The sequence below is a fragment of the Zingiber officinale genome, chromosome 2B, assembly GCF_018446385.1.
Source record: "Zingiber officinale cultivar Zhangliang chromosome 2B, Zo_v1.1, whole genome shotgun sequence".
In the NCBI taxonomy this organism is placed as follows: domain Eukaryota; kingdom Viridiplantae; phylum Streptophyta; class Magnoliopsida; order Zingiberales; family Zingiberaceae; genus Zingiber; species Zingiber officinale.
In genome coordinates, this window is record NC_055989.1 from 22,924,446 (window position 1) to 22,996,534 (window position 72,089).

Below are 72,089 nucleotides of genomic sequence, written 5' to 3' on the forward strand. Positions count from 1 at the left end.
AACATGGAGATCAAAGTATACAGTCTCAGTAGGGAATAAAGAACATGATCATACTGACATAATCAATCCATCTAACATAATCGACATAATAACCATACATAATCATAACTGACATACCAACTGCACAAACCACAACTGACATAATGATAAATACATACCCAATCTAGAATCGACACATGGTACAATGATCAGTAAACTCACCGGTTCAGTAACAGATCTGCTCGTAACACCTGTGCAATATATACGACATCATATACATGTATAATAAATGACATGTATGAAGCATGGCAACCTTATGTAACAATCATATCTCAAACAAGTGCAACATATCACAATCACATGCAACTAGTATCTACTAGGCATGTATACAAATATATCTCCACAAATGCACCGCGCATCGTATGAAAATGCACATGCATGCCACATGGACACCCCGCCACCTCTCCAGACACCACGATCCCTGTATGGCCGAGAGGCTTGGGTCCGTGACAAACCATACTAGCCTCCAGTACATACACCGCTATAGAGCGATCAAGGTGAACAGTTCGCTAAGTAGCTATCTAACTACATAGCATCAGGGTCCCTGACTACTCACTAGCCCCCTGACTATTGAACCCTCTAGACCCATTACTCCAGAGAGGTCGAGGCGAACAGAACACTGAGCGGCCTAGTGAGCAGAACAGGACTAGTTCCACTCCTAGTTACCACTCTCCCATAGTGGACGAATGAGCAGCTATAAATGACTGACAACTATCTCACACCACAAGGGAGACAATGGTTGTCAGCATGCAATGAATGATGAACATGATAAATAATCATGATACCGACACGATCATCATCGATGCAACATCCCCAATCCACATAAACACCTCCAGTATAAAAATTCATCTAACACCTATAGGTATAGATAAATCCAACTGATGTCTACTAAACAAAGTACATCAAGTAGCATACCAAGCCCATACCAACCATACACGTACGCACTCTACAATGTAGTTATAATCAACATAATGCCTCCAATATCAAAACCAGATGCATACACATAACCGCATAGATATAATCAACCAGAATCCTCCGATAGCCATACAAAACACATATGCTCATAACCATAAAGGTATAATCCATAAGAAACCCACTATAACCACACTGGACAGGTGTACACACACTACATGCAAATGGACAGTCAATCATGTGACTCCTACAACAAATATCAATCATGTGTACAATCAACAAAGATATGCATATTCAGCATGTTAACCCAAATCAACCAGACATCCCTATGATACATACTCTACATGTGTATATACAACAAAGTTCAGGTATCAAAAAATGAGACTGTATAGAATATAACTAGATTTCCTCAAAGATCAAGCATAAGTATCAAGCAGGAAAGCAACAATCGTAAATAATCTAAGGTAAAGCAACCTAATCATCTAGTAATAACCATGCTCTAAGTTCAAAAGAACTAATAGAAGCCAAGAAAGAAATACCCACCTTAAATATAGATCGTCCTGAACTATCTCCACATTGAAACACCCATCTCAAATCAACGTACTGCAAATCATATGATATACAGTTTAGTTAATCATATATACAACAACTAGCTAAACCCAAATTCAATCCTAATTTGATTAGGTAACCATGTTTAATTCCACCTAATGATCCAAACCAAAGTAGATGATAAGTCCATCCTTAATCCACCACCTCTAAATAAACACTTACCCTTTATCCACCTCGGATTTCTAATCTAAAATAGTGATGGTCAAGATGGAAATCATATTGTACGGAAGATTCAAATCAAAACTTCATGTCGGGCCAAAGGGAGAAAATCCAACACCAACCTTAGTGGTAAGGGGTAGCTGGAGTAACAGATATAATGACTGCAACTAGCCTCCCATGGTACAATCCTCGCCGGAGCTACAACGATCGGTCACACAACTAATCTCAACTTCCAAATAGAACATGAAATCAAATATTTGCTAATCCAATACATTGCATCACTCACCACAAATCTAGATCCGCAGCTTCCTTTCTAACCAAAATTGATACCAATCCAAGACAAGGGAGATCGGCGATGGCGCTAGGGCATCGGGCGGAGGAAATCAAGAGAAGGAGGATTAGCCACAGATCCATGCCAACGAAGTCAAAGAATCGAGATCTGGTGGAGAAGAATAAGTGATGAACCTCCTTGACAAAATTGATGCTACTCCGCTCGGATTCGACCACCGACGGTGGATTCCATCGCGAGAGAGGGGAAAGACTCCACGCCTCGAGAGGGAGAGGGAGGCTCGGCCGGCGGTGGGTCGAATGGCATTGGCGCGATCAACTCCCTTGTGGCGTCGACGTCGGGGAAGAACCGCAATGCGCAAGGGAAGAAATCGGGAGGAGGCAAAAGATCGGGAGAAAAATGAGAAGAGGGAATTGGGAAATTGATTAAGTACTTAGGGTTAGCTTAATTAAACCCAAAGTTCACTTCTTAATCAACTCCCACTTAATTTGGATATCCCCAGCAAGCCTTCAACTAGCCCCATCGACTCATCCCCTCAAAACGAATCATACGGACTTTGTTTAAATCTCGAAAAATTTCTAAAAATCCCCTAAAATTCTAATAAGGTTATTTCTCCAATAACACTTATTATTTAATTTTTCTGTATCTTACATTCTCCCCCACTAACAAAAATTTGGTCCCCAAATTTACTGATCAACTCAGGAATCATCATCCAAGGGTAACAACCGAGCAATATACTCATAAACCACCCATCCAAGTGAATAGCGATGACTCTGTGGATTATGAGCTCGCTCTACTTTCGCTACTCCCACACTACTACCTAGCCAACTATGAATAAATTAACTACCTGTAATATCCATAATCCACTACCAATAGATCCTCCAACATCTGTATAGGACGCTCAAACTATCCATCAGTCTGAGGGTGAAAATCTATACTAAAGCGAAGCTCGGAACCTAAATTCTGTTGTAACCTCAGTCAGAACCATGATGTGAAATTGCGGATCTCCATCCGATACAATACTCAGAGATATACCATAAGGTCGGGTAATCTCACCCTACTAATCGATCCCAACAATCCATCCTACAAATCCATAGAAAAGGAGCAAAGTAGTCAACCAAACAATGATTACCCAAATCACATCATATCCTCTCCATGTCCTAGGTAATCCCGCAACAAAATATATCATATCATACTCCCAACTCCATTCCAATATACCAGTCTACCGAAACAATCCTACTGGTCTCCGATGTTCAGCCTCCACTGGCTGACATACTAGACATCAAGCTACAAAATCTGTGATGTCTTGTTCATGTCGTTCAACCAATAGGAATGCTCTAAGTCTTTATACATCGGGTGTCACCCGGATGTATCGCAAATCCAGATCGAGGTGTTTCCTGCAATAACTCCTCCCGGATAAGAAGTGACTTAGGAACACACCTAATCTCCCATTGAAGTAAAGAATTTCATTCTCATTACATGAGAATTCTAACTACTGGCATGAGACTACTCTACTCATGCTACATCGGAACTCCAGGTACAATACATCTGTGTAGAGTACAAATCCTTCTACACTAGAAAGTAAAACAAAGACGGCTGCAGTTATCAGCTTTTTGTTTCAATTCCTGAAACTAATCTCGTAAGCATCTGTCCAAATAAATTCTACTCTTCCTAGACAGTCCAGTCAACAACATAAAAATGCTAAAGAAACCCTCAACCAATCTCCAGTAATATCCAGCCAGACCAAGGAAGCTGCAAGTCTCCTGTATAGACTATGACTACTCCCAACTGGTAACAACCTCTATCTATAATATACCCCAACTGGTGACCATGTGTCCCAGAAATCTCACATAAGACAATCACAATACATACTACTGAACTTCACATATAAATGTTCCCGTCGAAACATCTCTAGAACTATGCAAAGATGGTGTACATAATCCACCTTGGATCGAGAATAGATCACAACATCGTCAATGAAGACAATGAAAAATGATCCAAACACCCTAGAAATACCAAATACATCGAGTCTATGAAAACATCTAAGGTACTGTAAGCATAAATGATAAAACCAAGGACTCATAATATCCATACAACAGACATTCTCAACCATAAGATCCCCAACAACAAGCCTATGATCGGATCACCAACTACAAATCACCAAATCCATAAATATCACAGACATGCCACTCCTCATGTCACTATCAACATCAAACACCAAATAATAGATCCTCAAGTCAAATATCCACAATAGATCATCAAAAGGCAACATATCATCACACCTGATCTTACAATATCCACCAATCTCCAATCATCCTCAACGTCAATCAAACCTGATAGTTTCATGTACACTAATAGCAGAAATCATCCAACCTTCAACACTCACTGCCAACAAATTTAGTTATATCCGCCATGGTTCAACATTGCATGTCTATGTTGTACCACTACCTGAATCATATTCAATAGGGAAGTTTATTATCATATATTTTTAGTGAGATAAACTAGCCATGTCCTCACACAAATCTAACTCCTAGTGACCCATTCTCATCATGAGGTACTATCAAGCTATAGAAATATATCACCATCCCACCTAAAAGTGTATGACTACTAAAGTCCAAGGATATCTCCTGACTTCATGATCGATAATCAACAACTCTCCAAATGGTAGAGATACAGTCAATCAACTAGATATGAGTATAAAAACTCTACTACTCTTATCCAAAAATGCCCAAAGAGTATGTCGAATCTCATCCATTCAAATACTTAAAAATCTATCGTAAAGGAATGACAATCTAAAATCCAAAGGATCACTCAACCTCTTGACTGAGAGTCTACCCACCAAGAGTGTATCTCCACAACTCTCATAATCCTGCCTGGTAAATGTCTCTCGACGAATGCCGATAAAAGGTTGAACCCTCTGATCTAAGATATAGACTACAAGACCTTGGATAAAATGATCATGTGGTCAAGGTCTTGAGTTACTTGATAGAGACAATGTTAGTTGAGTCGTCTAACCATTGTCTTGTACCACATCTTACTGTGATTGCTCCATCTGAGGTTCAGTAACCTCTAGTATCGAGCAATGAACACAATGATAGAGGAAAACTATAACTAAATAGCAAGTCAAAATATCTGTCAGTTGACGCTCTACCCCTCAAAGATCATCATCTAAAATTATACCTAGTTACGGTCAGACCTCCTAGGTATTACTCAACTAACACCACTTCCTCCGTACTATTGCAGGATATATATCACTAAGTACATCAAGGACATCTCATCATATCTAATAGTTCCATGAGTCAGGGTCTCCCATGGAATAGCGTTAGGCGAGTCGACTGACCATCGCCTTGTTCTCAAACACCCTCTTCTACATCTCCCTTCACGTGGTACCTGGTCACGTAAAGGTTAAGCAGTTAACATCATCTTTTCCACATCAGTACAAATCATATATCTGAATGTACTCTCCAAGTTATACCCTAATAACAGTTGTATCTCATAAGTATTAAGTAGGTAGCTTTACACTTTTCCACATCAGTGAGGGTATCCTATATAAAGTTGCCTACTAAGTCATCTAACCAAGTATAGACAGTCCAGGGTCAAAGTCCCCATGGAATAGGATACATTAATCCTCTATAGACTGAAGCCGACAATGGTATACGGCTAATTCAGTCCTTTCTATAGAGGTACATGTCATGTACTCAAATGTGTCTTCCAAAATATCTAACCAAGCACGAATAGCCCAAAGATAAAAAATCTCTATGTAATAGAATAGGTCGGTCCCCTACTAATCAAACCAACAAAAATAGATCAGTCATCTACCAATTGATCCAATAAGAGTAAATCAATCCTCCACTGATGAACCCAACTAAGGTAAATCTTTACACAACTACCCAAGTCCACAAGGGTAAATCGGTCCTCTACAGACAGAACCAAAAAGAAATATAAATTAATCCTCTATTGATCGAACTAACAGGAGCATGAAACCAACTAAGATAAGTCAAACCACAACCGCATAAGTCAACCAGGTAAATCAATCCTAAACTGACCGAACCAATAGGAGTAAACCGGTACTCTACTAATTGAGTCAACATGAATATACAGATATCAACCACTACCCAGCTAATAATAATAGAAATTGGTATGTGACTCTAACTCTCAACCAACTAGTAGTAACAGAAGCTAAAACTACTGGAAGTATGATATGACGAATCCCCTAAGACTGTAATCCTTGATCTCCAATAGGGTCAACCGTGATCAGTGATTAACCCAGCACATGAAATGCATGCTACAAACAACTAGACAGGTACTAACAAAAGAGTACTAAGACATGACATAACTACCATAGACCACTATGCATGTACTAAAAGAAGTGCATGATAACAGTAAACAAACATACCTCCTATAGCTTAGAGATGTCCTGTGGCTACCTGGTCCCAAAACTCGAAAAATCACATCGAGAAAACCCAAAACATGAAATCCAAAACACAGGAAATAAGCATTGTAAACCTCACTCTGATACTAATAAATTGTCGCGCCCCAGAAGAGTCCCTGCCCGATAAACGGACAACATCTCTCCTGTAACTATAACAATATGAATGATAAATACATACACAAACTATATACATCAGTCCACGCGGCTGGAATATACATAACCACGCAGTTATATACTCAGCCCACTCGACTGGAACAAAACAATCACAACCACGCAGTTATATATTAAACAGCTCACACGACTGCACTAAAAACACAGCAAAAAATGAAACAAAAGCCCACACAAACCAAATAAATACAATGCATATCGGCACGACTTAAACACAAATACAACACCAAAAATAATAAAATAGTCACATGGCTAAATACCAATACAACGTCAAGAAAATAACAAATAAATATATAAGATAAACAAGAGCGAGGCAAAACCATCTTCTGATGTGACGAAGGACCGACAAACAGGATACTTCAAGCGACTCCACAATCATCTATCTGCTACCTGAAAATATAAAGATATAAATGGGATGGTGAGTGAGGGTGACTCAGCAGGTAATAGACAAGATAATGCATGGTCTATAGAAAATAAGCATGGAGATCAAAGTATACAGCCTCAGTAGGCAATAAAGAACATGATCATACTGACATAATCAATCCATCTAATATAATCGACATAATAATCATACATAATCATAACTGACATACCAGCTGTACAAACCACAACTGACATAATGATAAATACATACACAATCTGGAATCGACACATGGTACAATGATCAGTAAACTCACCGGTTCAGTAACAGATCTGCTCGCAACACTTGTGTAATATATATGATAGCTTATACATGTATAATAAATGACATGTATGAAGCATGACAACCATATGCAATAATCATATCAAACAAGTGCAACACATACAATCACATGCAACTAGTATCTACTAGGCATGTATACAAATATATCTCCACAGATGCACCACGCATTGTATGCAAATGTGCATGCATACCACATAGTCACCCCCGCCACCTCTCCAGACACCACGACCCCTGTATGGCCGAGAGACTTGGGTCTGTGACAAATCGTACTAGCCTCCAATACATACACCGCTATAGAGCGGCCGAGGTGAACGGTTCGCTAAATAGTTATCTAACTACATAGCATCAGGGTCCCTGACTACTCACCTCACTAGCCCCCTGACTACTGAACCCTCCAAACCCACTACTCCAGAGTGGTCGAGGCGGACAGAACACTGAGTGGCCTAGTGAGCAGAAGATTACTAGCTCCACTCCTAGCTACCACTCTCCCACAGTGGCCGAATGGGCAGCTATAAATGACTGACGACTATCTCACACCACAAGAGAGACAATGGTTGTCAGCATGTAATGAATGATGAACATGATAAATAATCATGATACTGACACGATCATTATCGATGCAACATCCCTAATCCACATAAACACCTCTAGTATAAAAATCCAACACCTATAGGTATAGGTAAATCCAACTGATGTCTACTAAATAACAAAGTACATCAAGTAGCACACCAAGCTCGTACCAACCATACACGTACGCACTATACAACATAGGTATAATCAACATAATACCTCCAATATCACAACCAGATACATACACATAATCACATAGATATAATCAACCAGAATTCTCTGATAGCCATACAAAACACATATACCCATAACCACAAAGGTATAATCCACAAGAAACTCACCATAATCACACTGGACAGGTGTATACACACTACATACAAATGGGCAGTCAATCATGTGACTCCTACAACAAATATCAATCATGTGTACAATCAACAAAGATATGCATATTCAGCATGTTAACCCAAATCAACCAAGCATCCCTATGATACATACTCTACATGTGTATATACAACAGAGTTTAGGTATCAAGAAACGAGATTGTATATAATATAACTAGATTACCTCAAAGATCAAGCATAAGTATCAAGTAAGAAAGTAGCAATCGTAAACAATCTAAGGTAAAGTAGCCTAATCATCCAGTAATAACCATGCTTTAAGTTTAAAAGAACTAATAGAAGCCAAGAAAGAAATACCCACCTTAAATATAGATCGTCCTGAACTATCTCCATGTTGAAACACTCGTCTTAAATTAACGTCCTACAAATCATATGATATACAGTTTAGCTAATCATATATACAACAACTACCTAAACTCAAAACCCAATCCTAATTCGATTAGGTAACCATGTTTAATTCCACCTTATGATCCAAACCAAAGTAGATGATAAGTCCATCCTTAATCCACCACCTCTAAACAAACACTTACCCTTTATCCACCTTGAATTTCTAATCTAAAATAGTGCTAGTCAAGTCGAAAATCGTACTGTTCGGAAGATTCAAATCAAAATTTCATGTCGGGCCAAAGGGAGAAAATCTAGCACCAACCTCAGTGGTAAGGGATAGCTGGAGTAACAGATATAGTGACTGCAGCTAGCCTCCAATGGTACAATCCTCGTCGGAGCTACAACGATCAGTCACACAACTAATCTCAACTTCCAAATAGAACATGAAATCAAATCTTTGCTAATCCAATACATTGTATCACTCACCACAAGTCCAGATCCGCAGCTTCCTTTCTGACCAAAATTGATGCCAATCCAAGACAAGGGAGATCAACGACGGCGCTAGGGCATCGGACGGAGGAAATTGAGAGAATGTGGAGCAGCCATAGATCCATGCCGACGAAGACAAAGAATCGAGATATAGTGGAGAGAAATAAGTGATGAACCTCCTTGACAAATCGTTGCTGCTCCGCTCGGATTCGACGGCCGACGATGGATTCAATCGCGAGAGAGGGGAAAGACTCCACGCCTCGAGAGGGAGAGGGAGGAGGGAGGCTCGGCCGGTGGTGGGTCGAATGGCGTCGGCTTCGGGGAAGAACCATGATGCGCAGGGGAAGAAATCAGGAGGAGGCAAAAGATCAGGAGAAAAATGAGAAGAGGGAATTGGGAAATTTATTAAGTACTCAGGGTTAGCTTAATTAAACCCAAAGTTCACTTCTTAATCAACTCCCACTTAATTTGGATATCCCCAACAGGCCTCCAACTAGCTCCACTGACTCATCCCCTCAAAACGAATCATACGGACTCCGTTTAAATTCTAAAAAAATTCTAAAAATTATCTAAAATTCTAATAAGGTTATTTCTCCAATAACACTTATTATTTAATTTTTCTGTATCTTACAGCGATAGACAATAGTTCTGTAACGATTTTAAACTATTATCTTTTAATACCATAGATAAACAGAAGATGAATGAAAATCAAATCTACTTCAATCAACAACATATTATTAAATAAACAACCAATATAAGTATACAAATTATCATCCTTACACTTCTATAATAAACATAATTATTCACACACAAAGAAATTTTAATTAGAAGACACTCAAAACTACTCCTCTTGACTACGTATTATTGTATGAACTTAAAAGATCTTGGTAGATGCTACTTATCATCTTGCCTTGAATGTTCTTTGTTCATTGGCTTTAACCATCTTCTTACTTAAATCCCAAAGTTTTCTTTCTAGTTTTTCATACTTGGCGTGGTTACTCATATCCTCCTCATTACAATCGTCAAAGTACTTGCCAGTCGCACCCTTAAGGTTAGATGCAATCCTTCAGGTCAACTCCATTATAGCTAGTGCACTCAGTAAGTTTCTTGCTCTGCAAATTAAAGAGAGTTTATCTCTTGACACAATATAGTTATGACATAGATCTATCTCAATAATTATCTTATCCAAGGATGGCTTTTTGCATCAATGGTGAATCTAGAAACAAAGATAATTGAAGCAGCAACTAGAGATGGCAAGAATTTGAGACATCCATAATCCAGCAAGCTCAACTAGAAAATGTCCTAGAATAAGGAACTAGATGATTGTTATAGTCAACTAGCTATGAGTCAAAAGTATAAAATGAAATGCAATGTAAATCAAACATTTGTATCCATAAATAATAATTATTAATAATAAAAATATACATCACAACTCAACCAATCAGAACAAGGAGCAACTCTAACATAATCTTAAGCATCAATGCGAACTTGTGGAGTACAAATTGTTTGAATGAATGTATAATGAGTTAAAAATGCAAGCATTTTAAAGACATAATTTACCAAATAAAATCTAAAACATAAAAATCTATGGTACCTTTAGTAGAATATTTGTCGTCAGATACTGTCTTTTCAATCTTGGCCAAAGATACTGTCAGATACAGTATAATAGATTATAAGAAGTAGCACCAAAATAAGATTAAAAGCCAAAAGTCAATTTCACATAAACTCCAAAGTAACAAATAAATACCATCATAATCTATCTTTTCTAAACATTTTCATTAAACAATATGATAAAGAGAAGAACTAACATGCGCTTATCTAGTATATTGTAATGCTTACTCACTCCTGCCTTGGGTTCTTGGAGAAGTGCATCTTCGTTGGAAAAACCACTAGATTAAAAAAAATTAGGAATGGTCATTTTGAGAAATGATAGCAGAGATTCACTCTAGCTTTAATGAACAAATCAACTTATCCATAATCTCAGAACCTTTAAGTTCTAGACAATCACTACTAGTATAAACACTTGCAACATGAAGGTTACCCTGGAAAGGTATGAGACATATTAGAGAATGCAAAATTTGACTGGCCTATTATGAGAAACAAAAAGATAATGCAGGCTTAAATTTAAATAGAATTAATTATGTTACAAGGATCAACATGACTACACTATTTATCAATAACATTGGTAGGTAGTGTGATGATTTCGTCCTTAAGAACTTCATCCAGCCACTAATTTATTATTACCAAGTTTTTTTGTTATTATTTTGCATGTTTTTCTCATTTCTCTGAATCATATGATGGAGCAAAGGGAATTATTGGTTAAAATTATAAAAAGTAAATTGTTATCGAATCAATGTCTCCTTTTTGTATTTAAATACAGGTGGATTCTAGAAATATTACCAGCCATCTCCCTACCAGCAACTATTCATTAGGAAGGGAGTAAGAAATAGTACTTTTAGTTTATCGAGCAGACAATTTTTGAAAAATTCTATAAAAAATAAAATAAGAAATAAGAACAACACCAAATAGAAATCATAAAATTGAATAAATCCAAAACTTCAAGATCCAAAAGGACTAAACGTGAGTATAAGAACGATTTGTTGGCAGATAACAAAAAGATGGACAGATCCACAGAGATCCAAATATAGGATCAAAAAAAATTTAGATATCTCCATATTTGTATGATATTGTTCACTTTGGGCCTAAGCCCTCATGATTTTGCTCTTGGGATCTCCCCAAAAGACCTCATGTCAATGGAGATATCTTTTCTCTTTATAAACCATGATCTTTTCCCATGTGTTTTATAATGTGGGACTATGTTTGCAGCCTTGCAAACCCAACAATCCTAAGTTCGATCCTTCGATCCACCAGGTCTTCCTACCCTTCGGTCCACCCCAACCAACTAGGATTTCTTTATCTGGTGTCTAGTCCTCTTAATTCGAACATAGGAGCCCCCATTTTCTTTATTCGAGGTAATATTGTACCCACATAGCTTAATCAGACCATGGTTGTTGTGCACATTCGGTGGTTAAACCTTCTGGCAGTTCGAGCTCTGATACCACTTGTAGGATCGAAAAGAATTTAGATATCTCCATATTTACATGATATTATCCACTTTGGGTCTAAGCCTTCATGGTTTTGCTCTTGGGCTCTCCCCAAAAGGCCTCATGCCAATGGAGATATCTTTTCTCTTTATAAACCATGATCTTTTCCCATGTGTTTTATAATGTGAGACTATGTTTGTAACCTTGCAAACCCAACACCAAATGCGCTAACCTGCCGCCTCATTAGATACTTAATCCTGAAGGCCAAGTCCTCGATCGGCCACTTCCCTAGCGTCTCTGAGTAAGTAAATCGAAGAGTGTCAGCCAACATTGCCACTGCCTCCTACCACATCATTGGCGGCTACGTCGGCCTCCATGAGATCCTCCTACTTGTCGTCGCCGTCCTCCCTCCCACCTTGGATAATCTTCCCTCTCCGACACACTCCTCCTCCATGTCTTCTCTCGTTGAAGCCAATCGTCATCTGAAGAAGAAATATAACACCACTGTCATCCCCGCCACTGTCGCCACCATCGTGGTCGACATTATTGAACGCCTTACCGTCAAGTTGCTGGAGAAGCATCGGGGGTGATAGAGGTGAGTCTTTGATGAGGGGAGGGTTTTTTAGCGCTCGAGACTTTGTGAAATATTTAGGTTTAAGGAAATTAATATTTTTACCAAAATATCTATTGTTTTGAAATCCAAAAAAGTAGAAAACGACAATGGTCAGAAAAACCATTATCGTAGCCCTTGTAACAACATTTAAACAAAATGGTTTTAAAAATTTGTTGTTGTAGCCCATCTAAACAACGCTAAAAGACAATGGTTTTTCAAGAAAAGTTGCCTTTGTTAAAAAAATAAAAAAAGATAAAAGATTTTGTTAAAACCGTTGTCTTTTAACTGTTGTTGATTGTAGATTTTCTTGTATATGTGCATATCTGATGAGTTGCTTCAAATGATGCAACAACATGAAGGGGATGTTGATTGTGTGAATGATGATGGATTTGGAAATTCATTGACTTCTGACGATGATGATGATGAAATATGAGATTTTCCTATTTATAATAAGAAGACTACTTCCGAAAACAAACAATTGAAGCTTTGGCTATTTTTTAATTCAAAGAAAGAAGTAAAATTTGAAATTGAGAGGCATTGCATCAAAAAGGAATGTCAGTTATGTTCATAAAGCATGATGACAAGAGGCTTAGAGCAAAATGAAGAAACAATGATGGTGGATGGTTAATTCATGTTTCAATGATGACCAAAGACAGTTGTTGGCAAGTGAAAACTTTCGAAGAGAAACATAACAATTGCGTTTGGAGGATTGAAAATAAATGCATTACCTCATGTTGGTTAGGGAAATCATTTGTCAAAAAATTCATGACAAATCCCAAGTTAGGAAGTCTTGAGTTCGAGAATGAGATTCACGAATCGATGAATGCAAAGATTTCTAGGAAAGTAGCTTACTTAGTGAAGAGAAAGACATTGAGTTTGGTCGAGGGAATTGTTGAGGAGCAATTTGGTAAAATTAGAAATTATTGTGCCTAGGGAAATGGACTGATAGAAATGCTACCATTATTTTGAAATTGACTGAGGATGAAGTTAGACCGAGGTTTTAAAGAATGTATGTTTGCTTTTCTGCATGCAAGTTAGGATTCCAAGATACATGCAGGCTCGTTATTGGTGTTGGTGTTGATGGTTGTTTTTTGAAATCAAAAATGGGGTTGACAGTTATTGTCAGCTATTGGATTGGATCCAAATAACAACATATTTCTAATATGTTATACCTTAGTTGAGGGAGAAACAAAAGATACTTGGATGTGGGCTTTACGGTTGCTAGTTGTTGACATAAACTTAGGAAATGATTATGCATGGACATTTATGTTAGACAAACCGAAAGGATTAATTCCTTCTTTGGAGAGTTTGTTTCCGAATGATGAGCACATATTTTGTATATGACACATGCATAATAACATGAAAAATGATGGATATAAAAGTGTGGTCGTCAAAAATGCTTGTGCTACTGTAAAGGTGACGACAGTCCATGAATTTTATAGGAGGATGTAGGAGTTGAAGGAGATTGATCGTAATGCATACAAGTGGTTAGTAAAAAAAAACCTAATAATCATTGTAGTAAGGCATTTTTCAGTACTATCCCCAAATGTGACATTGTTACATAATATGTGTAAGTGCTTCAACAGTTTGATTTTGGATGCAAGAGAAGTCAATAATTGAAATGTTTGAAGAAGAGAATAACCTCATCACAGTCTGTGCCAAATATCTCAAAGAAGAAGAGAATAATCTCATCACAGTCTTCTGTCAGTAATAAATGATCATTGCTTGTTTTATAAATTTTTGATTTTTTACTTTTGGTACTGGTGGTTATGTTTTGGTTAGGTTCAATGTTTTAGTGTTGGAGTTTATGTTTTGGAATGATGGAGATATGTTTTGGTGAGAATTTTGCGCTGGCTTTTGCATGGGGAACTTACTCATTGTTAACTTTCTTCCAACCTTATTCTTCATTGTATAATGTAAAAATGATATATCTTCTAGCACACATAGACTATGCTTCTTGATTCAAGCAATAAAATGCTAGCACATTAGCTTTATACAAACCCATTTCATTTAAATGAATCCAGAAGCATAATCTCATTTTGCACCTGTTATGGCAGAGAGAACCATTCATTTGTTTAAACAACAAAAAAAAAATCCATTTCTATGGTAATTAAAAGTTTGTAAACAACCATATCACTTGCTTATTTCCTAAGATAAAAGGGACCATTAAATATTAAAACCATAACTAATAGATCATTTAGTTTGGTAATAAGTGACACAACACAAATATTAATATCTGAGAACAACATTAACCATTAACACAATTGAGTAGTAGCAATAACAAGTTCAATCATCATCACAAGTGCAAGGATTGCATGATTGTGATTCTCACATTCTAACTTCAATCGAACATCCCGTAGATTAGTAATTTTTTCATTCATTAGGTGTTGTACTTGAACTTGAATTGGAATTTGAAGCTGAAGTCAAAGAATTGTTGACACCAAAAGCAAATGAAGTTGTTTCGACTTTTCCTCGAAAAAACATCATAATCTTTCCCTACCTCTTCTCTGCTCCAATATGATTGTGTGAAGACTACTAAACTTATTCACTTCATTATGTGTTTCTGTCCAACTATCATAAATATCAGGTTTATGTTCAACAAACACAAAATATGTTTTGCCCTACATTAGAAATAAATTTAAAAGAATATTGTTTCCAACGAGCAAAAGTCTAAATTGCGTTAAAAGATTAAAATTTTCAAAAGGCTCATCATTTTAACATGAGTCACCTTAACAAGTCCAACTATATCTGAATAATATAGTCAATATTCCATGGTTAGAATTTTTAAATGTAAAAATGAAAACTATAATACTACAACAAAATAATAACCAAAATTACTTATGACAGTGCTTAATGAGATAATAAAAATACAAAGGAAGGAGTGTATGGCATCAACATGATCAAACTTCCAACTCTACAAACTTTTAAAGCTTCCCTTTTGCACTTCGAAGACATAATAACATAAAAAACTGGCATCTTTATTTCTTTTGCAAAGTGCGACAGAGGAATTGAATTGTCATAGCTTTCTGAGAACGTTGGAAAGAGTAAATCTTTTTGAAAAAAGGAGAGAAAGTGAAACTCGGTGAGATTAAATTCTACCAAGTGCCTATAGCAATCAATCATTGACAAAACCATTATCACTCATAAAAATTAATCAAATTCAAATCAAACATTAACTAGAACACAATCTTAGCATATTGCACAATTTCCCAAGTCCATAACACATATATACATACAACAAAAAAGGTTTAACTAACAAAGATGAAACGCCAAAGGTCGTCAAATGACTCAAATCCACAAAAACCCAGCCTCGCAAATCCACCTCGCTCGTTCATTATCAATCACCAACAAAAGATGCTATAAAAAAAACTCACCTTTATTGATATCGAGGAATTGGAACCAATGAGATATCCCAACATAACATTACAGGATACGTCGAATTCTTAGAAGGTTCATAGATTTAAATTCCTTTGATTTGTAGGATTGGGAATTTTTACTAGTAATTCTTAGTGTGAAACTTGATTCACATATGCAAAACCAAAAAAATATCATGAAAAAAAATAAAGAAGAAGAAAACTTACATATTTCGAGAAAAGAGAGGAACAAATCGATTAAAGACTTAAGGTTTGTTAATGATTGATCAAGGGTTGTAAAAAGTCGACACAGAGGTTAAATTTACATAAAATAGAAGATATGATTTAAAAAAAATTGAGAAAATGATTATGAGAGGAAGTGAGTCTTACTTAGTTATCTCTGATTCCTTCCCTTTCTGTGCGACTACTTGAAATTTGAGGAAAAAATGTTAGAAATGAAAAAAAAAATGAGGAAATTAGTTAGTTTACTCGAAAGAGCTGGAAAATTTGAGCATGATCGATAGACAATTTGAGTGTGAGACTTCTGGAAGAAGACGCTACCTCCTTACATCGATGAACATTAGGGGTAGAAACGATGAGTGTGAGTGTTTGATTGCGATTTTTAAATCAATACAAATTGGGGAAACGAGTCAACAATAAAAGCAACTCATATAATAGGCCACTTCCAACTGTTAAACATGTTTTCCTATCTATTTTAATAGAGATTTGGACGGAATGATCAATTTAAAAAAATGTTCAAAAATTGGAGGACTAAATTGGATCAATTAAAAAATGAGCAATGAAATTGAGACTGAGTTAAAAAAATGAGGGATTAAATTGAGAATTAACCCCAGAGTTATGCATTGTGCCCCTTGATAGATAAAATTGTAACAATGATAGATAAAATTGTAACATACATTAATGTAAGTTAAGCAAGAAGTGATCATATGCGACAAGAGTTGAATTGATCATATCAGCACTACATGGGATTTAATGTTATGATTATTCATTTTTCCTATACCAATCACAGCTGTAGATAAGATAATCGAATAATCCATAAAACTCTAAGAAGTTGTCAATGGCATAGAGAGATCAATGTTATCTAAAAGACGAGGAGAAATTAAAATATGAAATAGAGTACGTGTCTTTATGATGAAAGTATTATGAACATTCACACAAACAAAGACGGTTTATAGATCCAAAGGGTCTGTGATTTTTATCTTAAGTCACAACCTAAGAAAGGAGATTAATCAACCTACTATTGGAGCGAGAAGGGAATAAAGATGTTGCAATAAGAATGTTGGAAAGCTAGACTTAGGATATAGTTTTGGACACATCAAATTAAAAGCACACAATTCCTTGAGGTTGAAGAAACGAATGCAACATGACCCTGTATGAAGTTGATTTGAAGTCTCTGTATATCATTGAAATATTCTTTCACGAAGTAGTTAGGAATGAAAGAAAGATTGACAACTAAAGGTAGAATCAATCTCAATAGATCCTGCAACCATGTTGATCCATAAAATCCAAATCCATGTATATAAAATAATGTTTGTAATTTATCCATAAATTCAACTCTTGCATAAAAATTAATAATCAATAGTTGTTGTAGAAAAAAATGAGAAGGATGTATTCATGTATATATTGTTATTTTAATAATTTATATTTATATTTTATATAAAAAATAAATTATTTTCCTTATAATACATGAATAGCATATAGAATTAATACTGTTGCTCAATGGGAAGAAATTTTTTAAACTTGAAACATGATTTATTCATCTAAGTTATGATTACACTGTGGCAGTTGAAGAAATTAAGAAGAATACGAAACAGAAACAGAATCTGAAATGTACGTATCTCTTAAACTTTGCTATGGCAAATGGGCAAAAGGCAGAAGAGAAGTGTCAAGAAAATAGTTATCTTTACTCCCAAGTGAGCAAAGTGATAGTCAATCGATGGTGATAATGAAGATGATGATTGGTTGTATGTATGTACATTGATGGAAGCAAGAGCTAGCGATATATGAGCAAAAGCCTTGGCATGGGAGCCAAGTCATGAGCTTGCATGAAACCACCTTCTCAACAGTCGACGCCAACAATTGGATATATCATCACCCTCCACGTACGGCTACTACGTACTTACTATAAATACCACCTCGAGCAATCGTGATCTCCTCATCGCAAGTCCCTTCCCAAACCATCAATGGCCTTCCGATCTCCTCCTCCGCCCCCCGCAAGGCAACCACCCACGTCACCTCCTCCCACACCACGTCAAAGTCCCCCGCCTCCCACTCCCATCGTGAACCCACCGCCGCCTCCGGCTCCCACTCCCAAACTGCCACCGCCGCCTCCGAATGTAAAGCCACCGCCACCTCCCGCTCCCACTCCCATGCTGCTACCGCCGCCTCCGATTGTACAGCCCTCGCCATCGCCACCTCCACCACGAAGCCCCCCGCCGCCTCCTAGTGTAAAGCCACCACCGCCGCCACAACCAAGCCCCCCGCCGCCTCCTAGTGTTAAGCCACCGCCACCTCCCACTCCCAAACTGCCACCGCCGCCACAACGAATCCCCCCGCCACCTCCTAGTGTAAAGCCACCACCGCCGCCACAACGAATCCCCCCGCCGCCTCCTAGTGTTAAGCCACCGCCACCTCCCACTCCCAAACTGCCACCGCCGCCGGCTCCAGTTGCACCGCTAGTTCCGCCGCCGCCACCGCCGGGCCCAAACCACACCGTGGTCATCGTGGTGGTAGCCACCCTCGGCGGCCTTGTCCTCCTCGGTTTCCTTGCGGCGGCCGTGTTCTGTTTCCTACAGAAGAGAAAGAAGAAGCAGAAGGCGGCAGCGAGAGAAGGGCTGGCGGCGGACGTGGAGGGTCATGTGCACGGGCAGCAGTTACACGAAAGGTTCAAGAAGGGGGCGGCGTCCTCCTTCGGTAAAGCTGCACGCAGTTCCAGCCGGGCGACCGGTTAGTCAGCGGATGCTGAAGCTACCAGACAGATATATATATATATATATATATCTGCGAATGGTTGAACTTGAGATCCTCTAATTAATAACTTGAGTACTGAGTTTGTACACGTGCATGTGTTTGAGCTACGATCTATCATATATTATAATATATAATATATTGGGATGAATAATGAGAATAAAGTGTGCGCTGTTTGTTAAAAGAATTGAGCGCCTTTAATTGTTCTACTGCTCGTGATTTTGCAGAGTAGATCGATCGAGCTCCTTGGTGTGATGTTGATTAATGGAGTAATAAAAAATAATAACAATAATAATAATTGGGTTTGCTGTTTGTTAAGATAATTGAGCTCCTTTAATTGATCCACTGTGCGTTGGTCATATCATTAATTTGCATAGTAGAGCTCCTTGCTGATGTTAATGGAGTAGGTAAAAACGACCACAGTGGGAGTCGAACCCACGACCTTCTGATCCGAAGTCAGACGCGCTAATCCACTGCGCTATGCGGTCAGATGTTACAATTTCGTTATATATTATATATGATGTATATTTATTCTTATGCAATATCCCACCCACGCGATCGCGTTAGACCTGCTTCCTTCTTCTCTGCCTTTCATGGCATGGTCGTATTGCCTTCTCTCTCTCTCTCTCTCTCTCTCTCTCTCTCTCTCTCTCTCTCTCTCGGTGCAGCATGCACGTAAGACTCATCACTGCCCACTTCGCCGGCCTGGTCCCCCCACGCTTTCTTTTTTTCTCTCTCTTCGTATATAGCACATGATCGGCGCCGACTTGATCCCTGAACGTCGTGGAGAGAAGAAAGTCGCCGACGGGATGCCTCCATTCCGCGCCAGATTTACACGGGTGAGAATCGAGGAGTTCCCCTTGCCTGCCTTATTCGATCCTCCGGCTCTTACTGTGTTGTTCTCCCTGCACCTCATCCAGAGTCATACCTGTGTTAGACGGGGCCTGAAGCGCATACTAAAAAATGACTCTTTTGCTACGGTAAATAATAAGTTCAATTTACAAATAACATATATACTAAATATATAAATAAACTAAAAATAAATATATTACATCAATAAAATGTTAATAAATATTTAAAATAAGTATATAAACACTACTTGTCGAACTCTTTCTTTCTCAATCGATAACATTGATGACTCATTTAGTGTATCCTGTAACATTGAGACCAATGCGGTGGTCGTAGGCAGTAGCAAGACGACAAGTAGTAACCACCATGCAATTAGGTCACAGTTTGCACAAGTGACTGAGGTAGCGTTCGACAATCTTGTGCTACGCAATTAGGTCACGCGAGCAAAGGCCAACCACCAGCCCGTGTCAAGTGAGATAGTCACTGCGAGAATCGACATAATTAGGTCACACAAATGATCCTTGTTGCACGATTTGATTACAATTAGTGTCACATGTTGCAAGACGAAGAAGATGGTCGAAGAAGAAGATTATGATTACCTCTTGTTCCGTGGATCCGTTCCTTGGTAGAAAGAACGCTGGAGAAGAAATCACATGCAAAGAAAAGCAACACCGGAGAAGAAATTGCGTACAAAGAAGAGTCATGCGTCGATGTGTGCCTCGGAGCTGTGAGAATAGGTTTAAAGGTCATTTAGGGTCCATGGTTAATTTTTTTAGTAGAATTAAAAAAATGGGCCCTTCATAGGACTGGGCCCTGAGGCGGTTGTCTCTCTGGTCTTATGAAAGTTATGGCTCTGACCTCATCGCATCGCAGCTGCTACTAATCTGTCTTATTGACTTACTAACTGATGGACACATCATCTCCTTCTTCCTTCGGGACTGTAGATGAGATAGGTCCTCTGATGTGCTTGTTGCCTGCGTCTTGCGAATCAAATGGTGTGACTCCTCCGACTATTAAGTCAGTGGCCCGCTGAAAGGTAAAGAGCTTTCTATGAAAAGAGAGGAAGGAGTAAAAGAGTGCAGGAAAGTTGTTTTAGATTTCTCTAGTTTAAATAATGATTAAAGTAACCATTAATTATTAGACATTCCTATCATCCCCGTCTAACTCAAGGTCTATAAAAAATATTGAATTTGGAACTTAAAGAGAGAAATATGAAAATTGGCAGGCTTTTAATCAATGTATCCATAAGTAGGGGTGAGCATTCGGTTAATTCAGTTAATTTGATATTAGTTTTGTATAAATTATTTTTATTGTTATTTTAAATAAATTTAGTTAATTCGGTGTTAACTAAAATAACTTATTCGGTTAATTCAGTTTTAGTAAAACTTTGATTTGAATAGGTTAACCAACATTAAATCGATTTTCGATTAATTCGGTTAATTTATGGACCGAATTAACCTTCACCCCTATCCATAAGTTGATTAGATGAGCGAATGTACTAAATAAGTAGAGTTTGAAGCTTCAATACCTTCTCTAACATAATGATAATTAATTTCAACGTGCTTGATTCTAACATGCAAGATCAGATTGACAGAAAGATACATAATGCTCATATTATCACAAAAAAAATACACAATACATAATCCAAAGGAACTTGAAGTTCATCGAGCAAATAATCCAATCAGGCAATTTCTACGGCTCCATTTGCAACAACACAATACTCTGATTCGGTACTAGAACGTGATACAACCTTTTACTTTGGAGAGACCCATGAATCAAGATTACCTCCCACAAAATTATAAAATAACCACTTGTACTACGATGATCATCTGGACAAGAAACCCAATCGACATCTGTATAACACATTAAAGATGGAGAGGAAATATGAGAAATAGATAAACCATGGTACAAGGTTCCATGCAAATACCTCAAGATTCGTTTAACAACTTGCCAATGAGAGACAATAGGTAAATGCATGAACTAACATAATTTATTTACATCAAAATATAGTTCAGGATGTGTCATGGTAAAATATTGAAGAGTGCCGACAATGCTGTCATAGGCTGAGTTATCTTCTAAGGGAAGACCATTATATAAAGATAATGAGGCAGTAGAAGACGTACGAGTATATGATGATTTAGAGTCAAACATGTCAATTTTCTTCAAAAGATCAATAACATATTTTGTTTGACTGAGATGCAAACCATTACTTTAATGTCTAAAAAATAGTGCAATGGTTCAAGATCTTTCACAGTAAAATGTTTATTAAGAAAATCAAGCAAAGAATTAATGAGACTCTACACACTACTAGTGATAATGATTTCATCGACATAGACAAGCACAATAAGAATACTATGACTTGAGGAGAAAAACAACAAGGTATCAACCTTTAAACCAAAAAACCCCCCCAATGCATAAGTGTTTGACTAAGTTTTGTAAACCATGCACAAGGTGTTGGTCCGCGTTAGGCTGGTAGGAGGGGGTGAATTTCCCTAAAATCAAAGTTAGAAAAATATCTCTTGCTTTACTTTAGCAAGGATGTACAATTAATTAAGCACAAATGATTACAATAAACAATAACATAGAAAAAAAGAGGCTAAAGAATTTACTTGGTTATAACTTAGGTGGTTGTTAATTCAGGGCAAGTGAAAAACTCTAAAAATCTCCTTCATTGAAGGCGGAGAAGCCTCTTACACTCTTTAATAGCTCAGAAATTAACTAAAAATTGAATATAGTAGTTGTTGTTTAACTCCTAGCTCCATGGAGCCTTTTATAGCCTCCTGGGTTCAATTATCGTTGCTTGGAGGTGCCTCAAAAGTACTCTAGGGTTCCTCCAAGTGGATAAAACTTTATCTACTGTTCAATGGTCAGCTAACAACTAACCAACGACTTTTTTCATTTGAGGGCGCCTTTAACTTTCTTGAGGGCGCCTCTAGCTTTGTTTAGGGCACCTCCAGCTTCGTCTAGCGTACCTTCAACTTTGTCCAAGGCGCCTTTAGTAGGAGGTGTGAGGGCGCCTCCGACCTCCTCTAAGGCGCTACAAAAACCCTTGGAGGTGTCTTCACAGCACTCCAAGGGTTGATCTTCGCGTGGGTGATGCTTCGATCATCCAGAGTTGAGCTCACCCAAATCTAATCTCGATCTTCTCCTCGAGCAGGTTTCCTCCTCGACTTCTTATCCCTCGAACATCAGGCACGTCCTTCTCATCCACCAGTATACTCTTTTGTACCTTCTTGTCCCTCGGATGTACCAAGCCCATCAGCTTCCTTCCCGTGTCATCTTTCTCGCTTACCACATCTTCCGCTCGACTTATTATATTTCTATTGTCACGCCCCGGGGGAGTCTCTGTTTGAAGAAATTTCGACAGCACCTCCCCTGTACGGGTGACAATCTGAAGTATTTATACAAAGCCCTCAGGGCCACATATACCTCGGCCAACACGGCCGGAACAATAACAGTAATAAAAATATAACACAAAGTCATCCACGCAGTTTATATCATCAGCCTACTCGGCTGGAACAAAAATCCAAAACACAGCAGAAAAATGATAGAAAACCAAATTACACGACATGCTAGCCGGCTAGGCTTACACCACACCACAAAACACCACTCTGGACACAAAACCGGAACACAAAGCTAAGTACACAAATACATATACCAAAAATAACAATAAACAAAGGTAGAGACAGGTTTTCTGATGTGACGTGGGGACCGGCAAGCAGGATACTCCAAGCGACTCCACAAACAACCTGGTACCTGAAAAAGATAGTGTCCACGGGGGTGAGTTCAACAACTCAGCAGATACCTAGTTGACATGTATAGTAAACTATAACAAATAGTAATAACTATGGAGTACAGTCTCCTGAACAAAAGAAGGTAATGCATAACAGAAAAGGTGAAGAGTACTATACTCACAGGCCACCTATCGGAATAATCGGTCGTCGGAAGTGTCATAAATCAGATGTCGTATGACATATGCGATCCATCAAATGCGAGATATAAGTGCGTGAACACAAGCGATAGAATGCATAAATGCGATGATGCCAATGATGCGTCCCGGTCACCCCCGACGTCTACCATCTCACACACAATGGTGAGACCGAGTGGGTGACAATGTGACACTCTACCATCACTACACACGATGGTGGTGAGTGGACGGGATCTTGTCGGAGTACTCGTCCTCCCGACCCCAAATCATAAATGGGGAGCTCGATGCTCTCATCTCCTAAGACACCACGACGGGAGGTATCTCACGGCCACCACGCCTGAGTCACCGACCAAGCGAATAAGTAACCGCCACACACCGCCTAATATACCACTAATCCATGAGTGGTGGTGTGTGCAGTACATGTAACTGGCGATGTGCTCAACCATAGTGGAGCCGACAATCGCGCAGCATGCAATCATGATGCATGACACTAAGCATAGAAATAAACTAATCAGCATAACCATATCCATATTTTTAAAATGAGTACCGTAATATCGATGGTCAAATACGAAGATCTAAAGTACACAGGTCAGATAGGATATCAAAAACCTAGGTCCTGAACATAACAAGCATGTTATGTCACTACATCTCTGAGCATATATATATATATATATATATATATATATATATATATAAAATCATGTGGGTACTAGCATAAAATGCATATCAGGTGAGCAAACAAGCATGTAACAGGTATCCGGTAGTGACGTACCGAAACAAGGACGAACATAATTATTACTAAAGGCTATAACCTACTAGACATATCAACATGACATATCAAAAAGATAAGTCAAGGTACCCGCCTCCGATAAGAGGATCGTATCCGGTCCAATCCGATGTCAAGATGCTCGTCTCGTGTCAAAGTCCTCTGTCACCAATATATATACATTTTTATTTAGCTACAACTCAAACGAATAGCTAAATAAAAATCCTTAAGAACAATTTAGGGAAAAAACCCTAATCGATATAAACATTAACCCTAGCTAAATTTAATCCTTTGATCAAATAAGATTAGTTTCCTCAACCCGGATCATTCAATTATACAATTTAATTTAAATCTAAACCTAACTTCACTTGAACCACCAACTATATAATGAATCAAACTTATCCAAACAAACTCACCCAAATGTATCATGAGCATACACTTTACCTTATCCTCAGTCGTTCTTGAGCAAAAAAAAACTGCTGGATGGGGGGTTTTGCCGCACAGTTAGGGTTGTTGGCTGCTAGAAACAAAACAAGCAACCCAAATCAGTAAATTGCCTTCCAAATCAGGTTCCCAAACTAAACTAAGATAGGTCATCAAAGCTTGTATCAAGAATTCATTACCCAATTGACCTCCTCCTCCGGTTGTAACCCACTGTTGCTGGCAACAGCGTCACCTGCAGTGGTCGGCCAGTGACCACAATCCACGGCGTTGATCAGAGCAGAAATGGGGAAAAACTAGGGCACGGCTTGGTCCTCTCTGATGACACACAACCGGCGCTGAGGCAGAGGAGTGGCACTCGACGGTGCTAGGGCACAGGCAAGAGTGGTCGGTGCCGAGTTGGCTAGGGCATGCGTGATCTTTGCGCGTCGACGTTCCTGATCTCAGCAGTGGAGAGGGCTCGGCTGCCGCCGCTAGGGCAGAGGGGAAAGAGAAGAGGTGGAAATCCGTCGGCTCCCCCTTCACTGCCGCGGCTAGGGCTCGGGGTGGTCGGCACTAGGTCAGTCCTGGTGGCCGGTGGAGGTGGACCGGCCGGCGGCACAGCGGGTGGCAACGCCGTCGGGTGGAGAAGGCGCGGCGAGATCGGGAAAGGGAAGGGCAGTGGCGTCGAGTGTGCGGCTCGGGAGAGAGAAGAAGGAGAGGTCGGCACTAGGGATGAGGAGGAAAATCGGCTTGGGGAGGAAGGAACCGTCAGAGAGGAGAAGTAAGGGAAGTTAGGGCATGGCTTCGAGCGAGTGGGTTCGACGGGGAAGAAGAGAGGGACGCGCGGGGGAAAAGGTTTCGGTGAAAACAAAGAAAGAAAAAGAAATGAATAAATAAATTCAACTTTTCCTCGCTTAAATTGGGTAGCCTAAACAGGCTTTCCTGGGCCGCATTTTTATCCCCGTTAACTCGTCCATATGAGCTCCGAAAAATTCCTGAAAAATTTCTAAAAATTCCGAAAAATTCCCTTATCATTATTCGCCATTTTTTGGTATTTTACATTCTCCCCCACTAATAAAAATTTGGTCCCCAAATTTTGATATCTACCATTAGCAAGTACTAGCAAATGCTAAACAGTATAAATGCTGAACGGAACCATAAAATCACATACCTCAAGTGAAAAGATGGCGGTAACGAGCTCGGATCGTATCCTCGAGCTCCCAAGTAACTCGTCCATATGAGCTCCGAAAAATTCCTGAAAAATTTCTAAAAATTCCGAAAAATTCCCTTATCATTATTCGCCATTTTTTGGTATTTTACATTCTCCCCCACTAATAAAAATTTGGTCCCCAAATTTTGATATCTACCATTAGCAAGTACTAGCAAATGCTAAACAGTATAAATGCTGAACGGAACCATAAAATCACATACCTCAAGTGAAAAGATGGGGGTAACGAGCTCGGATCGTATCCTCGAGCTCCCAAGTAGGCTCCTCTGTTAGTTAGAGCCCTAGAGCCAATCATTTGATGATTGTATGGACTCATTGTATCATATTCTTGTATATTAATAAAGGCATTTGTTTGGTTATTATACTTATTTGTATTAGTGCCAAATAGACTAAGTATAATAGCGTCCTTGAGTAGAAGGTTCATACCTATATCAATCGATTAGTTGAATCAATAGTGAGATGATATAGGGAACACTACTCTAAATCATTCCTAGTCGAGTATTAACATTCAGGGACAATGTTAATGCAATAAGACTAGCATGTAGGTCAGCTCGATGACTTGATCTCACAAGTCATGGATATAGAGATATCAAGCTGACACATGGGTATATATTGGATAATGTATACTGAATGACCCGCCATGAGAAAGTATCATGGATCGTTATATGAGTGTCATATACTTTCTCATGTGGCTATTAGTATGACTATTAGTCCTTAGACCTGAAGTCACCATGGATCCCTACATAAGGAGTTATGTACTTTGGTTTCGTCAAACGTCACCCGTAACTGGGTGGACTATAAAGGCGATTACCGGGTATGTAACAAATTATGCAGAGGGATGTGAGTGATGTAGATGGGATCTATCCCTCCCATATGACGGGAGCGACATCAATATTCTTGATAGAGTGAGACCACTAAGTGCATGCCCAAATGAGTCAACATGAGATGTTGAGCTCATTTGATTGAGTGAGTCTACTTGGGGTTCAAGATTTAGATTGATTAGAGGATGACACGGTCTATGCCTCATATTGATCAATCTAGATGTCTAGGATAGAAGGACACTTGTCATTATTTTGTGAGGAGTCACAATTGGTAGTCACAAGGTGATGTCGGATCTCAACATTCTTGTAACTTGGGTAGTAATGATGTGTTGCTAGATACCGCTCATTACTTATGCTCCTAAATGTGTTTAGGGCATTGCCAACGTTACAAGAACCTATAGGGTCACACACTAAGGACAATTAGATGGAGATTAGGTTCATATGATGAACCAAGAGGATTAGATTCATTTGATGAATCAAATTGGATTAAGAGTAATCCTAATTGGGCTAACTTGAGTTCGACTCAAGTTGATTCATGTGTTCAATGAGTCCAATTTAGATTTTGACTCATTGAATCAATTTAATTAAATGAATTAGATTCATTATATTAAGTTGGCTTGAATCAAATGGTTAGATTAGATCAACCATGGAAGAGATTGGGTCAAGTTTGACTTGACTTAAGAAGGAAGACCAAAGGTTAATTTTGACTTGACCTTTTGCCATCTCATTGGTGAGTTGGCATTAGGTGGACCAATGATGATACTCCACATCATCATGGGTGCCACCTCATGGAAGTTACAAAGTCATTCTCTTTAATGGTTTCATATTAATTGCAATTAATGCAATTAATTTGGGAGTTTTTCACCATTGAGCTTGGCCGGCCACTTTGTGTTTTGATTGTGATTTCAATTTTCATTCAAGTGGTGTATCTTCTTCTTCCTCCTCTTGAAGCTCTTCCTCTCCCTCTCCTCTTTGCTTGGCCGAACCTTACCAAGGTGCTAGCACACCTTTGTGTGAGGTTTTCTCCACCTACGTGTCCGTGTGGATACTTCTAGAGGACCGACGCTTGACGGTCTTGAGATCTGGCAACTCCTTGGATGAGCGGGAACGCGAAAGGGCTCGCTTCGAAGGTATAACTCTCATCTAGTGTAGATCTAGAGTCTTTGAAACTCGTACTCGTATATTCGTTCGGTTTTTCCTTGCACGGATCCGTTGGCTTTGGGTGATTCGGGGTTTCCGCGACGCGAAAAACGGTTTTCGCGGCCCGAAAAACCCTACAGACCTCCTCGTCCAAATGATGTTGTCATCCGACTTTAACCAGCCGGATAGTCTTGTTCCGCAACTGACGCTCTTTCCAGTTTAAAATCCGTACCGGAATCTCCTCATAAGTGACGTCAGGCGGAATAGGAACTGAGATATCTATCAACACATGTGTCGGGTCGGGTATATACCTCATCAGCATAGACACATGAAATACGTCGTGAACGCCCACCAAAGCTGGTGGTAGCGCTAAACGATAAGCTACCGCTCCAACCCCTTCCAAGATCTGGAAAGGTCCATTGTATCACAGGCTAGCTTACCTCTGAGGCCAATCTCTTCACCCCTTTCGTGGGTGAAACTCACAGAAATACATGGTCGCAAATGGAGAACTCTAAAGGTCTCCGACTCCGGTCTGATAGTACGGACCAACTCTGCCTCATGTTGAGCTCTATAAGGTCCCAACCACTGGGCCTCCCCAACCTCATCCCAGAGGGTGGGAGTCCGACAAGACCTACCATACAACGCTTCAAACGATGCCATCCTGATAGCCGAAAGAAAGTTGTTGTTGTAGGCGAACTCTACCAATGGCAAATAGTCATCCCAACTGCCTCCAAAATCCAATACATATCACCTCAGCATGTCCTCTAAAGTCTGAATGATCCGCTCTGACTATCCATCTGTCTGCGGATGGAAACTGTACTAAATCAGAGCTGAGTGTCCAAGGCCTGCCGCAGACTCTGCCAGAAACGAGACGTAAACCAAGGGTCTCTATCCGAAATAATACTCAATGGGCCACCACGCTTCCGCTGCGCAACTCTGATGATTTCTCGGCAATACTGCTCTGCCAATCGATCCAGGAAACAAATCTTCTGGATCATTAAGAGATACGTGGATTTGGTTAATCGATCAATGATTACCCAAATCGCGTCATGACCTCGTCGTGTCCTAGGAAAATCCACTTTAAAGTCCATGGTAATGTGTTCCCATCTCCACTCAGGAATAGGAATCCGCTAAAATAATCTGGCAGGTATCTGGTGCTCAGCCTTCGCCTGTTGACAAACAAGACATCTAGCTACAAAATCCGCGATGTCTTCCTTCATGTCGTTCCACCAATAGAAACACCTCAAATCTTGGTACATACGAGTACCGCCTGGGTGGACAGCAAATCATGAGCGATGAACCTCCGGAAGTAACTCCTATAAGATCAGATGAGACTGAAGTACGCATAATCTGCCTCGAAAGTGTATAACACCTTCCTCGTCTCATGTGAACTCGGTCTGCTGCACGGAAGCTATCTGGCTACAAATAAACTGCAAATACTGATCAGCAGCCTAGGGCTCTCGGATCCTCGTCCTGATCGACGACTGAGCAACCATGGTAACAAGAATACCCTGCTCTGTCCATCTCTGCTCCTCAAGGCCCAATTCAGAGAATCCCTTAATCAAATCTGTAACCACAACTCGGTGGCATGCTAAAGTCCCTCTGGACTTCTAGCGAAGTGCATCGGCAACCACATTAGTTTTCCCCGGGTGGTAGCTAATGGTACAATCAAAATCCTTCTGGAACTCCATCCATCTCCTCTGTCGGAGATTAAACTTCCTTTTTAGTGAACAGATATTTGAGACTCTTATGGTCAGTGAGAATCTCAATGTAATATTATACAGATGCTGCTGCCAAATCTTCAAGGCAAAATAATGGCGGCCAGCCACAAGTCATGTACTGGGTAGTTCTCCTTATGCTCCTTCAACTGCCGAGAAGTAGGAAACTACCCTGCCGTGCTGCATCAAAATAGCGCCCAAACCCTGTAGACATGCGTCGGTATAGAGCACGAATCCGTCCTCTTCAGAAGGTAAAACCAAAATCGGAGCCGACACTAGTCTCCGCTTCAGCTCCTCGAAGTTGGTCTCGTAGTCCTCGGACCACGTGAACTTCACGCCTTTCCTGGTCAGGCGTGTCAGTGACATAGCTATCCGAGAGAAACCCTCAACGTATCTCCGGAAATATCGAGCCAAACAGAGGAAGTTGCGAGCTTCCAGTATAGACTCTGTCTACTCTCAACGGTAACAACCTCTATCTCCTGTGGAACCACGGTATACTCCTACTGGTGACCATGTGTCCCAAAACATCTCACAAAAGACAATCAAAATACGCACTACTGATCTTCACATATAGATGTTCTCGTCGAAACATCTCTAGAACTATGCGAAAATTGTGTACGTGACTCACCTCAGATCCAAAATAGATCACAACATCGTCAACAAAGGCAATGGAAACCGATCCAAACATCCTAGAAATACCAGAATCATCGAGTCCCAGAAAACATCTAAGGCACTGTAAGCCTATATGGTAAAACCAAGAACCCATAATGTCCGTACTACAGACATTCCTAATCATAAGATCCCCGATAATAAGTCTGAGATCTAATCACCAACAGTATATAAATCATCCAAAGAATAAATCCTCCAGTGTGAGAGCAACGCTCCATCACACGAAATACCACATATGTGGGAGCAACGCTCTACCACAAGAAATCCTCCATATATGGGAGCAACACTCCACCATAAATAATCCGTAATATGTATCTGCAATAAATATGGGAGCAAAGCTCCGCTACAAGTAATCCGCAATATGTGGGAGCAACGCTCCACCACAACAATCCAAAATATGTGGGAGCTACGCTCTACCACAAACAATACCTAAGTGACCAAGGCAAATAACTATTTAGTTAGTGACTGCACGAGATCACTCTACCACAGGTCGCTGTGGGCAGTCAAAGGTATAACAACCTAGTAAGCAAATCAAATTCATCGTCAACTCTATCAACATCCTAGTGGGTCATCTACCAATAGGAGAATTAGTTGACAGGTAACACAACAAATGATATAATATAGGCACTCCACATAAGTAGAATCATCATGATGCTACCAACAATACACCTAACACACGTGCACACACAACATAGGTATGGTCGACATAATCCTCCTATTATTATACATCAATCATATACACAACTTAGGTATATTCAGTATGATACCTCCAACAACACATACCGAATCCGTGTGCATATATCAACATAAATATAATCGACAATACACCTCAAACCACATTCACCTAGCATGTGTACACATATCTTATGAGTATAGTCAACATATACTTCCAATAAAACATACTAAAACCGAGTGCACTCACAAATCAAATATAATCAACAAGATACCTCGAATACCACACCAACACATGTGTACATATCACAACACCGATTTAATCGACAAGATACCTCCAATAAACCAATCAGACACGTACACCTGACTACATGCAATTAGACCGTCTATCATAGAACTCCTACAACACATAATAATCATATGTACACACCACATAAATATATATAATCAGCATATTTAATCCAATCAACCTGACATTCTCTATTCTACCTTCTATGTTATCCAACTAGGTACATACAGTCTAAAATTAACGTACCCACGGAATAAGATACATCGATCCTCTAAAGACTGACCAAGCCGACAATGGTATAAAACTAATTCAGTCTTTTCCACGTCAGTATAAGTCATGTACTCAAATGTACTCTAAATACCTAACTAAGCACGATAACCCAAAGATCAACTTCTCTACAAAATATAGTAAGTCGATCCCCTGCTGATCGGACCAACCCAAGAAAATGAATCGGTAATCAACTATCTAAATCTAACAAGTGTAAATTAATTATCTACTACTGAAATTAACCAAAACAAAATGGTATCCTACTGTCTAAATCAACATGAATATATATGTATCATCCACTACCCTATTAATAATAGCAGAGGCTGGTAATAATAGTAGAGGCTGGTATGTGCCTCCACCTCCTAATCAACTAGTAGCAACAGAAACTAAAACAACTGGTGGTATGATATGAAAAGTTCCCTGAGATCCTAACCTTGATCTCTATTAAAGTCGACCATGATCAGTGGTTTACTTAATATATAAAATATATGCTGTACCAACCAGACAGGTATTAATAAAGAATGTTAATACATGTCATCAACTATAATAGTCAACAATGCATACTAACAAAAATGTAGGAAACCAGTATACCAACATACTTCCTATAGCTTGGAGATGTCCTGCTGCCGGGTCCCAAAACTCGAAAAGTCACATCGAGAAGACCAAAACACGAAATCCGAAACACAGGGAAAATAAGACTCGTAAGACGATCTCTGATACCAAATAAATTTGTATCAGATAAATCTCGAAACTCTAGAACACATAGCAAGTATTATATACCTGCTCTGATACCACTAAATTGTCACGCCCCGGGGGAGTCCCTGTTTGAAAAAATTTCGGCAACACCTCCCCTGTACGGGTGACAATCTGAAGTATTTATACAAAGCCCTCAGGGCCACATATACCTCGGCCAACACGGCCGGAACAATAACAGTAATAAAAATATAACACAAAGTCATCCACGCAGTTTATATCATCAGCCCACTCGGCTGGAACAAAAATCCAAAACACAGCAGAAAAACGATAGAAAACCAAATTACACGACATGCTAGCTGGCTAGGCTTACACCACACCACAAAACACCACTTCGGACACAAAATCGGAACACAAAGCTAAGTACACAAATACATATACCAAAAATAACAATAAACAAAGGCAGAGACAGGTCTTGGGGATCGCAAGAAGGATACTCCAAGCGACTCCACAAACACTGGTATCTGAAAAGATAGTGTCAACGGGGTGAGTTCAACAACTCACAGATACCTAGTCGATACGTATAGTAAACTATAACAAATAGTAATAACTATGGAGTACAGACAAAGGTAATGCATAATAGAAAAGGTGAAGAGTACTGTACTCACCGGGGCCACCTATCGGAATAATCGTCGTCAGGCCGGAAGTGTCATAAATCCATGCGTATCGACATACGATCCATCCAAATCGCAAAGATATAAGTGCAAAGAAACACAAGCAAGAATGATAAATGCGATGACGCTAACGATGCCCCGGTCACCCCGACGCCACCACCATCTCACATAATGGTGAGACCAAGTGGGTAGGGTTGTGATCGTGCACTCTACCATCACTACACCACGATGGTGATCGAGTGGACGGATCTTTGTCCGAGTACTCATCCTCGACCCCAAATCATAAATGGGGAGCTCAATGCTCATCTCCCGACACGATGACGGAAGGTATCTCACGGCCACCACGCCGAGTCACCGACCAACGGAGCCAAACAGAGTCCACCGTCTGTTAGCTACCACGCTACACTAAATGCCGAGCCAAATAAAGCGGAATCGTTTACCGGCTACCACGCCGAGTCACCCGACCAACGGAGCCTAACAGCATAACCGCCACACCTGCCTGATATACCACTAATCCATGAGTGGTGGTGTGTGCAGTACATGTAACTGGCGATGTGCTCAACCATAGTGGAGCCGACAATCGCGCAGCATGCAATCATGATGCATGACACTAAGCATATAAATAAACTGATCAGCATAACCATATCCATATATATAAAATGAGTACCGTAATATCGATTGTCAAATACGAAGATCTAAAGTACACAGGTCAGATAGGATATCAAAAACCTAGGTCCTGAACATAACAAACATGGTATGTCACTACCTCTCTGAGTATATATATATATATATATATATATATATATATAATCATGTGGGTACTAGCATAAAATGCATATCAGGTGAGCAAACAAGCATGTAACAGGTATCTGGTAGTGACGTACCGAAACAAGGACGAACATAATTATTACTAAAGGCTATAACCTACTAGACATATCAACATGACATATCAAAAGGAAAAGTCAAGGTACCCGCCTCCGATAAGAGGATCATATCCGGTTCAATCCGATGTCAAGATGCTCGTCTCGTGTCAAAGTCCTGTGTCACCAATATATATATATTTTTAATTAGCTACAACTCAAACGAATAGCTAAATAAAAATCCTAAAGAACAATTTAGGGGAAAAACCCTAATCGATATAAACATTAACCCTAGCTAAATTTAATCCTTTGATCAAATAAGATTAGTTTCCTCAACCCGGATCATTCAATTATACAATTTAATTTATATCTAAACCTAACTTCACTTGAACCACCAACTATATAATGAATCAAACTTATCCAAACAAACTCACCCAAATGTATCATGAGCATACACTTTACCTTATCCTCAGTCGTTCTTGAGCAAAAAAAAACTGCTGGATGGGGGGTTTTGCCGCACAGTTAGGGTTGTTGGCTGCTAGAAATAAAACAAGCAACCCAAATCAATAAATTGCCTTCCAAATCAGGTTCCCAAACTAAACTAAGATAGGTCATCAAAGCTTGTATCAAGAATTCATTACCCAATTGACCTCCTCCTCCGGTTGTAACCCACTGTTGCTGGCAACAGCGTCACCTGCAGTGGTCGGCCAGTGACCACAATCCATGGCATTGATCAGAGCAGAAATGGGGAAAAACTAGGGCATGGCTTGGTCCTCTCTGATGACCAACAACCGACGCTGAGGAAGAGGAGTGGCACCCGACGGTGCTAGGGCACAGGCAGGAGTGGTCGGTGCTGAGTTGGCAAGGGCATGCGTGATCTTTGCGCGTCGGCGTTCCTGATCTCAGCAGTGGAGAGGGCTCGGCTGCCGCCGCTAGGGCAGAGGGGAAAGAGAAGAGGTGGAAATCCGTCGGCTCCCCCTTCACTGCCGCGGCTAGGGCTCGGGGTGGCCGGCACTAGGTCGGTCCTGGTGGCCGGTGGAGGTGGACCGGCCGGCGGCACAGCGGGTGGCAACGCCGTCGGGTGGAGAAGGCGCGGCGAGATCGGGAAAGGGAAGGGCAGTGGCGTCGAGTGTGCGGCTCGGGAGAGAGAAGAAGGAGAGGTCGGCACTAGGGATGAGGAGGAAAATCGGCTTGGGGAGGAAGGAACCGTCGGAGAGGAGAAGGAAGGGAAGTTAGGGCATGGCTTCGAGTGAGTGGGTTCAGTGGGGAAGAAGAGAGGGACGCGCGGGGGAAAAGGTTTCGGTGAAAACAAAGAAAGAAAAAGAAATGAATAAATAAATTCAACTTTTCCTCGCTTTAAATTGGGTAGCCTAAACAAGTTTTTCCGGGACCCATTTTTATCCCCGTTAACTCGTCCATACGAGCTCCGAAAAATTCCTGAAAAATTTCTAAAAATTCCCTTATCATTATTCGCCATTTTCAGTATTTTACATCTAAACTCTTGCACACTCAAACACAAAACATCAAAACCACAAGACCTAACTTAACTCGATTGATCACGTCAAAACTAACCCAGAGTACTTACAATCTCCCCCTTTTTGATGTGTATCAACTCAAGTTAAGTTAGGATTTATCAAAACATAGAATTTTATTACAATTAAGTACAAATAAAATATTGTAATTAAGTACAAGTAAAATATTACAATTACCCCTTAGCCCTTAAATTTCTCTCCCCCTTTGATCATATCAAGAAATTAAAGGTAAATAGAGAAAAAATCTGAAATTTTTTTTAAGAGTGACTAAAAAAGTAACCAAATTTTAAAAATAATTGCAAGAATTATTTTTCAAATATCTGAATTTCTAAAAATTTAAAACAAAATTTGTAAAAAATAATTTTAAAAATATTTTTAATTTTATAAAAAATTTGAAAAATTTTGTCAATGTTAACGAAACTAATTTGGATTAAGATAAAAATTTCACAAAAAAAAAAATATATTTAGCTTAATAGAAATAATTTATTTTATAAAAAATGTATTTTTCTAGAATAGATATTTTAAAATAGATTTTGATTTCAAAAAATCTTACTAATTTTTCTAAGTATGTAAAGTAGAATGTATATATGTAGAAAAATTATGGTGCATTTGGTTTACATGTTTTTCATTTTTATTTTCTGAAAAATGCTCGTTTCTAAAAAATGGTATTTGGTTTACATTTTTCATGTCTATTTTATAAAAAAAATAGATAGCATTTTCTGGAAAAATAGAGAATGACTAAAAGTTATTTTCTATTTTTTAGAAAATGTGTGTTTTCCAAAAAAAAAAAAATGGAACATGTGCAAACCAAGCGTACCCTTAATTTCTCAAAAATTAAATTTTTAATAATTTTTAATATTAAAAATTAATATTTCGGTTAAAAATTCATTAACAGTTAGAAAATTTCAAAAGATTTTATTCCAACACAAAATTTACTTTTTTATCATTATAAAAATTTTGAAAAGAAAACTTTAATAGAGAGTTTGCACGAAGAATATTTTTCAAAGTAAAAATATTCTAACATAGTAAATCAATTAAATTACATAAAATTTAATCTAAACATGATTTTGAAACTCAATATAAATTTCTATCTATAGGATTAACCATATATTTTTTAGGAATATATTTTTATGACACTTTTATAATTTGACCTTTATGATATCTAAAATATCAGTTAAGTCCTAAATTGTGTCTAAGGTTTGAAACATATGAAACATTTGAACATGCATGAACCTTTTTCATTTTTTCTATTCGATTCTTTAATTTTCATTTTCAACTTTCAATTTATCGAAATCTTCTAGTCGGAATGTATTTGCTAAGGTAAATTTTAATTCAGTATTTTTCTCTTTTAATTGTGCATATTTTGATTTTAGTTTACATGAACTTCTAGAAAATATTTTTATAAATTCATACAATTTATTGAGAAGTAGAGAACATATCTCGCTTACCCTATCAGTCTCGTACTTCGATTCTCCCCCTTCATCATTGCTTTCTTCTGAAGTGTCTCCCTCATTGTCAATGCTCATCTCTGAAGTACTTTCATCGTCTTTTTGGTGATCTGCCAATAGTGCCAGTCCGACGAATTCTTCTAGCTTGAACTCGGATGATGACAACTCACTCCAAGTTGCTTTGAGGTTCTTTGTATTTTGACAGTCTTTTTCTTTCTCCTTTCCTTTGTTTTGCAACTTCAGATTGTTATCCTTAATGTGTCTTTCTTCTTGGTAGTTGTAGCATCAAACCTTTCTTTTACTTAGAAAGAGTTTCCTTGCCTACTTCTTATTGAACTTATCAGTTTTAAGAAACTTATTTAGTTTCCTTACCACATAATTGTTCGTCTTTGTCGAGAGAAGGCTCTGATTCTGGTTCGCCTTTCTTGGCTTGTAGTGCTTAATTCTGACTTGGTTCCCTTTCTTTTCTGATACCTACACATCGATATTCATGTAGTTTGAATGTAGAAACATATTTTCTAAAGTAATTTCCTCTAAGTCCTTTGAGATATAGTAGGAGTCAACTATCGATGTCGACTCTGGTGTTCTCAGAAAGGCGTTGAGCGCGTATTAGAGAAAGTCTCAATTTATCACTATTTCTCTGAGATTTGTTAGACTGATGATTAGCTCTTGGATTCTTGCGTGTAGATGAGCTACCAATTTTTCCTTTTCATTTCAGAGATTGCTGAGTTTGTTCCAAATCAGGTCTCATCTTATTAGCTTGGTTTCTGAGGTACCTTGGTGTAGCTCTAGGAACTTCTACCAAAGATCTTTAGCTGAGTCATAGCTGCCAATCCGATTAACTTCTTGGGGGCAGAAGAATGCTCAGCAAATAGAACTCTGCTTTGTCGTTCGTCACAAAGTCAACTTGTTCCTTTTTGGACCACATGTATTCTTTTTTTTCCAGCTCCATTCTGATCTTTAGGTGCTACAAAATTATATTTTATTATTAAAAGAATTTAAAAGTATGTTTTGAAGAATACCTCCATTTGCTTTTTCCACATCATGAATTCTCTCTCAAACTTTAGTGGGTGAATTCTATATCTGACCATTGTCTCGCTGCTTCAATTGGTGATTAGTCCTTTTGAGGAGGTTGGACTTTGATACCAATTGTTGGTTTACGTTAGGCCGGCATGAGAGGGGTGAATTGCCCTAAAATCATAGTTCAAAAAATATCTCTTGCTTTGCTTTAGTAATAATGCATAATTAATTAATCATAAATAATTAGAATAAACAATAACATAAAAGAAAAGAGGCTAAAGAATTTAATTGGTTACAACCTAGGTGGTTGTTAATACAAGATAAATGAAAAGCTCTAAAAATCTCCTTCGTTGAAGACGGAAAAGTCTCTTACACTCTTTGATAGCTCATAAATTAACTAGGAATTGAATATATAAGTTGTTTTTTTTTTAATTCCTAGCTCTAAGAGACTTCTTATAACCTCCTGGGATTAGTTACTGTTGCTTGGAGGTGTCTCCAAATGTAACAACCCAATTTCCTCATTTCGGGTCCTAAAAGTAATTAAAAATATTTAGAAATACTTTATAAATATTCTAGAGATTTTTAGAGTATTTTTATGCAATTTTTGGAGTTCATTTGGTATTTTTACCAAAAGAAACAAGTTGCAAAAATAAAGAGGTTAAGCCGAGGTTCGAACCGGAGACCTCCGGTCAAGCAAAGCTTTTAGTTGTCTCGGCTGACCAAGAATCCAAGCAGGCGGTGCTGATAAAATAGATAGAGAAATTAGTTTAAGCAGTAATAGAAAACATAAAATAATTAGGTATAAATAGGTTCGGCCGAGGTTCGAACCCGCGACCTCCGGCCCGACCCAAATCTTAAGCGAAGCACAATAGCCAAGTGCCCAAGCGGGCTGTGCTGTGTAGAAAAGATAGCGAGATATATTTATGTGGTAGATAGTTAACAGAAATTCGATGTTATAAGAGGGATAAGTGATGTTCTGTTTCTGGTGACCGAAACCTAATTAATTTCTCCCCTTCCTCGCGTGCGACGGCTGCTCGGGCGGAAGCAAAGCCGGAATTAGGGCTTGTTCCCGGCGGCCAATCAAGAGTCCAATCCGAGAGCTTTTCGCCTCCTCACGATCCTCTCGGCAAGGTGGACGCGTAGGCACAAGAAGAGGTCAGGAACTCGAGCTTCTCCGAAACCCTAGGATCTTTGCTTCAGTTGTAAGTCCAAGAACGCCAATGTAAGTTTCTTCTCAGCTGCAGTAAGAGTAGTTTTGGAGCTCTGTTTCACTCCTTACCATCCACAGCATGCTCTTTTATTTCGGATTGTGTTTGTGCCGAATTTATGCTTGCTAGGGATTTAGTTCCTTCTTGTTTGGGATCATGTTGTGCAGTTTTCATTTTTTCTATTAGTAGAGCACGAGTAGTTTTTCTTTGCTGTTTAGACCTTCCTATGCTATAGATGTGCACGAGCAGATTTTTGTTTTTCCCTTGCTTTTAGATGTGCATGAACAGATTTTTGGATTTCCTTATTGCCATTAGATGTACACGAGCAGATTTCTGGTTTTTCCATTGCTTTTAGATGTGCACGAACAGATTTCTGGATTTCCTTATTGCCATGTATTTAGAATTCTTTATTTTAAATTGTTTGCACATTAGACCTATTATCTGAGTTGTATAAGGGTTGCATGCATGTTCATATTAATAACTATATTTCAGCATGATTAGATTGATGTATAGTTTTAAGTTGTGTTCACATGTTAGAGTAGAATGTAGAGATAAGTTGTTTATGTTTTTCGCTGCTATCAGTTGCATGTTTAGAGAGTTTATGTATTGATATTAGTTGTGAACATATGCTCGAGTAGTATGTATAGATGAGTCATTTAGTTTTCCGCTGCTAGTTAATTGCATGTTTTGAGTTTTTGAGGGTTTTAAGCATAGATAATTTCATGCGAACAATTTTAGTTAAGATAAGTTAGTAGTCCAGTAGCGCTCCACCCTCACAGACTAGTAGTGAGGAGGGTGGGGTGTTACACCAAAGCACTCCAAGGTGCCTCCAAGTGGATAAAACTTTATCCACTCTTAATGGTTAGCTCATAACTAACCAACTACTTTCTACATTTGAGGGCTCCTTTAGCTTCCTTGAGGGCGCCTCCAGCTTCATCCAGGGCACCTCCAACTTCGTCCAAGGCGCCTTTAGCAGGAGGTACGAGGGAGCCTCCGAGCTCCTCCAAGGTGCCTCAAAAACCTTTGGAGGCACCTTCACAGAACTCCAAGGGTTGGTCTTCATGTGGGTGATGCTCTGGTCATTTGGATTTGAACTCACCTGAACTCAGCTCCGACATTCTCCTCGAGTAGACTTACTGTCACGCCCCAAGAGTATACTTGTCTATCAAACTAGACGATACCCCCTAGCGGCAATCTAAAAAATATGATATCAAACACAGTTCAAGAAAAATAAACATCGATGAAATATAAAATCACAGCTCATAATAACTGATGCGTATATGTATGCATGTACATGTGAACCTATTAAATTAACCAAAAGCATAACCAACAATATAAACATTCAATACAAAAAGAAAATCAAAAATATAAGTAGCGGAAAGTAAACTAACAACTCATATAAAAATCCAAACTCGAATGAAACTGATCGCCAGGACCTCTGAGCGACACAACACCTCCTCTATCTGCTAACCTGAAAGTTAAAGAAAAACTAAGGGATAGTGAATACAACAACTCAATGGGTAGGCGAAGATAGTGCATAATACTAATATATAAGAGGATCAAAAGATACGATCTCAGGTAATATTATTTACTGTAAAAATATTTATCGACATAAAATCATCTACTAAGCAAACCATAACCAACAATGAAATTCTTCACTGACCTGCTCCACCAAGTATAGTCAATAAATCGGGAGTACATACAATACATCCAAAAACCACCTACATAAACTCAGCACATAACAAGCATATCACAACCACAAAACAAGTTCTAACTGCATGCAACAACATACTACCACAAATGAGTCTATTATACAGTCAGGGTATCCATTTTAAGTAAAACTGACCAAAACTACCCTTATGGATCCTAACCAGTTAGACCAAGATTTTGTTCTAAGTCCAGTGGATAGGACTATTTGGAAAACCTCGAATGCATGGTTACTCTAATGATGTCCAAGTGACTCACCATAGCCCAGAAGTTTATCCAAAGAATGTCTATTTGTCGGACCCAAAGTCAAACCTGAATCTAACACAAAGTTAAACCAAACCCTAAAATTGAAAATAATTCATCTCACAAAATTATAGGGTTCCCTGATTGAAAACGTAGATCGGGTGAGATAACTAAGGACTCAATTAAAATTAAATTAAAATATTAAATTATAATTAAATTAAAATATTAACTTAAAATAAAATTAAAATATTAAATTAAAACTAAATTAAAATATTAAATTAAAGTTAAAATAAAATTAAAATAAAATATTAAATTAAATTAAAATTAAATTAAAATATTAAATTAAATTGAAATTAAATTAAAATATTAAATTAAATTAAAATATTAAATTAAATTAAAATTAAATTTAAAAAAATAATTTTTTTTAAAATTAAACTTAATTTTTTTTAACTTAAAATTTATTTTAAAATAAAACTTAATTTTTTTAAAACTTAATTTTTTTAAAACTTAATTTTTTAAAAATTTATTTTAAAATTAAACTTAATTTTTTTTAAAATTAAACTTAATTTTTTTAAAACTTAAAATTTATTTTAAAATTAAACTTAATTTTAAAATTAAACTTAATTTTTTTTTTAAACTTAAAATTTATTTTAAAATTAAAATTAAATTTTTTTTACTTAAAATTTATTTTAAAATTAAACTTATTTTTTTAAACTTAAAATTTTCTTTTAAAATTAAACTTAATTTTTTTTAACTTAAAATTTATTTTAAAATTAAATTTATTTTTTTAAAAAAAAATTATTTTAAGATTAAACTTAATTTTTTAAACTTAAAATTTTGTTTTAAAATTAAACTTAATTTTTTAAACTTAAAATTTTGTTTTAAAATTAAACTTAATTTGTTTTAAACTTAAAATTTATTTTAAAATTAAACTTAATTTTTTTACTTAACATTTTTTAATTAAACTTAATTTTCTTAAACTCAAAAATTTATTCTATTAAAACTTAATTATTTTTATTGTAACTTAGAACATTTTTTCCATAAAAATTCATTAAACCTAAATTCCATTTGCTTGAAAATCAACTCAAATTCTTACATAAAATGGTCAACCTTGAAAATGATCTCAAAAGAATAAAATTAGACTAACTTTAATTCCTATCTATTGTAGGAAATCAGGTGGATTTTGGACAGTGGTTGCTCCAAACATATGACTAGAGATCACACCAAGTTCACCCAACTTACTTACAAGAGTCTAGGAACAGTTGTCTTTGGAAACAATGACAAACTCAAGGTAATTGGTATAGGTAATATTGAGCTAAAAACTGATTTTATCATTACAAATGTACTACTGGTTGAAAAATTCAAGTATAATCTTCTTAGTATAAGTCAATTGTGTGACACTGAATATAAGGTTAGGTTTTTATCCTTAGAATGCTCAATCAAGCACCTATAAAATCCCACAATAAGTCTAAAAGGGTTTAGGAAAGACAACATCTATGCAATCAACTAAACCACTTCTTCAATTAAGTGTTACTTAATATAAAAAGAAGAAACTTGGTTATGACATAGAAGAATGTCACACACAAATTTCATAAATATAAGCAGACTAAATGGATTAGTTAGAGGACTACCAAAATTACCTAACTTAGACTCAACCATATGTAATGCTTGTCAACAAGGTAAACAAACAAAATCTACTCACAAGCTAACTAATTAATCACAAACCAACTCAATACTAGAACTTCTATACCTAGATCTATTTGACTCCCATGGAGTCAAATCAATAAATGGAAGTTTATATTGTCTAGTAATAATAGATGACTATTCTAGATTCACTTGGGTCAAATTCTTAAAAAATAAAGATGAAACTTTTGAAATATTTACAAACTTTTTGTAAACAAGTTGAAAATGAAAAACACCTTAAAATCAAAAGAATTAGAAGTGACAACGGGAGAGAATTTAAAAATCACAACTTTAATAAATTATGTCTCGAAAATGGCTATCATCACGAATTCTCGTGTCCAAAAACTCCCCAACAAAATGGAATTGTAGAAAAAAAAAATAGAAATCTACTTGAAGCATCTAGAACAATGCTGAATGAATACAACCTACCTAAGTACTTTTGGGCAGAAGCTGTTAGTACAGCCTGCTACGTGCAAAATAGAACAACATTAAATAAAACACATAATAAAACATGTTTTGAACTCTATTATAATAAACAACCCAATATAAAATACTTTAAAGTATTTGGGTGCCCAACCTTCATCTTAAATACAAGAGAACACTTAGGAAAATTCACATCTAAAGTAGAGAATAGAATTTTTGTAGGATACTCCCTAAATTGTAGAGGTTACAGAGTTTATAATAAGGTTACCTTAAGAATTGAAGAAACTACAAATGTAAAATTTGAAGAATCCAAACAAAACCAAGAACAAACCCAACTTCAACCAATTGAATTTGTTCAAGAAAATACTAATTCTGAGGGAACCAATCAATTTCTAAATCACGAAGAGGACGAAGAACCTCAAGAGAGTCAACCTCCTAGAACCATTAGAGTCAACCTAAATCATCCAACTAGTCAAATAATTGGTGACCTAGACCTAAGTGTTCAGACTAGGTCATCCTTTAGAAACCTAAGTCAAATTTCATTAATTTTAAAAATTGAACCTAAAACAGTGGCTGAATCATTACTTGACCCTGGCTGGGTAATTGTCATGCAAGAAGAACTAGCCCAATTTGAAAGAAATGAAGTTTGGGATTTAGTGTCACCGCCCAAAAATAAAAAAAATAATAGAAACAAAATGGGTATTTAGAAATAAATTAAGTGAAACTGGGGAAACCACAAGAAATAAAGTTAGACTAGTCGCTAAAGGGTTCAATCAAGTAGAAGGACTTGATTATGATGAAACATATGCCCCAGTGGCTAGACTAGAGTCCATTAGAATGCTACTTAGTTATGCAGCCCACAAAGGGCTTAGACTTTACCAAATGGACGTTAAGTTAGCCTTCCTAAATGGACTGATAAAAGAAGAAGTCTATGTAGGACAACCGCCTGGGTTTGAAAATCTAGAATACCCTGATTATGTCTTTAAATTAAAGAAGGCTTTATATGGACTCAAGCAAGCCCCTAGGGCATGGTATGAAAGACTAACTTCTTACCTAATTTCTAAAGGGTTCAACCAAGGTCAAATTGACCCAACCCTATTCGTTAAGTTAATACAAAAGGATATTTTCATAGCTCAAATCTATGCAGATGATATCTGTTGGTGCGGTTAGCACTAACGATTTAACCCAGGTTTTGATGAATGACAAATCAGGTTAAGTTAGTCTATTGTTGATCTAACACTCTGATCGAGTGTGCAGGAGAAGTCCAGACAGGTCGACGGGCTGACCGGATGTCTGGCACGAAGTCCAGCTAGGTCGACGGGCTGACCGGATAGTTGGCGAGAAGTCCAAGCGGGTCGACGGGCTGATCGGACGCTTGGCAAGAAGTCCAGCTAGGTCGACGGGCTGACCGGATAGCTGGCGAGAAGTCCAAGCGGGTCGACGGGCTGACCGGACGCTTGGCGAGAAGTCCAGCTAGGTCGACGGGCTGACCGGATAGCTGGCGAGAAGTCCAGACGGGTCGAAGGGCTGACCGGACGTCTGGCAGGTAAGTAAGGTAAGTCACTGGAGGGGAGTGACTGCGAGGACGCGTTCCCGGGAAGGGAACATTAGGCGTCGATCCGGCTTAGATCCATTTCGGATATCTAAGTCGAGATCGTAGGTAGATTCCGGTCTCGGAAAGACGGAATCTAAGTCATACTATTTGTGCTAGTTCATACTATTATAAAATGTGCTAAAAATCTATTTTGCAGGATATATATTGTCTCGGACTAACTTTGTTTTGCAGGAAAAGGGAGTTTTATGGAACAAGGTGGTCCGGGCGCCCGGAAAGCAAATTATATCCAGGCCAAGTCGTCGCCACGTGGAGCATCTCCGTTTGAGCAGCTGCGTCACATTCCAGGCGCCCGGAAGGAATCCAGGAGCCCGGAACAACATATAAAAGAAGCCCGAGGTAGGAGCTTCAAAATAACCTTTCACATCTGAGAACTCTGAGATTACTCGCTCTGCTGCTCTGCGCTCCAACGACGCTCACAAAGCTCCGACGACACGTTCCCGCTCTTTTAAATTCCTTGTCTGTCGGTACAGCTTTGTTTTTCTTATCATTAGCATCCTTTTGTACTTAAATTGTAATTATCCGAATTGCTAGTGAATTGCCCAACGAAAGTACTCAAGGAGTACGGGCCTTCGAGTAGGAGTCGTCACAGGCTCCGAACGAAGTAAAAAACCCTGTGTCTACTTTACTTTTCCGCTGCGCTTATACTCGATATTTTCGAATCGATATTCACCCCCCCCCCCCCCTCTATTGAATCTAACGGTCCTACAATATCTTCTTTGGGTCAACAAATTCAGAATTTTTAGATGAATTCACAAGTCTAATGGAACAAGAATTTGAAATGAGTTTAGTAGGAAAACTAACTTATTTTTTAGGATTACAAATCAAACAAACAAATGAGGAAAATTATATTTATCAACAAAAATACACTAAAGAATTACTTAAAAAATTCAGAATGGAAAATACTAAAGAAATAAAAATGCCTATGGTTATAAACACAATCCTAGATAATGACCCAAATGGGAAACCGGTTGACTTAAAATATTATAGGAGTGCCATAAGTAGCCTACTGTACTTAACTGTAAGTCGACCTGATATTTTATTTACAGTTAGTATGTGTGCTAGATACCAAACCTGCGCCAAGGAATCACATTTGATCCAAGTTAAAAGAATCTTTAGATACCTTAAAGGAACAACAAATGTAGGTATTTGGTATCCTAGAACTAATAATTTTGAATTAATAGGGTATTCTGACTTAGATTATGCTGGATGCAAATTAGACCGCAAAAGCACAAGTGGTGGGTGTCAACTACTAGGTTCATCACTTGTTAGCTGTTTAGTAGAAAGCAACACTGTGTTGTGCTATCTACAACTGAGTCAAAATATATAGCCATAGGAGAATGCGTTACACAATTATTATGGATGACGCACACTTTAAAAGATTTTAACTTAAACCTTACAAATGTAAAAGTGTTATTTGACAATATTAGTTCAATTAATTTAACAAAAAATCCAATGCATCATTCCAGAACCAAACACATTGAAATTAGACATCACTTTATCAGGGATCATGTCACTAAAGGAGACATTGAACTCAAGTACATTGAGTCAAAATCTAATTTAGCTGACATATTTACTAAACACCTCCCTAAAAGTGAATTTAGCAATCTACGTAGAAAATTAGGGATGTGCCTAATAAATTAGGAATTTTAAAATTGTGTTCAAAAATGGTTATTTTCAAATTCTAAGGTAAAATATTTTTATGTTTTCAAAACTTTCCATTTTTAGAATTTCAAACCAGTTTTAGCCTTAGACTAGAACAAGTCCCTAGAAATCATGTTCCCCTAGGGCTAGTATTTGAGCATATCACCAACACCCTAGGACTCCCTTGTTTGTGATTGCCAAAAATAGAAAGGGGTGAGACGCATAGGCAGATTGCCTGGACTTAAGATGCTTATGTCAGTGCATCAATATAAGTCTGGGCGTTAAATACTAAATAAATATTAATCAAATTAAGTCACTTAGTATAGTTAAACACTAACTGATACTTAGACTTAACTTGACTAACCAAGTGAAAGCTGTTATCTTCTGAATAGTCAGTAAGTAGCTAACTGGTTAGACAGAGGTTGTAATGTCAGGTTCAGGAGGAGGTTAATTATTCTTCCACTTATTTTAAAATTACCTCTTACAAAATAATTTTTTAACAAATCAAAACTAAGTGTTTGAAAAATTTTAAAATTAGTTTTCAAAATTAGTGTTGAAAGTTAAAAATTCTTTTTAAAACAAAAATGTGCTTTATTGCTCAAAATTTTAAACTTTTTAAATTTTACAAAAATTAATTTTAAAAATTGCTTTTCAAAGCTTAAGTTTAAGACTTAATTTTGAAAATTGAATCTTTTCAAAGTACTTTCAACCTAAAGACTTATTAGGTTAATATTGCAAAACTTAGCTATTTTGAAACTAAGTTATCTTTCTAACTTAGTCATTTTTCAAAACTTAGCTTAGCTATTTCGGAAAAGTTATTAAAAATTACTCTTTCTAAGTAACTTAGCTATTTTGAAAAGGATAAGAAATACTTTTTAAAGCAAAATTTCTAATTATTCAACTCCCCTGAGTCGATCTGACTTGTGTTCTTTGTAATACTTTTGATTGTTGGTGCATTTGATCCATGTTTATGTTTGATGAATGCCAAAGGGGGAGGGTTAGGTGGTTAAGTTAGCTAAAACAAATTGAAAATAAAAACTAACTTAAAAACCTGTTAATGCTTGTTTCACTTGCATTTAACACTAACTTAACCAAGTTGTCATTCCATAAAAAAAGGGGGGATTGTTGGTGCGGTTAGCACTAACGGTCTAACCCAGGTTTTGATGAGTGACAAAATATGTTAAGTTAGTTTTGTTGTTGATCTAACACTCTAACCGTGTAACACCCCAAATTTCCCTATTTTGAGTTCTAAATATCCTTAAAAATATTTGGAAATGCTTTTAAAATATTCTAGAGATTTTTAGAAATTTTTAGAGTATTTTTACACAATTTTTGGAAGTCATTTGATATTTTTACAAAATGAAAGAAGTTTTGACAAAAATAATATCCAAGACAAGGTTTGAACCGGAAACCTCGGATTAAGCAAAAATCCACTTAACCAACAGACCAGCCAAACTTTTCTTAACTAAACCTATATCGAAATATAGTTAAGTTATAATGAAACCCTAGTTACAAAAGGGAGCTTAATGATACCCGAAACCTAATTGCCCGAAAATCTTTCTCTCCTTTCTCTTCTCTCGCGACGGCGTCGGCGATTCTCCTCTCGGGCGAAGACACGGCTAAAAGCTAGGGTTCCTTCGGCGGCCGGCGAGGGTTTCTTCGAGGGACTCTTCACGGGGTTGTGATCCTTCCGTCGAGGAGGACCCGTGAGCACGAAGAGGTCAAGAGTTCGAGTCTTCCCGAAGCCCTAGCTGCCTTCTTCCCGGCTGCGAGTGCAGGAACGCAAAGAATATGCTGTAAGGAATTGTTGACAAGGAAGCTTGATGCCGTGAGCACGAGGAAGGTCGGAGAACTTGAGTTTTCTTCGAACCCTAGCAGCTCCTCTTCCCGATTTTGAGTCCAAGGATAGGTAAGTGCTACTCACCTGCGGTAAGAGTAGTTTCGAGTTTTAGTTTCCTTCTTTTGTTTCGGATTGTGTTGTGCCAAATTCATATTTGCTAGGGATTTTGATCTCTTTCTTTGCTTCCGGAGTGATGTGCAGAATTGAGTTTTTGCTAGAGGGTTAAGTGTAGTTCTGAGAATTGATTCCTCCTTTGTGTTTCTGCGGTAGCATGCTCAAAGATTGAATAAGTTTTGCATAGGTTTTATTTTAAAAACAAACTAGCAAGCATAACTTGGTATTGTGCAATGAAAAGGGTAAAAGCAGCTTCTCTTGAAGTGTTCTGTGGAGTTCGGTTGTGCTGGGAAAGGGGCACTAGCAGTTCCCTTTGGGGCTTGCTGTGCAATTCGGATATTGTTGCTGCCAAGCAATGAACCTGTGATGGTTTAGATTTTTGAGCATGTGGTTTAGGATCTAATCTTCCAGCAAGTTCTGGGTTGATTTACGCTACAATAGGGGCACGAATAGCTTCATTTGGAGCTTAGAGCAGCCACATTCCTTTTTGCATTTCTGTAGGCGTGATCAAGCTCTGTTTAGAGCTTAGAACAACCCCTTTTTGGAGTTCATTCCAGTCCAGATTTCTTTGTGTTTGCTGCAGAAACGCATAGCTCTATTTAGAGCTTAGAACAGTCTGTAGTGGCAATGCAGATTTATTTCTTTTCAAGCCTTTATATAGGATTTAAACGGTAGCAGATTTCTAGTTTAGTTCTGGAAGTGTTTAGTTAGATAACAGTGGCTTAGTTGTTTCCATATAGAAGTCCAGTTGTCAAATCTGAATGCCACGGAAGTGAATCTCTAAATTATGTTCCTATCCTTGCTGTTGATCCATATATGATAGTATATGTTATGTATTTAGTTGGCATTCAATTACATGTTTCAGTTACATGTTGCAAGTTATTGATTCTGTTTTTTGTAGATAGAAATTTGGTTTCCAAAGGAGTTAATGGTTAGACTTGAAGTTGAAGATATTATTTGATTTGATCTTCAGACATTGAGAGTATTTTGAGTAATCTTCTTCATTAAGTTAGGAAAGATGAAGTGAAAGAGATAAATTAAGCATCCAGGACCTACTCTCTTAAGTTAACGTGGGAAGAGAATACAGAACAAAGTTGGAAATCAATTTGGAAGTTTTAATGAAGTTTAGATCTCCTTGTAGTGCAGAATTTTAATGCAGTTTAGATCCCTTCGTTGTACATATTTTATTAAGCTAGTATGCAAATTTCTGTTAAGTTAGTATGCAGATTTTTATTAAGCTAGTATGCAGATTTCTGTTAAGTTAGTATGCAGATTTTTATTAAGCTAGTATGCAGATTTCTGTTAAGCATTAGTGCAGATTTTTGTTAAGTATTGTATGTGCAGATTTCTTTTGTGTTCTATGCATGATTGCGTGTTACCTAGTTAGTTTCACTCATAAATACATATGGAAGATACCCTAACAGTATTTTGGGTTTAAGAAAAGTATAAGAAAGATAAAGAAAAGTATAAGAAAGGTAAAGAAAAGAAAGAAAAAGGTCAAGGCTTTAAGTAGATCCCAAAGTCAAGACTTTAGGGATTTGGCACACAAGGTGCTAAAGAAAATGTCAAGGCATTATATAAGTATTAAAAGATAACAAGTATTTTACTTTTATCAGTGGCACTGTACTAGACTCTCAGTTGTCCTTGGGTTGGGCTCCCATAGTCGTCCCTATGTTTAGATAACCGAGTATGCAGGACTCTCAGTTGTCCTTGGGCTGGGATCCCATAGTCATCCCTAGGTTTAGATAACCTAGTAAACCATACTAGATTCGGGATCAGCTATCTCGGGTCTAGTTAGGGATGTGCACATAGCAAGTACAGTTGTCGGGCCCAAGAAGAAAGTTGATTATTATTTTGAAGTATTATAAGTATAAGTTTTTGAACAAACAAAATGAGTTTCACATAAGTATAAAAGTATAAAAGAATAAGTTTGGAACAAATGAAACAAGTTTCACATATGCTTAGAATTGTTGGTGCAATCATGCCCTGGAAGTTTCAATGTGTTGACAATTATTTAAGTTTAGGTTAATACGGTGGAACTAACATGCATTGTGAGTTTGCAGGAGGAGTTTCTTGCAGGTCAGAAGACCAGATGCAAGAGAAGTCCAAGAAGGTCGAGGACTGGATTCTTGGAAAAAAGAGTTCTTGCAGGTTAGAAGACCAGATGCAAGGCAAGAGAAGTCCAAGAAGGTCGGGGACCTGATTCTTGGCAAGAGAAGCTCCTGCAAGTCACAAGATTATGTGTGTGTTAGGCTCACTGTCAGAGATCGACTGGTAAATCGATTCAGACATGGCTGTGCGGCAGATTGCCTCTGAATTGATCAGTCAATCGATTGAAGGTAAGTCAATCGATTGGCTGATCGATTGGTAAGGTTCTGCGCAGCACAGAATGGGTCTGGATCGATCAACCGATCGATTCAAGGTACTGAATCGATCGGCCGATCGATCCGTGAACATTCTGTGTGAAGCACAGAATCATTCTGAATCGATCAGCCGATCGATCCATGAACATTCTGTGCAAAGCACAAAATCGTTCTGAATCGATCACCCGATCAATTCAAGGGATTGAATCGATCGGCCGATCGATCCATGAACATTCTGTGCGAAGCACAGAATCGTTCTGAATCAATTAGCCGATCGATTCAAGGTATTGAATCGATCGGCCAATCGATTCATAAAGCTACGATTTCACAAGCAAAAGTCTGGATCGATTCAAAATCTGTTCCAATCGATCCAAGCTCAATGAAAGAATCTGCGTCGTTGTTCTTGATGCGATAACTTCCAACGGATACTTTTGAATCGATTGGGATATAATCTCAATCGATCCACGGCAACGGCGGCATGAGAAACGGCTAACTTTTCTCAACGTTTAAAACACGGGAAGAAACTGGAAAACATATACAGAACGAAAAACATACTGTTCCATTGCTCTCTAAGTCTTTTGAAAGCTCTCAAGTGATCAAGATTCAAGAAAAGGTGTAAAAGCTCCTCTCCACTACTTACTGAAGTCTCACCTGCAAAGAAGAAGTCGGTTAAAGCTTGTAATCCTTCTCTTCTTCTTCTTTGTAGTGTCTGTCTGTGATATTTACTTTGGAGAGAAGGGAGAGTTGTATTTCTGTTAAGGTTTCTCCACCTCCGGTGTGATTCCGAGAAGGAGGGTTTTTGATAGTGAAAGAGTGTGAGTGGTGTGGATCCTTGGACTAGTCACCTCCTTGAGGAGGTGGATACCAAGTAAATACCGGAGTTAGCATTGCCTTCAGATTTCTGCTGTGCAAAACAAAGTTGGTCAGAAAAGAAGTGAGTCATTCACCCCCCCCCTGTAGCTCAACCGATCCTAACAAGTGGTATCAGAGCAAGGTTTGCTTTTGAGGATTCATCGTCAAGAAAGCACAAGTTAAAGAGCTACAAGATGTCATTGAAGGAGGGACTTAGTACTTCACGACCACCATTCTATGAAGGCAGCAATTTTGCTTATTGGAAGAGCCGCATGGAACACTATCTCATGACCGAAATTGATATGTGGTTCTCAATCACGGAGGGATTCATGGCGCCAACTGAAAATGGAAAAATGCTTGAGTCATCAAGGTGGACTGTTGAACAAAAAATGAAGGCTCAAGCAATGCAAAGGCGATTGTGACTCTTCAATGTGGATTAAGCTCGGAACAACTCAACAAAGTTGGAACTTTTAAGAGTGCCAAGGATTTGTGGGATAAGCTTATTGAACTAAATGAAGGCACTAAAGATTCAAGAATTACAAAGAGAGATTTGTTGATAAATCAACTTCAAAACTTCACCATGAAGGATGGAGAAACGGTAAGCTCACTACATGGGAGATTCAAGGAACTCCTAAATGGTCTTCATTCAGTTGGAGAGAGTGTGGAGAACCGAGATCTCATAAGGTATGCTTTGAAATCTTTCCCAAGAAACTCTTTATGGTCATCCATGGTGGATGCTTATAAGGTTTCAAGGGATTTGTCAATAGTGAAATTGGATGAATTATTTTGTGAACTTGAATTGCATGAGCAAGCTTGTTGGTTGCTACTCGAAAAACCTAGAGGTTCCACTGTACAAAAATTTTGTACAAAGGTCTGAACCTTTTCCTAGCTACCATGTGTTCATTAAAATTAAATTTTGGATCGCCTGCGGAACTTAACACGTTTGATCCAAAACTTAATCTATTTGTTCTTTTAGGTTTTGACTTGGATCTCCTGCGGAACTTAACACGTTCGACCCAAATCACCTTAAGTTATTAATTCCATTAAATATTAATTTCCATAATCGGTTCCCAGTACTGACATGGCAAGGCACATGACCTTCTTGGATATGAGAGCAACCACCACCGACTAGACAAAACCTTTTATAGAAATCTAATATTTAATTTCCTAAAATAACTTTAGGTTAACCGAAGAGAACAATCAAATCACAAGGAAAAGAAAAAACAAAAGAACACAACATCGAAAAACATATTCGAAATTCTAGAACGTAAGCCTCTTGTATTTGATATTATTTCCATAAATAACTAGTATGATGCGGAAAGAAAAATTACTAGTTATACCTTGTAGAAAAACCTCTTGATCTTCTACCGTATTCCTCTTCTAACCTCGGACCTTGTGTGGGCAACGATCTTCCAAGATGAGAAACCACCAACCACCTTCTTCTCCTCCTATCTAGGTTCGGCCACAAAAGAAGCTTAACCAAGGATGAAGAACAAAACACCAACCAAGCTCCAAGAGATGTTAGCTTTCTCTCCTTCTTCTTCTTCTTCTTCTCCAAGTAGTATCCGGCCGCCACAAGAGCTCCAAGCCTTTGAGAGATTCGGCCACCACAAAGAGGGAGAGAGGAAGAGGATGGCCGGCCACTCCAAGAAATGAAAGAGGGAGAGAAATAATAGAGGTTGTGTCTCATGAAGGCACCCCCACCCCTTCTTTTATATTCCTTGGCCTAGGCAAATTAGGAAATTTAATTACAATAAAATTTCCTTAATTCCCTTGACATGATTTAATTGAGAAAAATAAAATAAAATTTCCCCAATTAATCTCTAATGGCCGGCCACATCAAAGGAGTAAAATTAGACAAGTTTTAATCAACAATTAAAACTTCCTAATTTGTTTCCAGAAATTTTAAAATTAAAATTTCTCTTTAAAAATCTCTTCATGGTTGATAAAAGGAAATTTCTATAATTTTAATTCTATCAACATGTGGATAATTTTAAAGAGAAAATAAAATATCTCACCAATCTACAAATAAGAAAGAGATCTAATCTCTTTCTTTAATCTTTTGTAAATCTTTTACAAGAGAGATATTTTAATTTTAATTCTCTTTAATAAATTATTTCTTCCACATAATAAAAATTAAAATTAAAATTCCTTTTTAATTTAATTTGGTTGGCCCCCACTAGCTTGGGTTCAAGCTAGGGCCACCCAAATTTATACCTAGGCCGCCCCTAGCTTGGTTCCCAAGCTAGCTTGGCCGGCCCCCTATTGGTGGGTATAGAAGGTGGGTATAGGTGGGTATAGTACTCTATAAATAAGAGGCTACGATAGGGACCGAGAGGAGGAATTGGTTTTGGTCTCCCGATAAAATTAAGTATCCCGTGTTCGCCCCGAACACACAACTTAATTTTATCAATAATAATTCATTCCACTAGAGAACTATTATTGAACTACCGCACCAATCCCAAATTACATTTTTGGGCTCCTTTTTATTATGAGTGTGTTAGTCTCCCTGTAAGATATCGAATGTCCACTAATTAAGTGAGTTACTGACAACTCATTTAATTAATATCTTAGTCCAAGAGTAGTACCACTCAACCTTATCGTCATGTCGGACTAAGTCCACCTGCAGGGTTTAACATGACAATCCTTATGACCTCCTCTTGGGGACATTATCAACCTAGTATCTCTAGGACACAGTTTCCTTCTATAATCAACAACACACACTATAAGTGATACCATTTCTCAACTTATCGGGCTTATTGATTCATCGAACTAAATCTCACCCATTGATAAATTAAAGAAATAAATATCAAATATATGTGCTTGTTATTATATTAGGATTAAGAGCACACACTTCCATAATAACTGAGGTCTTTGTTTCTTTATAAAGTCAGTATAAAAGAAACGACCTCAAATGGTCCTACTCAATACACTCTGAGTGTACTAGTGTAATTATATAGTCAAAATAAACTAATACCTAATTACACTACGACCTTCTAATGGTTTGTTCCTTTCCATTTTGGTCGTGAGCTGTTTATAATTTATAAGGTACTGATAACATCATCTTCTGCATGTCACACCACATACTATGTTATCTACAATATAAATTAAATGAACAACTACAAACAAATGTAGACAATTTGACCAAATGTGATTCTTTATTCATAATGAATGTTTACAAAGCTTAGGCTTTCAGTATACACTCCAACAATCTCCCACTTATACTAATGACTAAGCTGCCATATCTTCTACCATACATCTGATTCCCATTCCCTCCACATGCCGATCGAAAGCTTTCGCCGGAAGGGCCTTAGTGAAAGGATCTGCCAGGTTATCCATTGATGCAATCTTGGCGATGACAACTTCTCCTCGCTTCACGATATCTCGTATCAGGTGGTACTTGCGCTCTATATGTTTACTTGCCTTATGAGCTCGTGGTTCCTTCGAGTTTGCAACTGCACCGCTATTATCACAATAAATTGTGATGATTTTGGGCAAACCAGGAATCACATCTAAGTCCATTAGAAAGTTCCTGAGCCATACTGCTTCTTTAGCTGCCTCAGAGGCTGCTACATACTCAGCTTCCATGGTTGAGTCCGATACACATTTCTGCTTAACACTCCTCCATGAAATGGCTCCACCTCCTAAAGTAAACACATAGCCTGATGTAGACTTACTGTTATCCCTATCTAATTGGAAATCAATCGTGTAACCCAGAGCAAATCATCTGCTTGATAAACTAGCATATAATCTCTAGTCCTTCTCGTGTACTTTAATATATGCTTACCGCAATCCAATGTCCTTGTCCAGGTTACTCGATATCCGCTAACCACGGCAAAATATATATCAGGTCTCGTACATAGCATTGCATACATTAGGCTTCCAACAGCCGAGGCATAAGGAACTGCTTTCATGTCCTCTATCTCTTTTGATGTCTTCGGAGACATCTCTTTAGATAGAGTTATTCCATGCCTAAAAGGTAAGAAACCTTTCTTGGAATCCTGCATGCTAAAACGAGCAAGGATTGTATCTATATATGAAGCTTGGGACAGACACAACATTCTTTTCTTACGATCCCTTATAACTTTGATCCCGAGAATGTGTGCACAATCTCCTAAGTCCTTCATATCAAATTGTTTGGATAACCATACCCTTACGTCTGATAATACCTTGACATTATTGCCAATTAACAAAATATCATCTACGTATAGTACAAGAAATACCACCACGTTTCCGTTACACTTCTTGTATACACAAGACTCATCCGGACACTGAATATATCCATATGACTGGATTACATCATTAAACCGGATGTTCCAAGACCTTGAAGCTTACTTCAGTCCATAAATGGACCGATTGAGTTTGCACACTAGATGCTCTTTGCCTTTTTCAATGAACCCTTCTGGTTGCTTCATATGGATGTTCTCTTCAAGACTTCCATTAAGGAAAGCTGTCTTGACATCCATTTGCCAAATCTCATAATCCATATGAGCAGCAATGGATAAGAGTATCCGGATAGACTTAAGCATGGCTACCGGTGAAAAGGTTTACTCATAATCGATTCCCTCTTTCTGAGTGTACCCTTTCGCAACAAGCCTACCTTTGAAGGTTTCTACCTTCCCGTTTGTCCCTCTTTTCCTTTTGTAGATCCACTTGCATCCAACGGCTTTTACACCATCAGGTGGTTCTACAAGCTCCCAGACCTTATTAGAGTACATAGACTCTATTTTAGAATTCATTGCCTTTTGCCAAGATGATGCATCTATATCTTGGAGTGCTTCGTCATATGTTCGTGGATCAGGTTCATGTTTACCCGGGATCAAGTCCGAAGACTCTCCCAAAAACATGAATCTCTCAGGCTGCCTTACAACCCTCCCACTACGACGAGGCACTGCCTGTGGTTGTGTATCATGTGTGACACGTGTTGCAGTCTCTTGTGGTACTTCATCTTGTACTGTTGGTACTGAAGTAGACGTGTCCTCTTTAAGTTCTTCTAAAACAACTTTGCTACTGGGCTTGTGATCCATTATATAGTCTTCTTCTAAAAACTGGGCATTGGTGCTAACAATGACCTTCTGGTCTTTAGGACTATAAAATAAACCACCTTTCGTTCCTTTGGGATATCCTACAAACACGCAAACTTCTGTACGGGATTCTAACTTATCAGCATCTGGTTTCAGCACATGTGCTGGACTACCCCAAATCCAAATATGTCTTAGACTGGGTTTTCGCCCATTCCACAATTCTATGGGAGTAGAAGAAACTGATTTAGAAGGTACTAAGTTCAGAACGTATACTGCTGTTTCCAGAGCATATCCCCAAAATGAATTTGGTAATTCTGAATAACTCATCATCGATCTAACCATCTCCATAAGAGTCATGTTCCTTCGTTCTGCTACACCATTCTGTTGGGGTGTTCCAGGTGCAGACAATTGGGATTGAATCTCGGCCTCTGATAAGTAATTCCTAAATTCTCCTAAGAGGTATTTGCCACCACGATCAAACCGTAGTGTCTTGATACTTTTACCTAGTCGTTTCTCCACATCAGCCTTGTATTCTTTGAACTTATCAAAGCACTCGGACATGCGACGCATTAGGTAAATGTATCCGTATCTTGAATAATCGTCTATAAAAGAGACAAAATATTCAAAATCACCTCTTGCTTGGACAGACATAGGACCACACAAATCAGAATGAACCAATTCTAACACTTCTTTGGCTCTATACCCCTTGGCCTTGAACGACCTCTTGGTCATTTTACCTTCTAAGCAAGATTCACAAGTTGGAAAATTTTCCAACTCTAATGAACTCAAAAGTCCATCGGCTATAAGCCTCTGAATCCTACTTAAGTTAATATGACCAAGCCTTAGATGCCAAAGATATGCTTGGTTCATTTCCGAAGGTTCTTTTCTCTTATTAGAATTAGAAGATGAGTTATAAATTTCCATGTTTTGCTTTGTGGAAGAAATTGGATTTAAAGTATACAAATTTCCAACTAATGCACTAGAACAGATAATCACTTTATTTCTTTTAATAACTACATCGTTACCAAAGGAAACTGAATATCCATCTAAAAATAGTTTAGAAACTGAAATTAAATTCTTTCTAAAACTGGGTACATAAAGACAATTTCTTAAAATCAAATTTCTATTTCTACTAAAAGATAAGTAGACGTCTCCCACTGCAACAGCTGCCACCTTAGTAGCATTGCCCATGTAGACGGTAATCTCTCCTTCAGATAGTCGTCGGGTTTCCTGGAACCCCTGCAAGGAATTGCAGACATGATCAGTGGCTCCCGTATCTACACACCAGGTGCTGGTAGATAACACCGCTAAACATGTTTCAACAACTAGAGCATGAGATATACCTTTGTTTTGGTTCCTACGAGGACAGTCCGCCTTCCAATGTCCTGCCTGCTTGCAGATGAAGCATTTGCCCTTCGGCTTCTTCACTCCAGCTTTAAATCCCGTACTCTGAGATTTATTCACTTTCTTTGCTGAACCAGCTTGTTTCTTCTTCTTCTTTCCTCTCGGTTTAGAAGTAGAACCATTTTCAGCATAGTGAATTTGAGAATTGTGACGAAATAATCCTTCTGTCAGTAGTTCCCCAAATGAATAAATCCTCTTATTCATATTATAGTTCAGGCGGAACTGCTCAAAACTTCTAGGTAGCGTTTGGAGGATCATATCGATCTGGGTTTCCCCATCAATTTCTCCTCCAAGGATCTGTATTTCGTTCAGATAAGCCATCATCTTTAGGATATGATCCCTTACAGGAGTACCCTCTTGCATGGTGGCTGTCATTATCTTTCTCATGGCTTCTTGCCTAGAAGCTCTATCCTGATGACCAAAGAGTTCCTTGAGATTGTTCATAATATCATAGGCTGTTGGTAAATCTTGATGCTGATGTTGCAATACATTTGACATTGAAGCCAAAATGTAACACCGCGCCATCTCATCTGCTTTTACCCATTTCCTATGATATTAAATCTCCTCTTGGGTAGATTCACCAGTAGGTGCTTCAGGGCACTGCTCAGACAGTACAAATTTATAGCTTTCAGCAGTAAGAACAATGTCTAGGTTTCTTTTCCAATCTATGTAATTAGGTCCAGTAAGTCTATTCTGTTGAAGTATGATGGACAGTGGGTTGAAAGTCATCCTAAGAATCACAAATAACTTTTGGTCAGAACTCTAAATTTAGAATAATATTGATTCCTCAAACAATACTATTTTAAATTAACCAACACCTCATAACACCGTGAATTTTGTATGTCACGTTAGTGTGGACGTAAACAAATTCAACATTTATAAAAGGAGGGTTTTAACCCATTAATTTTATTATCTTGTCAACCTAACTTTTTGACAAATAAAATTAATAGTTGGTATCATTTGGTCACACAAATAATAGCAGTGACTCCAATGGGGAGGATACTATTAGATGTGTCTAAGTGTATACCATTACTTGACACTAAGTCCATTAATAAGATTATGCCCCTTCCGTTGGGGAAGATCACACGCTCTTAATTAACTTCCTATAGTCATCCAAAAAATGGAAGTCTGTTCTAGTGATCCACAAACAAGCTCATCCGTTATGGAGGAAGGCACTCAGAGCCAACGCGCAAGCTTGTTTGCATCACTTACAAACCAGTAATGGAGACTATGGGATTTACTTAAAAATCCCTCTCCCACTTAGTTATTTATAAATGAGGAATTTTAACTATGATAGCCTACTAAACTTGTAAACTAACATGCACACACAGCACAATATAAAAGCAATAAATAGAAAATCTAATTTTCAACTATTATGGCTTTTATCTCTAGTTGTCCTCCGTGTGTTGTCATCCCAAGCTGCTGTCATATTTGGCCACCGCTACCGGGTCTAGCTGTCGCATCCATCTTGCTCCTTGTTCCGCTGCGCCTCTGGTCCTTAGAAGGTTCCACGCTTTGCAAGATTCGATCCGCGACATAAATAGAATTTTACATTTTTGATCCTATATTCCATAAAAGGAAAGTACATGTATCTAGATCAAAAATAAAATCCTAATTAAAACTAAATACAGCTCCTGCTGTATTTTAATACAATCATGCACACACATATAAATGCCCTTGACATGTCCAAGCGTCCAATCACACACATAATAACTAAAAGCCATAATAGTTGGATCCTGCATCCACAAAGTTAGCACATCCTACTATTAACCTGCCTAAATTATATATGACATGTGCATAATTAACCTAATACCAAATACACAGAGGCAAAACCCTAGCTCTGATACCAATTGTTGGTTGCTACTCGGAAAACCTAGAGGTTCCACTGTACAAAAAATTTGTACAAAGGTCTGAACCTTTTCCTAGCTACCATGTGTTCTTTTAAATTAAATTTTGGATCGCCTACGGAACTTAACACGTTTGATCCAAAACTTAATCTATTTGTTCTTTTAGGTTTTGACTTGGATCTCCTGCGGAACTTAACACGTTCGACCCAAATCACCTTAAGTTATTAATTCCATTAAATATTAATTTCCATAATCGGTTCCCAGTACTGACGTGGCGAGGCACATGGCCTTCTTGGATATGTGAGCAACCACCACCGACTAGACAAAACCTTTTATAGAAATCTAATATTTAATTTTCTAAAATAACTTTAGGTTAACCGAAGAGAACAATCAAATCACAAGGAAAAGAAAAAATAAAAGAACACAACATCGAAAAACATATTCGAAATTCTAGAACGTAAGCCTCTTGTATTTGATATTATTTCCATAAATAACTAGTATGATGCGGAAAGAAAAATTACTAGTTATACCTTGTAGAAAAACCTCTTGATCTTCTACCGTATTCCTCTTCTAACCTCGGACGTTGTGTGGGCAACGATCTTCCAAGATGAGAAACCACCAACCACCTTCTTCTCCTCCTATCTAGGTTCGGCCACAAAAGAAGCTTAACCAAGGATGAAGAACAAAACACCAACCAAGCTCCAAGAGATGCTAGCTTTCTCTCCTTCTTCTTCTTCTCCAAGTAGTATCCGGCCGCCACAAGAGCTCCAAGCCTTTGAGAGATTCGGCCACCACAAAGAGGGAGAGAGGAAGAGGATGGCCGGCCACTCCAAGGAATAAAAGAGGGAGAGAAATAATAGAGGTTGTGTCTCATGAAGGCACCCTCACCCCTTCTTTTATATTCCTTGGCCTAGGCAAATTAGGAAATTTAATTACAATAAAATTTCCTTAATTCCCTTGACATGATTTAATTGAGAAAAATAAAATAAAATTTCCCCAATTAATCTCTAATGGTCGGCCACATCAAAGGAGTAAAATTAGACAAGTTTTAATCAACAATTAAAACTTCCTAATTTGTTTCCAGAAATTTTAAAATTAAAATTTCTCTTTAAAAATCTCTTCATGGTTGATAAAAGGAAATTTCTATAATTTTAATTCTATCAACATGTGGATAATTTTAAAGAGAAAATAAAATATCTCACCAATCTACAAATAAGGAAAGAGATCTAATCTATTTCTTTAATCTTTTGTAAATCTTTTACAAGAGAGATATTTTAATTTTAATTCTCTTTAATAAATTATTTCTTCCACATAATAAAAATTAAAATTAAAATTTCTTTTTAATTTAATTTGGCCGGCCCCCACTAGCTTGGGTTCAAGCTAGGGCCGGCCACCCAATTTTATACCTAGGCCGGCCCTAGCTTGGTTCCCAAGCTAGCTTGGCCGGCCCCCTATTGGTGGGTATAGAAGGTGGGTATAGGTGGGTATAGTACTCTATAAATAAGAGGCTACGATAGGGACCGAGAGGAGGAATTGATTTTGGTCTCCCGATAAAATTAAGCATCCCGTGTTCGCCCCGAACACACAACTTAATTTTATCAATAATAATTCATTCCACTAGAGAACTATTATTGAACTACCGCACCAATCCCAAATTACATTTTTGGGCTCCTTCTTATTATGAGTGTGTTAGTCTCCCTGTGTTTAAGATATCGAATGTCCACTAATTAAGTGAGTTACTGACAACTCATTTAATTAATATCTAAGTCCAAGAGTAGTACCACTCAACCTTATCGTCATGTCGGACTAAGTCCACCTGCAGGGTTTAACATGACAATCCTTATGAGCTCCTCTTGGGGACATTATCAACCTAGTATCTCTAGGACACAGTTTCCTTCTATAATCAACAACACACACTATAAGTGATATCATTTCCCAACTTATTGGGCTTATTGATTCATCGAACTAAATCTCACCCATTGATAAATTAAAGAAATAAATATAAAATATATGTGCTTGTTATTATATTAGGATTAAGAGCACACACTTCCATAATAACTGAGGTCTTTGTTCCTTTATAAAGTCAGTATAAAAGAAACGACCTCAAATGGTCCTACTCAATACACTCTGAGTGTACTAGTATAATTATATAGTCAAAATAAACTAATACCTAATTACACTACGACCTTCTAATGGTTCGTTCCTTTCCATTTTGGTCGTGAGCTACTGTTTATAATTTATAAGGTACTGATAACATCATCTTCTGCATGTCACACCACATACTATGTTATCTACAATATAAATTAAATGAACAACTACAAACAAATGTAGACAATTTGACCAAATGTGATTCTTTATTCATAATGAATGTTTACAAAGCTTAGGCTTTCAGTATACACTCCAACAAAGCTAACACAAGCCATAAGGAGAAAGGTATAGCCTTGGTTGCAGGTGAAAAGAGCAAAAAGAAGCACAAGGAAAAGAAAAAGGAGAAGAAGGAGTCATCTTCAGAATCCGAACAAGATAGTGATAGTGATAGTGATGAAGAGCTATCATCAAGTGAAATGGTAAACTTCGTTCGATGAATGATGAGACATTCAAGGAAGTTTGACAAGAAGGATGTTAAGAAAATCTTCAATGATGAGAAGAGAAAAGGTAAATCTCTTGTGGATTCTAAGAATAAGACTGATGTAATTTGCTATGAATGCAAGAAAAAGGGGCACTACAAAACGGAGTGTCCAAAGTTGAAGAAGCAAGAAGAAAAGATCAAGAAAAAGAAGAAGGCGTTGAAAGCCACATGGGATGACTCATCATCAAGCTCATCGGAAGAAGATGAAAGGAAGAGCTCAAAGCACATGGCTCTCATGGCCTTAAGCCATGTAGAAGATAGTGAAGATGAAGATAGTCATGGAAAAGATGTGGAGTCTTCAAGTGAGTCATCATCTAGTGATGATGAGGTAATTTCTCCCAAGCTTGATAAGATGTATGCCACCATTGCATGCTTAACCAATGCACTCGCTAAATCAAAAGGGAAGGTTAAAAGATTTCAAAATGAATTGAAATCACTCAAAAATGAAATTGTGCCATGTGAAAGTTGCATGCTTCATGAAAATGACAAAAATGATGTTGATGATCTTGAAAAAGAAAATGCATCGTTGAAATTACAAGTAGATGATCTTAGAGGTGCCCTAGTAAAATTTACTTCAAGCTCAAAATATTTGGACATGATTCTAGGAGCTCAAAGGGGTGTGTACAACAAAGCGGAACTAGGTTTTAAATCACAAGATAAGGAAGTTAAATTTATGTCTCTAATTTGTAGAAATCATGCTTCAAAGGTTAAGGTTGTTCAAGCTTGGGTACCCAAGCATTTTGATATTGATGCTACCGGACCCAAAATTTGGGTACCAAAACATTTGGTTTATCGTGTTTAAACAGGCATGCGTCAAGGGGGAGCATCCATCAACATGGTTCGTAGATAGTGGATGTTCTAAGCATATGACGGGGGATTCTTCAAAGTTCTCATCATTTAGACACAAAAGTAAAGGTACCGTTTCCTTTGGTAATAGTGGTGAATTAAAAGTCATTGGAATAGGAGATATTAGAATCTCTGAAAAATTTGTGATAAAAAATGTGTTATTAGTAAAAGGAATGGCCTTCAATCTTTTAAGCGTTAGTCAACTATGTGACTCAGGGTATAGAGTTGAGTTCAACTCATCTCAATGTCTAGTTAAGCATAGTGAACTAAACACCAATGTTCTCATAGGCCATAGAAAAGAAAATATTTATCAAGTTGAACTATTTGGTGCTACTAATGTGTTTGCTAAGTGTCTCATGTCCAAAGAAGAGGAGACGTGGCTTTGGCACCGGAAACTCACTCACACCAACATGAAGAATATCAAAAATCTTTCAAAGAAGGAGTTGGTGCACGGATTGCCAAAGTTGAAGTTTCAAAAAGACAAAATATGTGATGCATGTCAAATGGGTAAGCAAACCAAAGCTACTCATAAAGGTAAAAATGTTGTAAGTACCTCAAATGCTTTAGAACTCATTCACATGGATTTATTTGATAGTAGTAAATAAATTTCTTTAAATGGTAGTAGATATTGCTTTGTGATTGTAGATGATTACACTAGATATACATGGGTGTTTTTCTTGAAACATAAGGATCAAACTCTAGATACCTTGATTGCTTTTTGTAATAGAGTAGAAAATGAAAAGGCTCATAAGATAAACAAAATAAGAAGTGATCATGGAGGTGAGTTTGAAAATGATAGATTCACAAGCTTTTGTATGGAAAAAGGCTACAAACATGAGTTTTCAACCCCTAGAACACCTCAACAAAATGGAGTTGTTGAGAGGAAAAATAGGGTGTTGCAAGAGGCCGCTAGGGGCATGTTAAATGAATATTCACTACATAGTTTCCTATGGGCCGAAGCAATTAATACGGCTTGTTATGTCCAAAATCGAACTTTAATACATAGGTTTCTAGGAAAAACACCTCATGAATTGTGGTTTGGTAAACAACCTACAATTAAGCATCTTAGAGTATTTGGTGTTAGGATCGATGATCGCGGCTAGAGGGGGGGTGTGAATAGCCGCCCCAAATCGTTCGTTTCTTTCTACAAATCAAGGTTAGCGCAACGGAAATAAACAATAGAAATGACAACGGAGAATAGCAAACCTCAACTCGTCGATGTAACGAGGTTCGGAGATGAAACTCCTACTCCTCGGCGTGTCCGTAAGGTGGACGAAGCCTATCAATCCGTCGGTGGATGAGTCCCCGGAGAACCGGCTAATAAATACTCCTTGTGGGTGGAGAAACCTCGCCACAATGTTTTACAAAAGCAATACAGGAGTAGAAAGCAGCAAGAAGCAAAATACAATACAAATGTATGAAACACCTTCGCTTACTTGCCTTCTCTTCGACTGGATGAAGCAGCAGCTTCTCGGATCCAACAACAACAGCAACAGCAACTGATCAGTTGATCCCAGCCGAGTGAAAGCTCACAAAAAGCTTCAGGAACGAAGAGCTCAGCAAAGCTCGCAGAAGAACTTGCAGCAGCAAGAAGAAACAGAGAGGAAGAAGAAGGAAGGAAGCAGTAGAAGCCCTCGATCTCCTTTTATAACCTGCACTGCACCTGCGATGAACAGAAGACAGAAGACTAGCCGTTGTGAGCCAACGAATAGTTCTGGACCGATCAGGCTGAAGCCTGATCGGTCCAGGGCACCTCTGATCGGTCCTGGTGACCGATCAGGCCCCAGTCTGATCGGTCCCCGGACCGATCCCACCTCTCTGTAAGAGAGGTGGCTGCGTCTCTGATCGATCATGGAGACTGATCAGACTCCCTGTTGATCGATCTCCAGACCGATCAGATGACTTACAGAACCCTTCTATTTGTTATCTGATCGGTCACCAGACCGATCAGATACTCAGGCGTATCGCTGGATCGGTCACCAGACCGATCCAGGTTTAGAGCTCCATCCCTAAACCCTAAATGGTCCTGAGAACGAGCTACCGAGTCCTCTCTTGACCTATTCCGGAGAACGAGCTACCGAGCCCTCTCCGACTTCATCCGGTCCAGAGAACGAGCTACCAAACCCTCTCTGACCACAGTCCGGAGAACGAGCTACCGAGCCCTCTCCGACTTTCCGTGCCAAGTCTCCAACTTGGTCTTCTCCGTGCCAAGTCTCCATACTTGGACTTTTCCCGTGCCAAGCTCCCTGCTTGGACTTTTCACCAGATGTCTGGTCAACCTTGACCCATATGGATTTCCCTTGCCTGGCTTCACTCACCAGGACTTCCAAACTGCCTAGCTTCACTCACCAGGACTTTCTCCAACTGCCTGGCTTCACTCACCAGGACTTTCACCTGACTTCACTCACCAGGATTTCCTGACTGCCTGGCTTCACTCACCAGGACTTTCCGAACTACCTAACATCCCAGTTAGGACTTCCCAGTCAAGTATCCGGTCAACCTTGACCTACTTGACTCTTCTTCATCCAACCTGATCAGACCCTGATCAGTATCTCTCCGCATGGACAACTGCACCTGCATTGTCCATGTCTACATATCTTTCTGTATTGTCAAACATCGAAACCATGACCAAGGTTTACGCTTGGTCAACTAGGTCAACCTTGACCTACTGAAAATTGCACCAACAATCTCCCCCTTTTTGATGTTTGACAATACCTTTAAGTTAGGCTAATCCAATAGCCTCAACTTTCTTCATGCCACTAGGTAATGAAACATAAGTTACAACCTTACATTCTCCTTCTAAGAAGGCAACCTCCTTCTTAGATAATGAAGGCCTAACTTAAACCCTTCATTCTCCCCCTATTGGCACACATCAACAAACTCTCCCCTTGAAGAGTAAGTTATCGTTGTTCACAACTTCATTTGTTGTGATCAACAAACTCTCCCACTAACTCCAATGTTCTTCCTTGAACATTCTCTAGACATTCTCTCCCCCTTTTTGATACACATCAAAAGGAGTAAATCAAGGTCAAGAGTTTCTTCCTAATGAAAGGCTCATACCTTTCATTGAAACCCTTAATTTCCCCCTTGACACTAGGGTCAACAATTAACTTAGTGATAATCTCATATCACTTAAGTCTTTTAGGAGTAAAAACTCCCCCTAATAGTCAACTCCCCTTAACTAATAGTTAAAATTCCCCCTAAAGGTCAACTCCCCCTTGATCATTGCACCAACAATGTCTTGGAGAGTTTCAACCCTTTAGAAATCCAAAACACCAACTTCATTGCTGAAATTTCAGAAATTTCAGACAGCACGGTCGAAACTGGCACGCCCTGATCGGTCACTAGACCGATCAGGTCTTCCCTGGATTGGTCACAGTGACCGATCCATAACTTCCTGGACCGATCAGACTCCCTTCTGATCGGTCCACAACCTCTGCTATCAGTTTCTGAATTTCCTTCCGAAATTCAGAAACCCCTACAAAATTCCAGAAAATTCCAGAAATTATAAAACTTTGAGGATACATTCCTCATAACATATACTATCAAGGAAAAATAGTTTTCTATGAAAATAACTTCCATTTTCAAAACTTGATACAAAGTTCGAAAAACTTTGAAATAGTTCAAGTTTAACTCAACTTTGTATCAACTTTCTCAATGATGAATGCTATCACTAGTAAAGCTTCATCAAGGTTTTTCAAATCAATTTTGAAATGATTTTAAACCATTTAATTTAGGACCACAATCTTAGGGCTAAATGTACATGACTTGTACACAAGCTTTCCCTATGATCCCCAATTAGAATTAGGCTCATCTAGGTACAAGAACTATGCACCTTGATCCTAACTCACAATCCTAATATCTCACACACATCTAAGGTGTATCAAACACATCCAAGTCAATTTTGATGTGAGATATGAGTTTAGGTTATCTTAGGCTAAGGTCTCATGCATTTTCTAAACATCAATTTGATCTCCATATCAAAATGTGTTTTTAACCTTAAATCAATTTCATTGATTATAAATGCAAGAAATGATGACATGGCATAAAATGATATCATACATAATAACATGTGCCAATGTCATGATGTCATGGTATAAAGTGTGAAACTTAAATAAAGCATGACATTTAAACTAACCTAAGCATTATCATGACATTTTAAATGATCATAAAACAAATATGATGTCATGACATGGCATATGGCAAACAATATATGGCAAATAGCACATAAAGGTATAGAAAATACCTAATTCTAGCCTTAGTTGCCATTTTTTATAATTTTGATCATTTCGCCATAAATTCTATATTTCTAAGTGTAATAGACCTAAAATCATATCCTCAAGACTTTTAGATCACTATGTGCCAACTAGATTGACTCTAGAAAATTCCTCAAATGTGGTTGGCACATCCTCATTATCTTAGGAATAATTTTCCTTTCATTTTCAAGGCTTGATTAGACCTTGAAAATTCCTAAAGTGCCACCTTTTGTCATGATTAGGTTAACTACCTATTCAAGTAAGGTTGGCACACCCTAACTCATCTAGCGTGATGAAATCACGCTCCTAGGAACCCAATACCTATTTGAGCTCATTGGGTTCACTAAATATTCACTAGGGATGACTTCCCTAGCAACCCTCCTAATGACCCTCTTAGGCTTTAAAGCCTTGGCCATTTGGGACTCATCAAAATCAACTCTAGGGGTGACTCCCCTTGTGACCTTGGTGATGGTCTTCCTAGCCCTAGATTTTGTTCCATAATCGAATGGAACATTGTGATAAGTGGGCTTGACCACTTGGAACTTAGGTTTGTGACCCAAACCTTTCATGTCCTTGGACTTGGGTTTTTGACCCCTAGACCCTAGAGTCAAATCCTTAAGAGCCTTTTCTAGAGAGTCAAGTCTTGACCTCAAGACTAGATTTTCTTTCTCTAATACCTCAAGCTTTAATTTATCATTTTTCTTTGAGGTATTCCTAGGCATGTGTCTAGTTGATTTGGGATTCCTATCTAGGTTATCCTTAACCTTAGATGAGTTGATCCTAGGGTTGACTTTCCTAGTGTTATCCTTATCTAGGTTCACATGTTTGGCACCTAAGCATGTGTATCGATTTCTATAATTATCATGCTTATCATTATTGTCAATTGCAATCAAACTACTAGCATGCATCTTACTAGTATTGCAATAATGTGCCTTAGAGATTACCTTAGGGTTTTCCTTAGCTCCCCCTATCGATGTGCTCGGTCTCTTGTCCTTGTGAGGTTGCCTCCCCCTCGGACATTGACTCCTATAGTGTCCCCTTCGCTTGCATTGGAAGCACACCACGTGCTCCTTGCCCTTGCGTGTTGGGACTCCGGCTTCCTTGACCTTTGGCGCCGGTGGAGTCTTTCTAACCCTCTTTGGACACTTACTCTTGTAATGTCCATACTCCCTACACTCAAAGCACATTATGTGTAATTTATTTGAAATTGAAATGCTTGAGTTACCTAGGGTTGAGGATGGATGAAGATTTTCTTCTTCATCCCTTCCGGAGGTAGAAGCTTCTTCCTCTTGCTCCATTCTTGAAGAAGAACTCTCCTCCTCTTTTTCCTTAGATGTTGAGTAGCCCTCAACTTCTAATTCCTCTCCTCCATGATGTGAGCTACTTAGCTCACTTGACTCCTCTTCATGGCTTGAAGTGGAGTTCCCCTCATGGAACTTAGCCAAGTTGTTCCACAACTCCTTGGCATTGTTGTATCCACCTATCTTACATAGAATGTCATTAGGTAATGAGAATTCAAATACTTTCATTACCTCATCGTTGATTGTGGAATGGTGGATTTGTTCCCTTGTCCACTTCTTCTTCTCGAGTGGTTTTCCTTCCTTATCCATTGGAGGCTTGAAACCTAATTGAACACAACTCCAATTTTCAAGGTTAGTCATAAGAAAATACCTCATTCTTACCTTCCAATACGCGAAGTCGTCACGATCGTAGAAGGGTGGAATGGTGATGTCTTCTCCGAGTTGATCCATCTCTAGCTTGTGCTCCCTCGGGTGTTAATCCGGCGAAGAGCGATCTCGCTCTGATACCACTTGTTAGGATCGATGATCGCGGCTAGAGAGGGGGGGTGTGAATAGCCACCCCAAATCGTTCGTTTCTTTCTACAAATCAATGTTAGCGCAGCGGAAATAAACAATAGAAACGACAACGGAGAATAGCAAACCTCAACTCGTCGATGTAACGAGGTTCGGAGATGAAACTCCTACTCCTCGGCGTGTCCGTAAGGTGGACAAAGCCTATCAATCCATCGGTGGATGAGTCCCCAGAGAACCGGCTAATAAATACTCCTTGTGGGTGGAGAAACCTCGCCACAATGTTTTGCAAAAGCAATACAGGAGTAGAAAGCAGCAAGAAGCAAAATACAATACAAATGTATGAAACACCTTCGCTTACTTGCCTTCTCTTCGACTGGATGAAGCAACAGCTTCTCGGATCCAACCACAACAGCAACAGCAACTAATCAGTTGATCCCAACCGAGTGAAAGCTCACAAAAAGCTTCAGGAACGAAGAGCTCGGCAAAGCTCGCAGAAGAACTTGCAGCAGCAAGAAGAAACAGAGAGGAAGAAGAAGGAAGGAAGCAGTAGAAGCCCTCGATCTCCTTTTATAACCTGCACTGCACCTGCGATGAACAGAAGACAGAAGACTAGCCGTTGTGAGCCAACGGCTAGGGCCAGACCGATCAGGCATCACCCTGATCGGTCCCTGATCGGTCCCCAGACCGATCCCAGCTCTCCCAGCTCTCTCACAGACAGAGAATCGCACTCGTCTCTTGATCGATCGATCGTGGAGACCGATCAGGCATACACCTGATCGGTCCCTGGATCGATCAGGAGCTTCTTTCTTCACTTCTGATCGTCACCTGATCGGTATCAGGGACCGATCAGTACTCCACAGTATGCTACTCCCTAAACCCTAAATGGTCCTGAGAACGAGCTACCGAGTCCTCTCTTAACCTAGTCCAGAGAACGAGCTACCAAGCCCTCTCCGACTTTGTCCGGTCCAGAGAACGAGCTACCGAGCCCTCTCTGACCACAGTCCGAAGAACGAGCTACCGAGCCCTCTCCGACTTTCCATGCCAAGTCTCCAACTTGGTCTTCTCCGTGCCAAGTCTCCATACTTGGACTTTTCCCGTGCCAAGCTCCCTGCTTGGACTTTTCACCAGATGTCTGGTCAACCTTGACCCATCTGGATTTCCCTTGCCTGGCTTCACTCACCAGGACTTCCAAACTGCCTAGCTTCACTCACCAGGACTTTCTCCAACTGCCTGGCTTCACTCACCAGGACTTTCACCTGGCTTCACTCACCAGGATTTCCTGACTGCCTGGCTTCACTCACCAGGACTTTCCGGACTGCCTAACATCCCAGTTAGGACTTCCCAGTCAAGTATCCGGTCAACCTTGACCTACTTGACTCTTCTTCATCCAACCTGATCAGACCCTGATCAGTATCTCTCCGCATGGACAACTGCACCTGCATTGTCCATGTCTACATATCTTTCTGTATTGTCAAACATCGAAACCATGACCAAGGTTTACGCTTGGTCAACTAGGTCAACCTTGACCTACTGGAAATTGCACCAACATTTGGGTGTAAGGTCTATATTCTAAACACTAAGGATCACTTGGGAAAGTTTTCCGCTAAGGCGGATGAGGGAATTCTTGTAGGTTACTCAAGTCATAGCAAGACATACCGAATTTACAACAAAAGATCAAAACTAGTTGAAGAATCACTAAATGTTGTATTTGAAGAAAATGCTTCTTTAAACTCTATAAGAACAAACGATGAAGAATTACAATTTGAGTTAGAGAAACTAACACTAAATGAGGTAAATCATCAAGGAGAAGAAAATCTAGAAAGTGATGGTGAGAAAAATGAACCTTTGCCACTTGAACCCGAATTTATAACAAATCAAGACTCAAGACCTACTAGGATTCATGTAAATCATCCCTTAGATCAAGTAGTAGGAGACATTACTCAAGGAGTGAGAAATCGATCTTACTTTAGAAATGAAGGAAGTCAAGTTGCCTTAATATCTCAAATAGAACCAAAAACCATTGATGATGCCTTGTTTGATCCGGATTGGATTTTAGCAATGCAAGATGAATTATCTCAATTTGAGAGAAGTCAAGTTTGGGATTTAGTTCCTAGGCCTGCCAACAAATCAATTATTGATACAAAATGGGTCTTTAGGAACAAACTTGATGATAAAGGGATAGTGGTGAGAAACAAAGCTAGATTGGTCGCTAGGGGTTTCAATCAAGTAGAAGGGTTGAACTATGATGAAACTTATGCACCCGTAGCAAGATTGGAGTCAATTAGAATGATGTTGGCCTTTGCCGCCCACAAGGGGTTCAAATTATACCAAATGGATGTAAAATTAGCATTTTTAAATGGTGTTATAAAATAAGAAGTCTATGTTGAGCAACCACCGGGATTTGAAAATTTGGAGTGTCCAAACCATGTATATAAGCTTAAAAAGGCCTTATATGGGCTAAAACAAGCTCCCCGGGCTTGGTATGAACGG

The 72,089-nt window shown here is 38.4% G+C and overlaps 1 protein-coding gene, 2 long non-coding RNA genes and 1 other non-coding gene across 4 annotated transcripts; 1 reads left to right on the top strand and 3 right to left on the bottom strand.

Moving 5' to 3' along the window:
• The first annotated feature begins 18,289 nt into the window (after positions 1-18,289).
• LOC122049036 (leucine-rich repeat extensin-like protein 3) lies at positions 18,290-19,252 on the top strand. The gene has a single exon (XM_042610533.1). It carries the CDS (start codon positions 18,310-18,312, stop codon positions 19,075-19,077), a length of 768 nt encoding a protein of 255 aa, XP_042466467.1. The 5' UTR covers positions 18,290-18,309; the 3' UTR covers positions 19,078-19,252.
• A 255-nt stretch (positions 19,253-19,507) lies between these two features.
• On the bottom strand, positions 19,508-19,581 carry TRNAR-UCG. The gene has a single exon. It is a non-coding gene; the product is annotated as a tRNA-Arg (tRNA).
• A 5,178-nt stretch (positions 19,582-24,759) lies between these two features.
• LOC122049037 lies at positions 24,760-25,383 on the bottom strand. The gene is made up of 3 exons (XR_006130784.1): positions 25,260-25,383; positions 25,081-25,153; positions 24,760-24,796 (listed from the first exon to the last, which is right to left on the bottom strand). It is a non-coding gene; the product is annotated as an uncharacterized LOC122049037 (long non-coding RNA).
• Positions 25,384-34,135: 8,752 nt separating this feature from the next.
• LOC122049038 lies at positions 34,136-35,435 on the bottom strand. The gene is made up of 3 exons (XR_006130785.1): positions 34,732-35,435; positions 34,553-34,625; positions 34,136-34,268 (listed from the first exon to the last, which is right to left on the bottom strand). It is a non-coding gene; the product is annotated as an uncharacterized LOC122049038 (long non-coding RNA).
• Between the last annotated feature and the right edge of the window lie 36,654 nt (positions 35,436-72,089).

Excerpts from the sequence above, each read along its gene's own strand:
- LOC122049036 (XM_042610533.1), top strand. The coding sequence starts at position 18,310 with ATGGCCTTCCGATCTCCTCCTCCGCCCCCCGCAAGGCAACCACCCACG.